Here is a 72089-nt window from a genome sequence, read left to right as displayed (position 1 = left end):
AATTTATTGAATACAAGCCTGGAGAAAAGGTTTTACACTATAGTAACCATGTTATAGCAACCAAATTACAATTTGAAGCAGTACAAAGAAAAGGACGTCGTGGAAATCAAAAGTGAAAATTGCCTATTGAAGAACATGAAAAACTTCTAGAGATAATAAAAAGTAGAGAGGATCCTAACAATACATTGTTTGTGGAGCTCTAGTTTACCTATGTACTTATTGTGGAGCTCTAGTTGAGTTATGCCTGTATAGCTCTTATACTTTCATATTTAATATTGATAGGATATTTGTTTTATATAAATTTTTGGACATTGGATCATTTATCTTGCATATGCAAAATTAGACATGTATTGTTATTTTTATTTAAATTTGACATGGATATCTCATTTAAGACCAGGTCTCTTAGGACCTCCCCTTAAGACAACCTTTTTAGTATTTGTATGTATTTGTATGTACATATAATCTTTATATGTTCTTATATGATACATTCTTTATGTTTGTATATAATCTTTATGTTAAGATTACATGTATATGTTATATGAACTATGTTACATATAATTACATGTACATTGTATTTTATTAATTAAATGCTGTTAATTATAGTTAATTAAGAATGTATGTCATTAAATACTATTAATTAAGTCATTAAATAGAGTTAATTAAGTCATTAAATAGAGTTAATTATTAAGACATTAAATATAATTAAATTAAATATAGTTAATTAGATTAAATATAGTTAGTTATATTTAATTAGGTTAAATATAGTTAATTATAGTTAATTAAGGCATTCCATTAAATAGAGTTAATTAGTAAGACATTAAATATAATTAGATTAAATATAGTTAATAGGATTAAATATAGTTAGTTATAGTTAATTAAGGCATGTCATTAAATAGAGTTAATTAAGTCATTAAATAGACTTAATTATTAAGACATTAAATATAATTAGATTTAATATAGTTAATTATAGTTAATTAAGGCATGTCATTAAATATAGTTAATACATGATCTACATTAAATATAATTAGACTAAATATAGTTAATTATACAGTTAATTAAGACATGTCATTAAATATATGTTATATTATTATGTACATCGACCATTAAAATTATATAGTTAATTACACTTAGATTAAGGCATTAAGATGAATAACTATACATATACATGTAAACTTGAATATTGAAAATATGAATAACATATAGAAACATGTGCATAAAACATACATAAGTTACATAAAAGATGAAGACATCAAAAGATCAATAAAATAGACGTCTACATTAAAAGATCAATAAAATAGACATCTACATTAAAAGATCAATAACATACATGTGCATATATCTGGAGAATATAATGTACCCATATTAAATGTATAAAAATAGATCATGTAGATCAAATGTCTGGAAATAACATTTATAAAACATTAAAATCTCCATATAAGCATGTATCTCGAAATAACATATATAAAACATCAAAATCTCCATATAAGCATGTATCTCGAAAAAACATATAAAACATCATTTAGTGTCCATGATATAAACACGTATCTAGAAATAACATATAAAACATCAAAGTGTCCATATAAATCATGTATCTAAAAATAACATATAAGACATCAAAGTGTCTGGATATAAAATGTATGCATATGGAAATAACATATAAAACATCAAACTGTCCATATAAATATGTATCTAGACATAACATGTGTGTAATAAAATAAAAGGCCACATATGATCTAATCAGCTACATCCCCCCTCCTGATCCTGGGCCTTGTCCCCAAAAGGGTCTATCAGCTGCATCTGAACCCTGTGTCAAATGATAACAAGTGAGCCATTTAATTATGTGTACAGACAAATTATATCAAGATCTACATGTATATAAATCATATATATATATATATATATATATATATATATATATATATATATATATATATATATATATATATATATATATATATATATATATATATATATATATATATATATATATATATATATATATATATATATTGTAACATACCTGGGACTCACGACGTGTAGGATCTGTCGGTGTCTGCAGATTAGCAAAACGTAACATACTATCACTCAAACCCTATAACACATACACAAACACACACATATACATTAATTTAAACATATAGACATATTATTTACTATAATAAAAATAAATCTAAACATATAGAGATATTTACCGTAGCATTATGTAATGCTCTGCCGATCTGACTGATATCTGAATCATGTAATGAAAAAATAGTGTCAGCATCCAAGTCAATAGTGCGGCCCTGATCCAAAAGCATGGAAGTAAATAGACCAGGCTATATGGTGCCACTGAGATCCTGAGTAGGGGGGGGTGCTGTAGGGTCCTAAGTAGCTGGGGCTGGTGCTGTAGCCTAGGCTTGTGTAGCAGTAGGAGTAATAGAAGGTGCAGGAATGTCCTCCTGCCTTTGTGAATCCTCTGGGACTGCTATACGTGACAAAATATGTCTAATCTGAGAGCTCATGTCACGAAGTGGAATCCTTGAGAGTGTAGATAATGCTCAATATGCATCTAAAATATTAGATGCTAAATATGATGCCAACTGATGCAATGCATCCACCTCTAAGACTGCAAAAATGTCTACAAGAGAAGGTATGTCTGCAACTCCATAATCATCATCAACAGGTGTGCTAGATGATGCAGCTGTGGGAGCGGTACCTCGAGACCATAGCATATATCGACTACATCGATCAGAAGAAATCTCCTGTAACTATGTGGCGACGGTGGCGATGCTCGAAAAAATCTGTGTCCTAATTGTGTCATCAGGAACACTCTCACTTGCAGTAGCCATCTGTGGACCTCTCGGCATAACCAAAAGGTTTGGACCCACCATTGCCCATTTGTTAACGGGCGCAGGAGTGTCTGCGGGTCTAAATCTATCAGAAAGTCTCCCCTGACCCTGCCCAACATGCCCTAGATAATCTGTATAGTCAACATCATAGTGTAAATGAAATTATTGCAAACAATTGTTTGCAGAAATATAGGGGGAACTCATCCTTCTGTGGCCATCTATGATGAGTAGCCAACCAACGAGGATACATCAATGGTGCGATGAGTGGATCAGTACACTTTGTCGCAGAGTAGCCTTTGACTCTGCGACGATCTACATAAGATGGAAACATGGTTTTCACCATGTCGGTGGAAACCTCAGTATCAATCTATGTGTACTTCAAAGTGCCAGTGACACTGTGAGATAAAGAAGAATAAAATGTCTCAATGCTCATATCATCAAAAGGGTTGTATGATTCAACTGTATGAATCATATGAAATAACTCCTCTTGCATCACTATGACCTTCTCCCTATTAGGGAGGGTGGTAGAAGAGGAAAGTGAGCTATCCAAAACCTGCATAGCACGAGATAATCTCGCCACTATATCTCTAAATAACTGCTGTCTATCATGGGTGGAGGTTGATCTACGTGTTGTACCAAACTCAGCACTCTGACCCCCACCACGAACACTGGCATCCCCTGAGGATGCAGGAGCACGATCCCCAGAACCGGATGCCATAATGTATATATGAAAATAAATATGAGAATATGAATGTGAAGCTACAATCTGAGTGATAAATATCTAGAGATCTGCACATGCATATATATACAAATATAAACATACAAGTCTATTTAAATTAAAATAATTAAAAGTTAAATTTAATTTGAAACACATGTACATATAAATACAGAACATTAAATGTATGGTGCTAAATGAACAATCATGCAACATACATATGTATTTTAAAACAAATTATCTTAGAGACCATATCTAATGTACATTGTAACGTGCTCATGCAAATGTGAAAAATAAATATTCGTACATGTACATGTATATGCAATAAAAATAAAATAAAATTTCTTGATTAAATGATAACTAAGTGCACACATTCATGTATACATGCAATAAAAAAATATAATTCTTGACTAAAATCTAAATTTTGATGTAAATGCTTTGATGATTATGGGGAGTGTAGATGAGAGTTAGGACATAGGGATAGAAAAATTTGTTACTAGATAAGTAAATGAGTTTAGTTAGCAAATGTTAATTTACAATTTAGAACTCATGACTTAATTTAGTAGTTTGAATTAGAGTTAAGAATGTTAATAAAGTAAATGGGATATAGTTTTATTAAGGTTGATAGTAAGGTCAGTCTATTATGTGCTAGTTTAAACATATGAATACCTATTACAACCTATAACAGACGTAATGACCTAGTAGGAGTCCCTAGGTCCCCTTAACATATATATGGATAAAAATACCTAAAAATGTATCATGAGGTTGTTATGTGTCATTAGATTTATTAGAACCTATAAAAAATAGTATGACCTATTACGACTCCTATGTCCCCTTAAGACACACATGTATGGAAAACGTATTGAAAAATGCAATTGACATAAGTGATCAAGTAATGTGTTGTTTGGTAATGTAAGACTCATTATTACCTGACAATACCTATTATGTGCTAGTAAACATATGAATACCTATTACAACCTATAACAGACGTAATGACCTAGTAGGAGTCCCTAGGTCCCCTTAACATATATATGGATAAAAATACCTAAAAATGTATCATGAGGTCATTATGTATCATTTGGTAATGTAAGAATAATCATTACCTAATAAGACCTATTATATCCTAATAATAAATATTAAGATTTATTAGAACCTATAAAAATAGTATGACCTATTACGACTCCTATGTCCCCTTAAGACACACATGTATGGATAACGTATTGAAAAATGCAGTTGACATAAGTAATCAAGTAATGTGTTGTTTGGTAATGTAAGACTCATTATTACCTGACAATACCTATTATGTGCTAGTAAACATATGAATACCTATTACAACCTATAACAGACGTAATGACCTAGTAGGAGTCCCTAGGTCCCCTTAACATATATATGGATAAAAATACCTAAAAATGTATCATGAGGTCGTTATGTGTCATTTGGTAATGTAAGAATCATCATTACCTAATAAGACCTATTATATCCTAATAATACATATTAAGATTTATTAGAACCTATAAAAAATAGTATAACCTATTACGACTCCTATGTCCCCTTAAGACACACATGCATGGATAATGTATTGAAAAATGCAACTGACATAAGTGATCAAGTAATGTGTTGTTTGGTAATGTAAGACTCATTATTACTTGACAATACCTATTATGTGCTAGTAAACATATGAATACCTATTACAACCTATAATAGACGTAATGATCTAGTAGGAGTCCCTAGGTCCCCTTAACATATATATGGATAAAAATACCTTAAAATGTATCATGAGGTCGTTATGTGTCATATGGTAATGTAAGAATCATCATTACCTAATAAGACCTATTATATCCTAATAATACATATTAAGATTTATTAGAACCTATGAAAAATAGTATGACCTATTACGACTCCTATGTCCCCTTAAGACACACATGTATGGATAACGTATTGAAAAACGCAGTTGACATAAGTGATCAAGTAATGTGTTGTTTGGTAATGTAAGACTCATTATTACCTGACAATACCTATTATGTGCTAGTAAACATATGAATACCTATTACAACCTATAACAGACGTAATGACCTAGTAGGAGTCCCTAGGTCCCCTTAACATATATATGGATAAAAATACCTAGAAATGTATCATGAGGTCGTTATGTGTCATTTGGTAATGTAAGAATCATTATTACCTAACAATAACTAGTTGTTAAAATGAACATCATCAATATTTAAGTGTGGTTTATTCGGTTAGTAGAGGGCCTATGTTATGGTTAGAATGTGGTATGGGTTATGATTGTAGTTAATATAAGGTTATGTTAGAAGGTGTATTTAATGTCAAAATTAATTTCACCATAAGATATTATTGTTTCACCTCTAAATCCATCAGGTTATGTTAGAAACTGAATAATGTTCCCTAAAAGTTTGCTACATTTTTTACTAATTTTTTTTACATGTTTACTTCATAACCTAATATTTTTCTATATTTTAACCTAATGTTTTTCCTAATGTTTTTCTAAATTTTAACCTAATATTTTTCTATATTTTAACCTAATGTTTTTCTATATTTTAACCTAATATTTTTCTACACTTCTAACTAATGTTTTTCTATATTTTACCCTAATGTTTTTCCTAATATTTTTCTACACTTTTAATTAATGTTTTTCTACGTTTTTATCTCATGTTTAACTACATTTTTGCTAACAAATTAATTTAAATACCATTCTAAAATAATCTAAAATAATTAAAATAATTTAAACATATTAAAAAATAAACAATTTAAAGCATTTCACTCACAAAATATGTAAAAAACAACTATTTTAAGTACGATTAACATCTATTAATCAAAAAATACGTTTAAAAAATATTAAAGAATAGGGAGGAAAAAACCACCAACCAATTATGGTCGAAACCCTTAACTCGCTCTCCAAACATTCAGGAACCGCAATAGTAACAATGATAGCCGCTAGAGGTTTGCGGCAGGTTTTATTCCGGCTCGGAGTTTCGGCCAGAACCCTTTCGGCCGAACCGGTTTCGGCTGAAACAGTACGCACCACGTAGGCGCGCGAAATCGCCACGTGTGTACGGTCGGATCTATTACGGTCGAAACCGTTACAGCCGAAACAATACAAGATATCACAAAAGGTGACACAGGTTTGTGCTTTTACCCTCTTATCTTCTTATTTATTGACCTTTTCTTAGACAAAATTAAGGGTTGAATAGTAGCTACAAGTGCTCTCAATTTATCCACATTTATTTTTAATAAATGATCTAAATTTTTATGAGAAATTCCATTTTTTACAAATTGAGCACTATTTATGAGTCCATCCATACCAGTTCCTGCACTTGATCCCAACCCTTCTCTAACTTCTATTATTAGAATTTCTATAGGGAGTGATCTTGATCCTTCTCGTTTGAGATTCTGTGGGGAAAGATTCTGATCCTTCTCTAACTTCTGTTATTCGAACCTTTGTAGGGAGTGATCTTGAACCTTCTTCAACATTAATTGTTTGAGATTTCATAGGAAGTGTTCTTGAGCCTTCGGCCATATGCACTTCTTCTACTTCTGTTGAGCCTCCTTCAACATTCCCTTCACCTTGTTGATTGTCTACAACAAATTTATAAATAAATCAAATTAGATAAAAAATTAGATTGATACATGATTAAATTCAAGACCATAAAAATAAATTATATATATATATATATATAGAATTACAAACCTTTTTTAATTTGATGATAACATGTCACAAACTTTTGAAGATTTGTTTGTTTTTCTTCATGAGATCTATTCCTTGCATATTTGTTTTGTCTTCCTTTCTTGTTTTCCATCAAAAAATCATAAAAATAAATTTTTCCTCTTGCCTTAATAAATTCACAGTAACTTTATAAAAAATTTGCAGTAACTTTATAACATTTGGCTTCACTATCAAACTTTTGTCCTCACTACAGGTGACATCATGCTTTTTTTTGGCATGTTCGCACGCACACCAATTATTTTGCATGTTCGTGCAAACACATTAAATTAAATTTCCAGCTGCCAGATTATTTATACTTTTATGTTCATGCAAACATATAAAACATGTTCGTGTGAACACATTAATTTATAAAATTTTGGTATTATTTTTTGAAAAAAATTGAAATTAGTTGTTTTGACCCCCAAAATTGAGATTGAATGATCTCCTACTGTAAAATAAAAATGCCAATTTGTGCTGCTTGGAGCAAGCTTTCCAAGGACTATAATTGTAATACATATTATATTTATTAAGACTTTCAAATATGAGTTTAACTCATTATAGGTTCATTAATGATTGAACACCAACTGACTTCGACACTGAAAATTTGTAAATTAGGTCAATTTTTTTTTGAAAAATATCTAGAAAATAGGCTATTGAGATAGCTTTCTATTAAAAAAAAAAATTATATTTATGATGAGTTGAGTTCAAGTTATCTATGTCAAAATGAACGCACGTCTGAAATACGATTGATATCACTTCAAGACTTCATAAACTATGCAATATTCAACCAAATTGAATCAAACCAAATGCATCCTCTAGATATTAATGTTACAAATCCAACACCAAAAGAATTACCTCATTATCATTTCTAGAAAAAACATTATGCATGTCAAGCGGACAGTCACTCTTTAAAATATGATTTTTTATATGTAACACTTTTCAGAGGAGAAGAAAATGTTGACTTAAATATTTGTTTTAAAAATTTAAAAATAATGGTTACAAAGTAGGAATAGAGTACTAGAAATCACTATTTTATGTCATCTTGAAATTATTCATAGTTTTAGAGATATAGTCTCTCGAATGTGAGGTTTGTTTCAAAAATATTGATTTTAGTGTCAAAATTGGTCCAAAAGTGGCACCCACTATTGTGGGATCACCCGTGTAAGATATCCATTAGACCATAAATCTAAGGAAGGGATTTGATGAGGTTTGTAGTTGCAAAATACCTTAGAAACATGGATTGCAATGATTCTGGAATATGAACACAATCAAATTTGCTAGGATGCTATCAAAATATTTGAATTAATAAAGCACTTTAGAACATGTTTTGACATAATAAATTTTTCTTGAGTTATGCATGTTGGATACAATTGATTAATTGTGTGTTGTCTTTGATGTTACACAAATGTCATATCAATTGGTAGATAGTGCTTACCGAGCTCACTTGGTCAGTGAAGATAGTTTTTCTTATCTACCAAGCGTTCACTAGTTTACTCTGAATAGATGACAGTGTCTACTGAACTCACTCGAGCATTGAAGGAATTGAGGCAAAAAAGAGTGTTAACCAAGCTCACTTGGTTAATTAAGGGAAAGTTGGACAAAGTTAGTATTCACCGAGTTCACTCGGTTGCCAAAGGATTTTTGCAAGTTCGCAATGTTAACCGAGCTTCTGTTGGTTAACACAAGAAATTGTTCCAAAGTTAGTTTCTACTGAGCAGGGTCGGCTTACAAAGGATTTTTCTTATTTTGGCATATGAAGCTTAATTACTTTATGTATTGATTCTAGCTGACTATGATGATGAATATTAGTTATTGTAATTTGAAATTGGGCCAACTTGACAATTTGGAAGGTATAAATAAAAAGTCAAGTTGAGACTTCTAGTGTGTATGCAAGTGTGTTGATTGAATTGAAAAGAAAAGAGAGGGTTCAAACTTTAAGGATAAGCAGGTATCCTTGTGGAGCAGAAAATTAATATTCAATTAGGAAGGATCAAGTTTAAGTAGAAAAGAGATCTAGATTTAGCAATTCAGTTGCATCACAATCAGGTCATTTCATTGTTACTCTCTACCCATTGTAGCAGTGATCTAAAATCTCTTAACAGAGTTGGTTTAACAGCCAATTGTAAATCCTCTAACAAGGTGGCAATTCCATTGAATTGTTTTAAGACCTCTTGCAAGGTCACTCCTAGTAGGGTGATTAAATCTTGTAATAAGGTCACACCTAACAGTGTGTTTTGAAACCTTTAATAGGGTTGGCTCCTAATAGGGCTCACTTCAGAAGAGTGAAAAATAGTAACTAGTTACATTGGTGGTTTTTCCCAAATTGAGTTTCCATGTTAAATCCTGGTGTCTCATGTGTTCATGTTATTTCTTTTATGCTTGCAAATTAATTACTGTTAATGTTTTAAGATCTACTAAAAGTAATTCACATTCTACATTTATCGAGTGACAACATTTTCTGTGTGTTTACCGAGTAATAGTAGTAATCAATTTTCTTAGTCTAAATTTATTGTTGACATCTAAGGGATTTGGGATTTATTTTAGTCCTCAGTTACTCCTTTTGTATTTCCGAAAATTGGCGTCAGAGTGATTGGTGCTTGCAGGAAAGGTTTTAAGGACCTAAGCTAAAGATCATGATATCTTATAAGAGAGAGATTCCAAAGCTAAATAGAGATAATTTTTCGGCATGGCAGGGACTCATGAGACTTCATCTAGCCACCATTAGTGATTTAGGCTATAAATATATTGATGAAGAATACAAAACTTCTATTGCTACATTATCTGTTGGAGATCTTGATGAGAAAAAGAACCATAGCATCATGATGATTGATATTGCATCTGCTCTCAGCTATGATGAATTTGATGAGATCAAAGACTGTAAAACTGCTTTTGATATGTGGAACAAGCTAAATGACATCTATGGTGGTGATGAAAATGTAAGGAGAGCTAAAGCAGAAAGCCTTAGAGGACAATTTGATCAAATGAGAATGAGAGAAGATGAAAATGTTGCCACATATACGGAAAGAATCAAAGCTAGTGTCAGTGCAATCAAAGCTTCTAGAGGAGAAATCAAGGAAGAAACTGTTATAAGTAAAGTTCTCAAAACATTGCTTCCTATCTATGCAATTAGAGTATCTGCTATTCAAGAAAAGAGGTGTGACTTAAATCAAAAATTAATTTTGGATGCCTTAGTAGGAAGATTGATAGCTTTTGAGCTAGACAACTTTGATAATTATGTTCTAGCTTCCAAAAATGTTGAGTTTGCATTTGAAGCTAAACTTTCACTCAAAGAAAAGGGCAACAAAACAAAAGACATTTGGTCATAAAGTTTAAGCAGAAAAAAGATCTAGATTCAACAATTTAGTTGCATCACAATTAGGTCATTTCATTGTTACTCTCCAACCATTGTAGCAGTGATCTAAAATCTCTTAACAGAGTTAGTTTAACGACCAGTTGTAAATCCTCTAATAGAGTGGCAATTTCATTGAATTATTTTAAGACCTCTTGCAAGGCCACTCCTAGTAGGGTGATTCAATCCTCTAACAGGGTCACACCTAACATTGTGTTTTATAATCTTTAACAAGGTTGGCTCCTAATAGGGCTCACTTCAGAAGAGTGAGAAACAGTAACTAGTTACATTGGTGGTTTTTCCCAAATTGGGTTTCCATGTTAAATCCTGGTGTCTCATGTGGTCATGCTATTTCTCTTATGCTTGCAAATTAATTACTATTAATGTTTAAGATCTGCTAGAAGTAATTCACACTCTGCATTTACCAAGTGACAACATTTTCTATGTGTTTATTGAGTAATAGCAGTAATCAATTTTCTTAGTCTAAATTTATTGTTGACATCTAAGGGATCTAGGATTTATTTTAGTGGTAACTGATTCACCCCCCCTCTCAATTGCTCCTTCTGTATTGCCAACAATGCATGCATGCAACGATGTAGGTTTCATGCATTTTTGGGTTGTACCTACTTTGTTGACATGGATAACCCTTAATGTATTACAACTAAATTTGATTATTTATGTTTGCATTTCCCATTTTGGCTATCTTGAGGACACCCTTAAGATTATCATCAACGTGGATTCATAGATTTATTTTATTTCTACCTGCATATTACATATGAATATAGGCTTAAAAGTTTTTGCACCAATGCTCCTTTTTAATCTAATAAAAAAAGATGTAACTTGATGCTGTCTCAAACATTCATGTAGAAGTGGGTGTATTGTGAGCAAATGATAAGGAGATTGATGAAAGTTAAAGGAATTAAAAAGTTTTTTTTTTGCTGTAGTTGGATTCAATTTATAAAATGTTATGTTTTTTTTGGAAGGAGATAGATGACATTCATAGACATAATAAATTTATATATTTTTTTTGACTAAAAGGTTTTGAAGGAACCCCAAAACCCTTAACAATCTCTTTAAAGATAGATTTTCAAAAATTTCACCAGATACAATAGTTACCCAAAGAGTAGATAAACATACAAGGCACACCAAAACACAAAACATCAGATAGACAAAGAACATCTGTCACACAATGACTAAATAAATGAAAAACCAAGAAAGATTGGCAAAACAGGAGTAGGAAGAACTAGCTAGACCAGATGCATGAGGAGAGTCTCAATCTCCTTCTCCAAATTCTCAAGCCTTTGTAGCCTTTGTTTCCTAATGTTATATAGTAATATTTTCCTAATATTCTAGATTAATGTTTTTTAATATTTATACTATTTTTCTAATATTCTACACTATTTTTTTTTTAATATTTTGTAATGGTTTTCAAATATATTATAATATTTTCAAATATTTTCTAGACTAATGTTTTTAAAAATACTTTCTAACGTTTTTCTAATATAAATGTAATGTTTTTTCTAATGTTTTTCTAATAAAACTACTTTTTTTTCTAAATTTGTTTCCTAATGTTATACTAATATTTTTCTAAGATTCTAGATTAGTGTTTTTTTGATATTTTCTAATGTTTTTCTAATATTCTAGACTATTGTTTTTCTAATATTTATCTAATTTAGCACTAATTTTTTTCTAAATTTGTTTCCTAATGCTAAATTAATATTTTTCTAATATTCTACACTAATGTTTTTTAATAATTTCTAATGCTTTTCTAATATAAATGTAATGTTTTTTCTAATGCTTTTCTAATAAAAGTAATATTTTTGAATTTTTTTTTCCTAATGTTATACTAATTTTAAAAATATTTTCTAATGTTTTTCTAATATTCTACACTATTGTTTTTTTAATATTTTATATTTTTTTCTAATATATTGTAATATTTTTCTAAATTTGTTTCCTAATGTTATACTAATATTTTTTTGATATTCCAAATTACCATTTTAAAATTATTTTCTAATGTTTTTCTAATATTCTAGACTATTGTTTTTCTAATATTTATCTAATTTAACACTAATTTTTTTCTAAATTTGTTTCATAATGCTAAATTAATATTTTTCTAATATTCTACACTAATGTTTTAAAATAATTTCTAATGTATTTTCCAATAACACTCATATATAACTAACATATACAAAAAAATTATAAACGATAAATTAATAGAATTAACTAACATAAATAAACAATAAAAATATTAAATTAACCTGAAAATATGCTTTGAAAACATTAAAATTTTTTAAATAATAACGTATAAACATACCCAAAATAGTGCAATGACCAAAATTTGGAGGAGAATGACACAAATTGATGCAACTCTCTTACCAATCTAATATGTTGGCTCCAACGTCTATATCATATTCACCTCGCCATAAAATAATAGGAAAAAGGGAAAAACAAGATTTTAATCTCAAAATCACCGTAAACATATGTTCGTGTAAACATATTAATTAGGGATGTTCATGTGAACATACCTTATTTAAACCAAATATGTTCTCGCGAACATACAATTCTTTTATGTTTGCACGAACATCCTTAATAGGTTCATGCGAACATATGTAAAATTGAATATGGAAATTTTCCATCATTTCACTATTTCCTTCATGCCACAAAAGTGGTACCCAGTATTGTGGGTTCACCCACTGTACACCAACAAAATAGTTCTCATAATACTTTTTCCTCGCTACTATGATAAATGATCGATGTCCATCCACTGTTCAAAGCTACTATTTTTGTATATTGATAAAGAAAATGATAGGGTTGCTTCTTTTTAATGTATATAAGTCTAGCCCCTCATAGGACTTGGAATCAATTCACAGGGCTTTCTATAAGAATTCAAATGTTAAGATACTTACCGAACCAGGACACACAACTTTATTCCATGACAAAGAGATTTTTAAAACAACATGAACATCATTTCAATTCTAGAACTTAATGCACTTAACCATTATATTTATTTCAATACATTTATCAAATGCAATTCAATTATCTTTAATAACCCAAATAATTCATGTAAAGCATAAGGATAAAAGACGTGTGTAAACCTATAAGTGAAAGACATGTGGGTAAGAACAATATAGCATGACATGTCTTTTTGTATAATTTTTTATAAATTGTGTAGAGTAGGTTTAAAATAGGACATATGAAGACAAAAATGCAAGAGAAGTGGTCCCTCAGTGGCCTTGGCCACATTAAGAGTTGTTCTATTTTTCTCTACCCACAATAGCATCTTCCACAATCTAAGGCCCAATAAGTTTACTAGGGGATGGGGCATGACCCGCTTCCAATGCATAGTCATCATAGTTATCATGAAATGATCTAGTCATGGCATCTTTACACTGTGAGATTGGGGGCTCTTGCAAGCTTCCATTTGTTTGGGTGGATGACTTCTAGTCTTTGAGTTTTCCCCATAACATTGTATACAGACCCACTATGATCACCACTCCTCCCAACACACTATACCATAAAAACACATGAGCAAAATTGTTCTTTTCACATTATTAAGCATTAAAGATAGCAAGTTTTTGTAACTCATCATAATGTGTTTCTGAGAATGGTTGTGTATCAAATTTTCAACAACAATACATCAATATAACTACATCATGACCCTGACCATGGGTTAGGCTTAACCACCCGCGACCATGTGATGACTGCCATCGTAAACTACTGGAGTTAGAGATCGTGACATCAGACACTGAAAATGAAAGTTATCCTTTTGACCTGCGAAGCTGTACTGACGGTTTAGGTGAGTGTTTTTGCATCATTGCAACTTAACTGGTAGTTGCTCCTTAACTGCCCGCAACCCTGCGAAAGGAATGATTCCATTGTCGTAGTATAGAATTTTTCTTCAAAATGAAGGTCTCGAGAGACTTAAGACTAAAAGAAAATTCAAAAGACTTCGTCGTATCCCATTGGCTTGCATGGTAAATAATGAATAATCCAAGGGACATGAACATGGCTACCACCTTGAGAACTGGATTTTGGAAGGAGGGGAAAATAATGATGAGCATAGTCCACCCTAAAGAAAATTGTAGAACAAAGCTATAAATTTCTCAAAGCCTTTGCAAAGCACCTGAAAATCCTTGTTGAGAAGCTTAAGAAAATCAATAAGGGAAAGCCTATAATTAAGGCAAAAGGTAGGAAGGAAAATATCCTTCAAGAGGTTTATGGACTAGGTAAAAGGACTCATGCAAGTACAAGGAGGAAAAAACTCAAGACCAACAAAGACATAGATGATGGAAGAGTGTTGCAATAAACATTGATCATCTAGAGTTGGAAGTTGTAGAGCTTCAAAAGCTTTAGCAAGTTTTGCCTTGTGTTGGTTTTTCCTCTACATTTGTTTGTTGGTCTCTAGTTTAATGTTGGATTTTTCTCTATTTGAATTGAAACTTATCATTTTTATTTTTTAACCCAGTGTATTTTTTTGTTGAGTTTTAATTTTTATCTCATTATAATGATGTTGTAAAAGGCTTCAAACCCCTTCAAAACCTATTCTCACTAAACAAAATACACACTTGAAGATTCTTCACTAGTCTAATAACTAATCTAAGGAGCACATCTAAAAACCCAAAAGCACTTAATAAATTTTCACTATAGCATCAAAAGAACTTACCAACTTTTGGTTAAACTTCTTCTAAAATGCACTAAAGAAAGAGCAAGATTGGTAAAGAAAATTGCCAGTTTTTTGAAATTACCTAGATCAAGAAGAAATGGAGGAATGTGTTGAAAGCCATCATGGAGTATATTAACTTAGATGGTAGATTCACTAGGGTTAAAAATTTTCACTTTGTGTTTTAAAATCATTTTATACATGACAAGATTTTTTTGCCCATATTTCTTGCATAGCTCTCTAGTTAATAGTTTGAAAAAGCATTGTGGCGACCCTTCGAACCCTATTCTTCAAGAGCGTTTGATGAAGTTAATCTCAAAATATTGTGGTAAGAACAAGGTGGGGAAGATCATGGGTCTAAAAGATCACGAAAAATAAATTGGAAACTCTCCAAAAGAAGTCTAAACATGATCAAGGCAAGAAAAAAGATGTGGAGAAGGGTGAAAATAACAAACTTGAGATGGATGAATCATCAAATGAATTGTCTTTGGAGTAAAAAATGTAAAGATATAAAAATAACAATCAAAGGAGTATGAAATTGATGAAAGTCTAGAGAATGAAAAAAGATGTGATAGTGATGAGTTAGAAAGTTCTAAAGAGAAGAAAGAATTTGATTAAGGGGAGAATGATGAAGAAGAGGAAAATGAGGAAGAGGAGGAAGCAGAGGAAGTTATGGAGGAGAACGAGGCCATGGAAGAAGGAGAGGCTATAAGAGATAATAATGAAGCCATAAATTAGGATGATAATACCTACACATAAACTAATCAAGATGAGATGGTGGTGACTGTTCTTAATGGAATTTTTGAAAGCATGGATATTGAGGAAATCGGTGGCAAAATGATTATCAAGAATTATAACTAGAATTTGATTCAATGCAATGGTGGTGAGGGCCTTAACCCTTTAAATGTGAAGGATCTCTCAAACCATCTCAATTATGGGAAGGAAGAGCCTAATTTTGTTCAAAATGATGTTACAGTGGGAAAAGGGAATAATGACACTAGTACTACCAATAGGGATAATGAAGTGTTGAATGTCAATCAGTAAAGCCTAATGGATATCCTCCAGATTGTTAAAATAAGGTATTCTTATTTTAAGTTTGACAAATGGATGTTCAAGGAGATCAAGAAGCTCAATGATGGCCTACAAGAACATAGCAAGAAGGTTGAAGACACACAAAAGGGAAATAATAGTAAGGCATTTGATAACATTGTTGTAAGTGACTTCAATGCTATTATGGAGATCTGCATGCATTAGATGAATGAAAGATTGGAAAAGAACAGAGCTCTGCTAAGGAACATCCTTCTTTACAGTCATGAAGGGCTTAGAGCCACTAGAACTAACCTGACGGGTATGCATGATTTTCTTGAAAGCCAGAAGGAGAAAGAAATTATCAATGTTGATAAGGAAGAGGATACTTCTACAGGTGATAACATTGGCCTTGGTAACAAAACCCGTGCTAGTATGAGGAAGAAGACTAAGTTTGAAAGAAAGGAGAAGTCCAAGGAGCAATTTGATATCATTGAATCACTACAGAGGCTTAAGAATTTGAAGGAGATTGAGACTCTCCTCATGCATCTAGTCTAGCTAGTTCTTCCTACACCTGTTTTGCCAATCTTTCTTGGTTTTTCAAATGTTTAGTCATTGTGTGATAGATGTTCTTTTTGTGTTTGATGTTTTGTGTTTTGTTGTGCCTTGTCTGTTTATCTACTCTTTGGGTAACTATTGTATCTGGTGAAATTTTTGAAAATCTATCTTTAAAGAGATTGTTAAGGGTTTTGGGGTTCCTTGAAAGCCTATTTTGACCATTAATCAAAAAAATTATATAAATTTATAATGTCTATGAACGTCATCTATCTCCTTCCAAAGAAACATAACATTTTATAAATTGAATCCAACTACAACAAAAAAAAAAGTTTTTAATTCCTTTAACTTTCATCAATCTCCTTATCATTTGCTCACAACACCTACCCACTTCTACATGAATGTTTTAGATAATATCAAGTTACATCTTTTTTAATTAGATTAAAAAGGAGCATTAGTGCAAAAACTCCTGAGCCTATATTCATATGTAATATGCAGGCAAAAATAAAATAAATCTACAAATCCACGTTGATGATAATCTTAAGGGTGTCCTTGAGATAGCCAAAATGGGAAAGTTAGTTGTACATGTAGATATAAATAATCAATTGTAACTTTGTAAGACATTAAGGGTTATCAACGTCAACAAAGTAGGTACAACCCAAAAATTCATGAAACCTACATCGTTGCATGCATGCATAACTCAAGAAAAGTTTATAATATCAGAACATGTTCCAAAGTGCTTTATTAATTCAAATATTTTGATAGCATCCTAACAAATCCAATTTTCTTCATATTCCAGAATCATTGCAATCCATGTTTCCAAGGCATTTTGCAACTACAAACCTAATCAAAGCCCTTCCTTGGATTTATGGTCTAATGGATATCTTACACACCAACAAAAAAATTCTCATAATACTTTTTCCTCCCTACTATGATAAATGATCAATGTTCATCCACTGTTCAAAGCTACTATTTTTGTATATTGACAGAGAAAATGATGGGGTTGCTTCTTTTTAATGCATATAAGCCCAGTCCCTCATAGGACTTGGAATCAATTCAGAAGCCTTTCTATAAGAATTCAAACGTTAAGATACTTACCGAACTAGGACACAACTTTATTCCATGACAAAGAGATTTAAAACAACATGAACATCATTTCAATTCTGGAACTCAGTAGGCTTAACCATTATATTTATTTCAATACATTTATCAAATGCAATTCAATTATCTTTAATAACCCAAATAATTCATGTAAAGCATAAGGATAAAAGACATGTGTGTAAGACTATAAGTGGAAGATATGTGGGTAAGAACAATTTAGCATGACATGTCTTTTTGTATATTTTTTTATAAATTGTGCAGAGTAGGTTTAAAATAGGACATATGGAGACAAAAATGCAAGAGAAGTGGTCCCTTAGTGGCCTTGGCCACATTAAAAGTTGTTCTATTTTTCTCTACCCACAATAGCATCTTCCACAATCGAAGGCCCAATAAGTTTACTAGGGGTAGGGGCATGATCCGCTTCCAATGCATAGTCATCATGAAATGATCTAGTCATGGCATGTGAAATTGGAAGCTCTAGCAAGCTTTCATTCGTTTGGGTGGATGACTTTTGGTCTTTGAGTTTGCCCCACAACACTGCATATAGACCCACTACGATCACCACTCCTCCCAGCACACTGTACCATAAAAACACATGAGCAAAATTGTTCTTTTCACATTCTCAGGCATTAAAGATAGCAAGTTTTTGCAACTCATCATAATGTGTTTACTGAGAATGGTTGTGTATCAATTTTTCAACAACAATGTTTCAAATTGTATTCTATGACTTTTAATATCCTTGAACTCTCCCTTATCCTCGTGCTGGATTATAGAGTATAATCCGAAATATCAATACTTCCCATAAGTATATTACCATTCTTAAGCATTTTTAATGTAAAAGAAAAGAGAAAGAAATTGACCTTCCTAAAAAGATGTCCTCAGATAGAATGATAGATCCCATAAATGCAACGACTATCATCATGAGAGGACTGAATGCCGTGGCAAACACAGGCCCTTTCAACTTCATACACAGTCCTTGCACGTAGATTGCAATCCCCGATGTCACAACTCCCTGCCAATAAATTCAATATTTAGGAGATAAATCTGGTTTACCAAGTCTCCATTTATTCAGATAGTCAGAAAATGATTTCTATTGTATGATTATAAGTATGATTTCAGATAAGTCACCTAAACAAATCATAAAGTATATTTATTGATAAGAAATAAGTTGTAAACATACAGCATAAACTGCAGCGAGAAGATCGATGTTCCATCCAATTGTCCATACTGAAGTTGATCTTTCAACAGCAAAAGTGAGTGCTGTTGACTGCAACGTTCCCATAAAACAGATCAACGTGGTGAGTGAGAGTTGAGCTGAATGCCTCTTGAGAACACTTGCCTGCACAGTGAAAATTCAACAATAATATGAAATAAAATCTCACGGATTGTGATCGAGTTGGTAGTAGCAAGCATATATGTCAATTGGTTTGAGTTAACCATTATATCTTAAATTTTCATTTTCATTAAATCACATTCATAAGTGAGTCCTACTAAATAAACACGAGTGATTTTTGATAATTACTTGTAGCACGAAGAAGCCAGCCCAAGCAAGGCTTGCAGCAAGCAAGAGAAGAGACCCAAGTGTCCAGTCCTTATCACTGATAACATGAGACTTGTGATGACCATGATCATGCCCATGTTGAGGAGACCATAGCATGTGCACGATGGGGCCTTTGTATAATGTCATCAGCATTGCTCCTCCCACGCTTATTATTGTTCCCACCATTTTCGCTTGGCCTCTCACTGTCTTAATGTGCAATTTTTCCATTCTATCAAAGAAAGATCTAATTTTAGCAAGATTATCATACCATTTCGTCATGTTTCAGCTTAAACAACATATTCTAAGGTTCAACTTATTTAGGTGACCTATATGAAATCATTATGACTCCTAGCTAATTTAACTACAATCTCAAAAGAACCAACTGAAAAGAATATTAAATAACAATCAATATATACTATTTAAACCGAACCCATCATTATTAATTCTTATGGCCCGTTTGGCGAGCGGAATACAAGCGAAATAGGCATATGTAAATTCTAAAATTTTTGAATTCCTCGTTTGGATGCATCAAAACGGAATTGGAATACGAAGTAAAAATGGAATACATATTCCATTTTTGACCCAAAAATGGGGTTTTGCAATTCCACCAAAATAGTTGTTATTGGAATACGTATTCCTATTCCATTTTTTATTTATTTTAGAAAACATAAATTTTGGGGTCCGCGAATTCCCATCAAATATTGGCTGAACCAAATAGCGAACAGGAATACGTAGCCCCATCTTCTATTCCAAAATACGTATTCCTATTCCTGGAACCAAACGGACTATACATTTGTTACCTAAATATAGCAGCCAATATGAAGGTCATGGCAGGAACAGTGTTACTCATTGCACATGAAAACGTAGGGGTGGTCAATTTCAGTCCAGCATAATAGAAGTTTTGATCAATAACAGGCCTGTTCATATTTACAAGTGCAAACTATCATAAACGTAGAAATCTTCTACAAATTAAATAGATTAAGAATGAGGACATGAGCTTAAAAAGCCCATGAGAACAAGAGACATACCCCAACAAACCAAGGACGAAAATTTGGCAAAACAAAGAGAACGTAATATTGGGTCGACCTTTCCTGCAATGTGATTGATATGAAGTAAATGAATTTCATATGATAATGGATAATAATGTAATGTGATCTCAAAATTAGAACAATAGATTATAGAAATCTCGCTTCATTTAAGTAGATATCTTATTTTCTTAGAGCAGTGGTGAAGAAGATACCTTTCAAGGGAAAAAGCAAAAGGAGCAATGACAAGAGTAGCAACAGCATGTCTGTAGACCACCAAAACATAGTGACTCATTCCACCATTGAGAGAAACTTTAGTAATGATGTTCATACCAGCATACCCAAATTGGAGGGATATCATTGCAATGTATGGTTTGGAAACCTCAAAAGCACGACACATTCTTCCCATTAAAGCCATTGCTGCTTTCAAGTGCACTGCAAAAACTTTGGCACAGAGAAAATGGAGTGGCACAGAGAAAATATAGGAGAAGAACAGAGGCGAGTCATCAAGATGAATATGCCGTGGAATGAGATTCTGTTCTCCCCAAGTGAACTTGACAACAGACTACACTCGGCCAAGGCCATGTCAACCCAAGAATAATGCTCTCTTTTCCTTCTGATGAAGACAACACTCATGGAAACATCAAACGAGAAGCGAAAGAGTGATTCAATATCTCTTGAATCACTCAATGCTATTTCAAAAAGAAGATTCTGCACTATTGATTATGCTCCGAGTCGGAATTTTGTTATCTCCACATTGGCTAGGCAATCCAAGCTCTTTATTTTGTGAACATTTGATCTTGATTTTTCTTGGTTGTAGAAATGCTAAACATTAGAGGAATAAATGCCCTCCTTTATACCCCTCCAGATGCTTTTGGTTTCTTAAATTTGAAGTAACAGAAAGAGATAGATTAATCTTAATTGTAAAAGTGGCAATTGAATAATAAATGTGATTGATAATGATGTTTAGTTTTATAAATGATATAGGAATAATATAATGTTCTTTTAGGTTGATTTTTCTTAAAGAATAAAATAAAGGTCATGTTCTCTTAGATTGACTTTTTTTTTTGTTAGGATTAAATGTATCATTGTGAAAATAAGTTAATTATAATTATTTTCAAACATGGACGTGTTTTAGAGCGATCATACAGATTATACTTCTTTTTAATGTACCAATTGAAATGTTTCTCATATGTTTTATTTGTTAATGGAAATGTTAATCAATAGTTATTGTGAATCATAAATAAATACTATTGATTCTAATAAGTGCATTATATAAATCACATCAAACTTGACCAAATCACTTAATGGTGGAAGACAAGTAAGCATGAATTGACACTTGATATCTTTAGAATCTTAGGGATTTGATTCTTAGTTGTGCCTTAATTTTATATCCATTGGTATAATCCATTCAAGGAAATAGTAAAATTGATTTAGAAAATTAATGTATATTTAAGAGAGTGCGATATATTGTATGAACAATGGGAGCATTTGTAGGATTGGATAATGTAATGTCTACCCTAAGTTGACTTTTTCGATTGTGTTATCGGATAATTTTAGGCATGTTTTATGTTTATATTTACGATTATCAATACTTGGTTACCAGATTAGATTAAACGTATTTCATATTCAGTTGATATATGTGTTGAGTTACTTAGTTTTTTCATGTGTTTATGATTATTTCGATGATGATATATGTATGTTCATACAATGATTTCACTTATTTCATGATGTTAGATAGGGGTAAGTGCACCAAGTTGTGGTGCCAAAAGGGGGGTATAAGTGGACACCTTTTTCCTGAAATAAACAATTTATGAACTTCAACAAGAATTTGAAGATAGTTACATTTAAAATTTTAAGATATGACAAAAACAAAAGTCGTAGTCCTTTGAATCTAGTTTCTAAATTACTTTTTTTTTTTTCAAAATGGTTTAATTTTAAGTCCTCAAAAAAGGGGGACATAGAAAGTGGTATTGTTTATTCCAAAAAAATATAACACAATACAAAGTGTGGCCCCTCAAAAATTTTAACTTTTTTTTAAAAATTCTTTAATCGCTCTGGTCAAAAGTTACTTAACACTATGCAATTTATCCCAGATTTTTTGGGTAATTTTATAATGTGTATTTTTTTTAATGATTTTTTTAATTAGACACATTCCAAAAACGTGAAATATCTGTGTGCTCCCCCTAGAAATAATTGAAAACTAAACTAAAATCAAAACTTTTTTTTTTCAAAGTGTTTAGAATGGAGTATAGTTTCTTAAAAACTAAGTTGTTGCAAAATTCGATGAACGAGCTAAAATCTACAGCCCAATTAGTACATGGTGGTTTTTGACAAAAAATGGACATACATTAAAAAAAAATTATAGATGAAAGACTTGAAATAGTTCAAATTAAAAATAAATTATATGGTTATATAGCTAACACAGAGACCTACAATGTCATGTAACTTGATCTTATTGATGCCCAACCACGAGAAATCTTGAAGGAGAGCACACAAGAAAAATCAATCATTTTTTGTATGTTTGCAGCAAAACACGTCTTAGACTTGTTTATAAACTCCAAACTTTTGGGTTGGATCTCCAAGGCAAAAAAAAGCCTTAGGCAGTACAAGGTGGGAGAGAGAGATTGAGAGTAGGGGATGGGGAGAGAGAGAGAGAGAGTACATGATGAGAGAGAGAGATTGAGAGGAGGGGATGGGGGAGAGAGAGAGTAGGCAGTGGGAGATGGAGTGGGAGAGGGAGAGCAAGAGAGAGGAGGATGGGAGTGCATGTGTGTGAAAGAGAGAGAGTAGGGAATGGGAGAGGGGGGAGAGAGAGTGTAGCTCGAGAGAGAGTAGGGGATGGGAGAGAAAGAGTAGGTGATGGGAGAGGGAGTGGGAGAGGGAGAGAGGGGGGGATGAAAATGTGCGTAAGAGAGAGAGAGAGAGAGAGAGTAGGGGATGGGAGAGAGTGTGAAAATGTGTGAGAGAGTAGGGGGTGGCAGAGAGAGAGTAGAGAGGGAGAGAGTGAGAGAGAGAGTGGAGAGAGAGTAGCTTGAGAGAGAGTAGCGAATGGGAGAGAGAGACTAGGTGGTGGGAGAGGGAGTTGGAGAGAGAGAGGAGGGATGGAAGTGTGTAAGAAAGAGAGAGTAGGGGATGGGAGAGAGTGTGAGAGAGAGTAGGAGGTGGTAGAGAGAGAACGGGGTGGGAGAGAGAGAGTGAGAGTAGGGGATGGGAGAGAGAGAGTAGAGAGAGAGAGAGAGAGTGAGAGAGAGATAGTAGGTAGTGGGAGAGGGAGTGGGAGAGAGAGGGGGGGGATGGGAGTTTGTGTGAGAGATCTAGAGAGTAGGGGATGGGAGAAGAGAGAGGGTGAGAGAGAGTAGGCAGTGGGAGAGGGAGAGAGAGAGAGAGTAGGGGATGGGAGAGGGGAGAGAGAGAGAGAAGGGGATAGAGAGTAGGGAGAGAGAGAGAGAGAGAGAGAGAGAGAGAGAGAGAGAGAGAGAGAGTAGGGGATGGGCGAGAGAGTAGCTTGAGAGAGAGAGGTAGGGATGGGAGAGAGAGTAGCCTGAGAGAGGGAGGGATGGGAGCATGTGAGAGAGAGAGTAGGGGATGGGAGAGGATAAAGAGTGAGAGAGTAGGGAATGGGAGAGAGAGAGTAGGCAATGGGAGAGGGAGAGTGAGAGAGAGTAGGGGATGGGAAAGGAGAGAGAGAGTAGGGGATGGTGGGATAGGGAGAGATGTGTTTTGACATAGTGTGTATGTGCTATAGTGTGTACGCACTATGTCAAATCACCCAAAAATGGTAAAAAAGCAAGTTTGGGTCCCATTTCATCCATTTTCTGCTTTTGGTCTGTTGTGCAATCTATTGTTCCGATAGAAAACATGGGTTTCAACATAGAAAACACTATTTGAAGATTTTTGAAGCTAGCAAACACCAAATTCAATCATTGGATACACAATTTGAAAACTTTTTGAATATTCTTTGTATAGAAAAGGTTAGTGCAATCCTTTTACAATATTATTTGTTGATATATAGATACATATTTGATTATAATTTGACATATTGTTTAATATATAGTGAATTCATTGAAATTTGTATGTTTGAATGGAATTTTATTTCAAAATGGTTAGAAATTTGACAAGTTGTTTGATATATATTATGTATTCATTCAAATAATTATAATTTTTATATGTATTTGAATGATTTTTAATTTACACATTGTAAGTAATTCAGATGTTTGAATAATTTGACATGTAGAAATCATCATCATGCCAAGGAAGAAACCAAAAAATCAAACAAATGAAGATAGGGAGAGAGATTTGGCAATTAAAAGAGATAAAATGAAACTACTACATGAACAAAAAAAATTGCAAAGCAATAATGAAGAATTGACTTATGAAGAGGATCAAGAACCATTGATACAAAGAAGCAAAAATGAAGAATTGGAAAGACAAAGAGAACAAATGAGACTATTATGCTCAAGAAGACAATTAAATTGTGAAGCTACACCATCTTCCAATGTTGGAGTCATATCATCCTCTCATGTTGAAGAGACACTAATTTGTAGATCCAACAATGTACACACTCCATCATGTCATGTTGAAGACATGACATCAACACATCAAGTAGGTGATATTCCATATTTTGTATCTTATTGCCAAGGCACATCATCTTCATTTCAAGGTACGCAATACACTCAACCTTATGTTGATGTTCAAAATGTTGAGGAGACCAAAATATTTGATTGATATTGATACTAACATTTTGAAATCAATGTCTGACAAGATTAGCAAACGTATTTGTCAAAGAAAAGTTAATCGTACGTAGAGATTATTTTTTGAAGAATTAAATACTATAGGTCAATGCCAATTATTCGTTGGAATTATGAGAAATTTGAAATTTAGGCCTATCATGAAGATTCTTGGGCTAAGAAAGATGGATGATTCAAATGAAAAAAGCATTGTAAAGAAATTAATGAGTGCTTATGACAAAGTGGGTTCTAAATCACGCACCAAAGATAGTAATATCATAAGATGAGTACTTACATTGACAATAGTAAGTAACCAAATGAAGAAAGCTCGACTCATGAGAAAGACAAGAAAAACATTAAAAATTGATAGAGGTACTCTAAGAAGAGCCATGTTAAGGTGTGAGAGATTGGAAGATCCAACAAAAAATGAGTTATGGACATTTAGTGATAGACTACGGTGAAAGGATAAAGAAATTAGTGAAGTTTTGAAATCATTGATCAAAGATTTTTGAAAAAATAACACACCTGTTACCCGTAATCAAAGAGATGTTGTAAGAAGGAGGATTGGTAGCCAAAGTTGCGACCCACATGCGAAACATTTTTTGGACTCAATTCAGACACAATTTTTTGCAAAATTTATTGGTATGTATCCTCAAATTCGGATAAGTCAAAGATTTTTTGAGATGGGTAAACCTTTTTATGTCAAGATAAATCACACGTGCACAACTTGTTGTAGGATACATATTGAATTTTCTAACCATTTCGATGTTTTTAGGCATACATGTGTGTTTTTGCATTCTAAGTTTGTTTTGTAGGATCGTGACATGAATGAGACACCAAGATCTTCAAGGGAATTCATATCCAACATTTTATGTGAAATAGGGGACGACCAACAATTTTACAAGACATTATGCTTGGATGGTACATGCTTATTTTGTAGTTCTTTGCCAACTTGTCAACATATGGATAGTACACATGCAATTGAAAATGAAATAGTAGATTACGAAAAATTTAAGACAGTGACATGTGCTCTAAAAGATGGGAAATAGGACAAAAGATGTGATTTAGTCATTGAAAAGATTCTAGTGTATGAGTTCATGAAGATTTTTTGTGAAAATATTATTTATGAGTATGCAAGGCATACACATAGAGCTTGATAGCTAGATTTGAAATTCAAGTTGTGCAAGGATACATTTCCACTGGATACCATTGTTTCGATTGTAGACTTCATAGAGAACTACACACTACGACCACAAAATGAGGTGCAAGCAAAGTATTATACTTCTCAACAGGTTTCCATATTTGTTCACATAACATTCATGCATTCACCTACAAGTACAAAGGATGACAGGAAAAATTTGAGGGAGTATCATTTTTACATCAACGATGACCGATCACATTCTACAGAGTTTGTACAGGGTTGTTTTCAACTATTTGATGGAGATTTGGCTAACAGGGGCATAACATATCGTCAGCACATTATTTGGTTAGACAATTGTGCATCTTAATTCAAGAATGCATGGATGTTTTATTGGTTGAGCAGGATGCACAGGTTGTGTAGAATTCAATATATGTAAAATTTCACAAAGGCTAGTCATGGAAAGGGAGAGCACAATGGTGTAGGCACATGCATCAAAAGAGCCTTAGCTCGTGAAGAACTAAAGTACAAAGATGGAGCAATATTGACATATGAAAAATTCATTGTCCAGTGGTGTAATACTACAATGGGTCCAGGTAAGGAAGGTGAGTCTATGGTTTGTAGATTTTTTTGGTTGATAGATAATACTAACATTGCACCATATAAGAATTGTTGCACACTAATAGGATATAGTGAGTGCACTCTTTTAGAAGCTCTGATGCAGGTTCATGGAGTATTCACACATGAAAAATGGCATGCTATTGTCCATCATGTGTAGAGGAAAATTGGGATGAGTGTGAGTTGACTGAATGGGTGGACAAATGGGATATACGAGTTTTGGACTCAATTGACACCTATCGTCCCTCACAAGCACTAGAAATGGTACAAATGGATTCGTCTATTGACTTTGACCACTTGTCTGATCTAGTGCAACTTGGTAATATATATATTTATATATCTTTATAATTTCAATATGTAACTTTATAACTTTTACCTAAGTATTTTCTGAATTAATGGTCACATTTTGTACATTTGTCACTGTAGGCCATGTTTTTATTGTTATTGCACCCAAAGACAATGAAGAAGGGACATATTATTATTTGTGTTGTTGTGTCCAAGCCAAACAAAAATTGGATCACTCGGTTATAGATGGTGAAGGTTTAGAGTACTGTGTCGATGTAGTGGTTGTAATTGGCACATGACTTAGATGATATTCTATGAAGAACCCTAACTTGTGGTTATTCGAGGATTAGCAAACAAAGAGGAAGATTTTTCATTATTCAAACCTTGTTGTCACATCAAATGTCCACTTGATAGTATATGGTGGAAAACCACATAATAAAATTCTTTGGAAAGTTCGCGAGTTAGACCACGAGGCAATACTTGAGACATTAAAATGTAGAGCAGATCCAGTTGGCTCATTAGATTGAATAGGGAGAGTGGGAAAGAGAGAAAGAGTGATCAATTGGATCCAAATACAATGTTGCAACCTCTCCCCCAAGACTGTCCAAATGACCAAGTGGACCGTATTGTTATGATTTGTAAGTGATGAGATAAGTTTAAATCATAGATTTTATGTTTTGATTTGTTTAGAATCTAGATACATTATTTGAATTTATATTAGATTCTTTAATAGGACCCATTTTTAGATTAGTCATTTGAATAAGTGAAAGTTTATAATTTGTTGTTTAGATCAAAATGTAATGAAAGAACATGAAAATTTTTAGAATGTGAATTTTTTTTGATGTAAAGTCATGATTGTGTGCATGTAACCAAAAACTTCAAACTAGTGAAAGCAAGGATACAATGGTAGAAGTTTCTAAGACTCATCAAACCATTCAGTAAGCCACTTGATCATTGCTAGAAGCTCAAACAAATAATTATTTGCATTTGGAACATTGTTACCAATAATGATATTATGACTAACATGCTTTTATCTTTTAATAAAAATCAGGAGGAATCTAGTGGTTCAAATGCTGAAAGTGAGTCTACCAATAAAGGGACATTCAGGGACAGAAGATCCAATGGCAGAGGAAGGCCTAGTGGAAGAGGACCTAGTGTGTTCACTGGTAAGTGCTTTACTTGTAACCAAGTAGGACATTAGTCCTTTAGATGCCCTGAAAAGAACAAACAAGGATATTACATTTATTTGGTTCTATTCCTTACAATTTTTATTGCCTTATGTGTTTTGGGTTCAAATTTGAAAACAAGACATTCTCATGTGTCCTTTCTTAAATTATTGATGCAGTGTTGTAGAAAATAATTCTTTTCAAATCAATTTCTTTCTAGAGTTGATCAATATGAAATATAGTTAGTATATTCTAAAACAAGTAAGAGAACCTAGAAATGATTTATCCATGATCATCATGAGATGGCCATCTCAAAAGTGTTTATTGAGCTCATTTTCTTGGCTACAAGACTAATACTTCCTTATCCTTATAAATATTGGATTTGAGTGTAGTTTCAATATTTGGTAGCTCATTACCAAGGTATTAGAATAAGGGTTGAATATCAAATTAAAGCTATTTTGTTATTTATAAAATTCAAATATTAAAAAAAAAATGGCTATGATTACTTTTTTGATTAAAATTCAAATATTTAAATGCAAATTTTCATCATTTTGATTACTTCTTGGGGGGTCTTTTCGAATCTTCTAAGTTGAGAAGCATTTCAAATGGATTGAGCAAGACCTAGCAGCAATTTCCAATTCCTTTTGAATGTTTTAAAACTTAATCAAAGTCACTATTGTCAAGCCAATATAGCACCTTTTTAGTTGTAGGATTGGACATCCCTTACTACCAAAGTACTATGCCGATCTTCATTAAATATCAATCTGGGAGCATGAACTTGAAATGATGTTTGCAAAGTATATGCTCTAGTTTTTGCTAGAAGTAACTACTATTTTGAATGCAATAACCATTAAGGAAATCTAGTTTATCAAAAGGAAAGACAACTATCAAATGCTTAGAAGTAAATTCTAATTACTTAACCATACATCTATGCACCTACTGCTACAAGAACAGTGACTGGTTCTATTTCCAGTGGTTGCAAGAATAGTAGTTCTAAACTTAACTTAGAAAATTGAGTCTAACTCCTAATTACTAAAGTAAACTCCACCTTTCGCGTTGGCCCCCATGGAAGAATGAAGAAAAGATCAACCTAGACGAAAGTGTAGAAACTTAGCAAAGTCGTGTATTCATTCAAATATGCAGTATTGCAATAGCTTGGAAAAACAAGATGTCTATTAACTCTATCAATCTACTTACTACTTAACCTTGTAGATACAAACAAGGTCTTATTTAAAAGGAAGGAAATAACAAACTCCTACAATTACGACTTCCTCCTCAAGGATAGTCAGTTACAGTTCAAGACTTATGCAAGCATGCAATCATAAAGACATTAGTTATCTCCTTAAATTCCCATAAATATAGAGCATAGCAGATGCTAGATCTGCTCTTCTTTCTGACTTAAACAACTTCTAGGAATCTAGGTATCATTTAACAGTTCCTTGCATGTCCAATCGATCGCTTTGATGCTTGCTTTCCTACTCAGCCGCTTTATTAGGCCCCACTTGTTATTCATTAAAACAGGTCTCTTCTGACTTTTCTACCAAGTTTCTAGCTGCAACGATGTCATCATATTTCTCTTTAATACCAATGATTCCTCAGCGCTAATCCTTCACAGTTGTTTTTGATTGATTCCAGCTTGGCTTGTATTCCTGCAATCAACATTTAATGCACACAAAACTTCCTAAAAACATTTATTTATATTTATTAATTTATAAAGAAAAAGCATTAAATATTCACTAACAGTTTTTGCAATCTCTTTGGCTGTAGGAAGATCTACCCATGTCAAACATTCATGAAAAATGAACCTTTTTAAGATATAATTTCGATTATCATTCTTATGCTATATGTTCATACTTTATACATCAAAAGTTTGAAATACTATACTTAAAGGATGATAAAGTTCAGTATGTTAAAGACAAATGTTCACAAAAAGGGCCAAAAAGACATCTATTTATTCATGCCATCATTCCCCCCCCTCCCCCAATTGTCCCGATGCTAGTCCCTTCATCATCTATAGATTTCTGATTATTATTGACAAACTAAGATCATTAGTGATCTTCTCTCCTGATTCATGAGCTCTGTAATTAAAATATCCATGATTTTGTTTTAACCTTTCCCATTTCTACTCTTTGATAACCATGTTATATTCAGCAAATGAATCATACTTTTCAAGCATACGATGTAAGAGTATTGGTGGTTGGAAATGAAAAGGAGCCCAATAACTTTTCATATTTATACCTAGCATCATATACCTGGGCATCCTACTAATAGCCAACTCCATATTTTGAGAAGAGTGCAATTCCCTTGTTTTTAGATCTTTTGATAATCGGATCCATCTTTGAGTAGAGGCTTGTGTGACATCAGGGGAAATTGCAGAACAATGTTGCTCTCAATCCAGAAATGTTTGTTCTCAGATTGGGTGAATTTTAGCAGCAATACTTTTATTATTGTTAACAGAGAGCCAATCAAAAAATACCCTATGAGTGTTTTGCACCTCAGGCCAAATGTATAATGGTTCCAACATTTCTTTTTCCCTATAAGGAGCAGCCTGATTCTCTCGACTGATCTCATTCTGCATCCATGACATAATTGCTCTAAACTATATATCTCCCACATATAATAGTGAATTCCAATCCTTATCATCTGGAACAACAAGGTTATGAACATATAACTCACAAAGGAGATTCTGCAGAGCCATCAGGACTGATTTGAATGCTGCATAAAATTCCTAGGGAGTGTGCAAAGAAGGTTTCAACCCCCGAGTATTTTGAGACAATTGAAAATTAATCATTTTTTCTTTTAGGAACAATGTATAAACTGGAGATGGTGACCTACAATTTACAAGCAATGGAATAAGCTCTATTACCTTTGTGACACATTACAGGACCATAATTTCACTATCTTTTTCTTCAATTTGTTGTGTTTGTTCCTTGATAGTTTTGAGTATTTGTTTCCTCTCTAGGTCCCAGTTTTCTTTTTCCCATTGAAACTGTTGGTACAAACTAAAGCTGGCTATTAATGGAGTAGAAATGTCTGGTGGTGTATGATGACAAACAACAGGGCTATTATCTTCAAGGTGGTGCTCAGGATGATGGTGGGTAGAAGGGTTGACACTTGGACCAGAATCAATGTTGTCATCCTCAAAATGATGATGTTCAATAAAGCTGTAACTTTGACGGGCAATAGTGCTGTCATCTTGATGAGCAACAGGACTGTCAACCTTTTTTGAAGGTACAACAACTATAGGATAGGGCATAATAGCCATTTTAATTTTAAATGTTTCAACAATTTCCTAAACTATTTTTTGTGCAATTGATGGATATTCCTCTGGTAGTAAATTATCAGTTTCTTCCACTGGCTATTCAAACCCAAACACTGTTTTCTCTGAGGACTCCATGTCACTATCAATGTTAATAGAGCTATTTGGTTTTGCAAGAATTTTCTCAAGATCACTTTCATGTTCAAGAGTATGGGTTGTATGCTTTGAGGACTACATAGGTGTATGTACAAGAGCTTCTAAATCAACAGGTGGAATGGGAGGTTCAATTTTCAAGTCCACCCCAAACAATCTGGTAACTTGTCATGGGGTAGAGATTGTTTGCTTAACCTTATCAACAGATTTCCCTTTATTACAGTTGGGTGTAATTTCTTGTGATACTGGAGATACATCTTCTGAACCTTCCTCTGCTGTAGCGGTGTGTGATTTTTTCTTTGTAGAGGTCAAGGCTTCTGAGAGCAAAATTTTCCTTTTTGTAGTTTTGGGTGTAGACGTAGAAGTCAAAGCTTCTTGAGTTGTTTTATGTACTACTTTCCTGATTTCCACAACAGTTTTCTCTCTTGTCCCCATTCCTTTCCCTTTAGATCCACCCCTTTGGGCTCCCAGTGTTTTGAGTTTTACAAAATCCTCCCATGTCCCCAAGTGCTGCCTAGTCAATTCCCTTTCAACTATGGCCCTAATTAGGCAATGGTGGGATACCGACTGAGTTTTTCCTTGCTGTACATAGGTAGCTTGCCTTTTGATAATATATAAAGGGAACTTGGGAGATTTACAGAACAATCACCATGCCACAAACCACTCAAAATTTTGAAATGAATTGCATGCAAATAGGAATACCTCCCCTCACAGGTAAAAAAATACCTTATGATAAATTGAGTAGGGTGGATAAATTGAAGGGGGAGAGATAACTGTAATGTACCTTGCTTTTTGTTTTCTTCCAGTCAAGAATCTCCATGTACTAGAAATTGCTTTTTTGTTGCTCATGCATCCATGTCCTCTGTCCATCGTTCCCCATTTGTAGGCAAACCAGAAACTTCTGCCACCACTTCCTCTATAAACACTATCTAGATACCTTTAACAGTTGCATATCCATCCCTTAATGTATTATGAAATTGGAGTGCAATTTATTGATCAAACTGCTTCATACTGAGACAGTAAGCTAGCCAACCTCGTTGTTGAAACAAGTTGCATGTTGTTGGGTTTGCTAGCAAGACTCTATGATCTACTGGTTCGTGTCGCTAAGGTTCTCCACCCATGTTCTCTTTTGAAAGATGCTATAACTAGAAAATTTATTGTAAGTGATTGAGAGTGTGGGTAGAGATGGCTACAGGGGTTTCAACAATGGCGTTTGAAAAAGGAAACAAAAGTTTTACAATACTTCAACACTTTCCAAACATCACATCCTTCAATACTTCATGACAACATTTTAATCACCAAACCATAATGAGGATAAAGATCATTCCCAAAACATACACCATATTAATGAGGGGTTATGTGTTTGCGAAATCATAATCTAATGGTTGGCTTTTTTAATTATTTCACACACACTTCAAAAGTACAAAGGGGTGCCATCTCATTACTAAGATGACCCTACCCTATACATCCTACATGCCAACTTAAGATTCACCTTGATTTTCATTTATGATTTCGATTTTCCCTCCCCCAACCTATCAGAGACTGGGTCCCACTAGACCTTAAAGATTGAAAATTCTCAAAATTGAAATAACATGCTTTTCTAAATAAATAATAAATTAAATAAATGCAGAGGGGTCAAGTGTAACCAACCTGTGGCACGATAGGAAGGGTGCTCCAAGTAGTACTGTACTATAGAAAGAAGATGGGATGGATTGATGATGGAAAGACAAGAAGATGAGATGGAATCAGGTGGAAAAGAAATGAATTTCACATAAATGTTAAATTTTTATTATGAAGGTCATGAAACAAATTCAAGGGGTTGTAGGCATCTAAGTGGAAGACTCAAACAAAGTGGTTGTAGGAAGAGATGTTTCTGTTATGTTGAACTATTGAAGGAATTCCTCTCGAGTTGCTGGTTTATGATATAACTTCAAGTGATGTCCATTAACCAGGAGTTTGAATTTGACTGGATCAATTGTTGACAAGTGAAGAGATTGTTTCTCACCTTTTTTTTAAGTTTATGTTTTCTATATACAAAGGTTACCATACTAATAACCTCATAGAAGCCCTAGCTATCTTGGTTGCAGTGGAATAGTGCTATCAACGTGGTTGGAAAAGAATTATCTATGAGACTGACTCGCAAGTGGTTGTAAATCTATTGAATAGAAGTAACCTTGTGCATGTGGATTGGCATTTGGCTCTGGTTATTCAACAGATCATTCAGTTATGCAATTCTTTGGATTCTGTGTCTTTTATGCATATCCCTCGTGAGTGGAACAGTGTGGCTGATTGTCTGGCTAAATGGGCCTCTAAGCAAGGGCCAGCTTGGGACATTATTGATCATAGGATGCTTCCCCTTGATTTATCTCAGATGCTGGTTCAGCTTGTGGACCAAGATAAAGCTCTGTAGTTCTCTTTTTTTCTTGTGTTGTTTTGCTCTCTTTGGTATTCAATAATTTTTTTACCCCTCTTTTAGTTAAAAGAACAATAGCTGACAGAAACATATATTAGGAGCTCTGATAAATCACCAGAGCTTTTAGAATATTATAGTGGGGACTGTATTAGAAATTTAGAACTCTGAAACTATGTTAGACAAAACATAAATGTAGAAGCATAACACAATTCAAAGACATAAAACACATTCTGTTGAAACAAAGACTATTCCATTGAAAATAGGGGAAGAGAGAAATTTATTCAAATTGTTCATTATATCATTCAACAACATAACTATATTATTACATATGATTCATCTACCTAGTTGTATATTTGACTATATGCTTCAACTTCATGCCTTACAATAGATACATATAAAATAGAGCAATAAACATAGGTGCCAAAACTCTAATTCAAAATACAAACAGGCGCCTAAATCTAGAATGTTCTTTTTCCTAATGTTCAAAAAACCCGCGCGGTTAACACACAAGTTAACATGCACAACAGTTGTTGTTGTTGGAGTCATAGTTACATCTGATACTTCCCCTTAATTTTGACTCTCTAGATGCTACTGTATTTTCAAATTTTTTGCTTCTATGAAACTCTGTCAATCCATATTGCTACTTTGTTTTGCTGAGAAATATTTTCCTTCATTTGAAGGTCTTTGCTATAGTATTCTTTTTAACTCTGCAAGGTAAACATGACTGGTTTACCATATCCTTTCTTTGAAATTTTCTTTTGTCAATGCAAGGGAGAATGTGACTGATTCTCCTTTTATATCTACGGGGTAGAACATGACTGGTTCTCCCAAGTCTACTTCCTTTCTTTTTTATAGGGTGGAACATGACTAGTTCACCCAAAAAACCTCTTTCTTTTGTTTTTACATGAAGCAAACACAATTGGTTTTCCCTCTGTTAGCATTTTCTTTCTCTCAACCATTCAACAAATATATTTCTGATTCCCCCTTTTTTGTTTGTCATCTTCAACAATAACATCTTCTTGCAGTCTTTCACTTTCTTAGTCATTCAACACACTTGTCATTGTATTCTTTAAATTTTTTCCTCAACATTGCTTCTTTTCCTTCATTTCAATTTTTCTTCTTTCTTTCTTTTTGCTTGTTTCCTTCATATCTTGTTGCTGCACTTTTTCTTTTTCCATATTTTCTCTCTTTCATTCTTTTTATCCATGCTCTTTTACTCGGCATTCTTTTCTCCATTGTTTTTTTTCTTATTTTTCTTATCCACAGTCCCTTAGCGTACACTTCTAAATCTTTTCACACTTTAACTTGCACTTCTCAAACACAACCGACAATCTTTTACTTCTCCTTTTTGGGCAAGCACAATGGTGCCTTCCACATTCTTCATTGCTCTCTTTACTTGTCATCATGTTGTTGCATTTCCTTTCTATCCTTCCTTTTTGTTTCTTTTACTCTCACTCATCATTTTTCTTCATCATATTTTGCACTACTCTTTTCTTTCTTCTTCTTCACCTTCATTTTTATATCATCCACATGCAACTTATGATTTCTATGACTTTACTTTCAGCTTATGATTTCTTTGACTTTACTTTCACAAATATTTTTGCAGCCTTTTATTACTTTCTTATGAACAATATACATTTTAAACTTACAATTTCTTCATTTCTCACTCAACCACTGACACATTAAAAACAAACTTATTTATTTGCTGCCGCCATATCTTCTCTTGCTGATATCTTTTCTCCTTTTAAAACATCTGATCTTCCAATAGTTGTCTTAGTCCTTCATCCTTTTTATAATTGTTGACATTTTTCACATATGAAAATTTATACATCCTTTTAAACCTTTATGTGAACCTTTTCCACCTACACTCATCAATCCATCCACAATTCATCTTTACACACTTTGCCACTGATTCTTTCTTCCATTCTCTATTCCAACACATCTCTTCAGAATGATTTTTTAGTCCACAAATCTTGCATGGATGCAAGTCCCAACACATGTCTTTGTTGTGACCTTCTCTATCACAATGAGCACATTTATTATCTTCCTTTGTTTGTCCTGATTTCTTCACACACACACACACACATATCATATTGAACATTATTATCACAATTATCATATCTGAGACCTACATTCTTTGGTCTCCAAATGGCCTCAATTGGCTCATTCATTCCTTGTTCATTCTTTCCTAATCCTCTTCCTTCATAACCCACTTTTTTCATTATTTTCAAACAACACTATTATTATTAGAAGAAACAAAATCTGCACACTTTTTGTCATTTTCTTCTTTACACTCTTTATCACAAATACTTTCAGCTTCAACATAATCACATTTTCCATTCACATAATCACACAATTCATTTCTGTCACATGATACATCACAAAAAGATGGATTAGACTTCAAATTTCTACTCTCTTGTTTCAAATTAAACAATTCCATCTTCATCATACTATTTTCCTCTTCCAATTTCTTCATCTTTTCTTCTTTCTTTTTCTCAACATCATCAAACACTTAACTTTTCCTCTAATTTTTCATTCTTCTCTTTGACTTTGATCAATTCCTTTTCTAAATTTTGAACTTGACACAAATACTCATAGCTTTGTTTTCCAACTTCTTTGAAACTTTTTATCAATTGTGAATTAGATTTTTTGACACGCATCAACTCTTCTTCTAAACTATCTTTTTCCTTCTTTACTCTTTTTCCAGCTTTCCCCATTGAAACACAATAGATTAAACACACTTTATCCTTTTTCAACAACTTACTATTGTATCCTTTCAAGATTTTTTTATTAACTTCTTCAAAGCTTAAGTCACAAATAAATCTTTTACCCTTTTTCAACAATTAACACATGGAACTTCATTCATTCATTTTTTACAAACTAGTATAATAACATATCTGAAACAAATCAAGTCATGCATTTTCCTCTTCATAGAAGTATAACTTTAAACAACCATTCATTTTTAGCCTTATCTACATTTCCATTTGCTATCTTAACTTCTCAACACAAAATATTAACAAAGCTTCACACAAGCTCAAATCTTACCAACATTTTTCAGCTTCACACAAGCTCAAGTATCTTAGTGTCTCTTCTTGCAATACCAAACTTTCATCAAACACTATTACACAGGCTTTAATGTTGCAACCATCTCTTCTCACTATTTTCATTCTCAGCTCTCCAAGATCTTCAACAATGAGCTCTGCCTCTTTCTCTGATTACTCCAACAATTTCCAACCATTAGCTTTGCTCACTTTGTCTGTAGCAAATCCTCATGTATACAAACCTTCAACTTGATTCAACATTCATATATCTTTTCTCTGATACCATATTAGGAATTTAGAATTCTTTGAAACTATGTTAGACAAAACATAAATGCGGAAGCATAACACAATTCAGAGACATAAAACACATTCTGTTGAAACAAAGACTATTCCATTGAAAACAGGGGAAGAGAGAAATGTATTCAAATTGTTCATTATATGATTCAACAACATAACTATATTATTACATATGATTCATCTACCTAACTGTATATTTGACTATATGCTTCAACTTCATGCCTTACAATAGATACATATAAAATAGAGCAATAAACATGGGTGCCAAAACTCTAATTCAAAATACAAACAAGCACCTAAATTTGGAATATTCTTTTTTCTTAACGTTAAAAATTCTCATGCAATTAACACGTAGGTTAACAGGCATGACAGTTGTTGTTGTTGGAGTCATAATTACATTTGATAGATTGGGTAGAGAATGTTACAGATCAACATCAAGTTATTGTTTCATTCAAAGTGAGCGTGTAGTTTATTACATGAGAAAGAAACGACCAACAATTTGAATATCAAATGTTGAAGCAGACTATGTATCATCCTTTTTAGCCACTAGATTCATTTATTTTTGCCAAAAACACTGCTTGGGTTTAAACCCAATCAACAAAGCTGAAATGCCATAGTTGAGTTGCATTACCAAGACAAAATGTGAAAGCATATTGGTGCATCATTTTCTTAATGGAGTATAAAACATAATAAGATTGGAATATTATATAGCAAAGGTAAACATATGACAAAGGCACTACCAAAAGATGAGATTGAGTATTCTAGGAGACAATTGAATCTACAACAAGTTAGCCAAAAGATATTTGCCCGTGTCGGAAAAAAAGTGGTTGATGAAAATACAATTCGTGTTATTAGTTTCACGAAGTATACATATACAATGCAATCAATTTTAGAAAATAGGTTTTGGTAAACAAATAAAACATGGTAAATGGGCCTATGATAAATATATGATATATGTGAAAGGTTAATCAAAAAGTGCAAATGAAAAGTCCAGAATGTCCACACTGAGCGCAAAGGGATATTATTGATTGAAAAATGTGAGTTTACAAATGGATACAATCAGCTGAACCGACATAATATATTGGAGGGAAAATCCCAAGAGACCGTTGGTCCTCACATACTCAACAATCTCCCACCTGAAGACAACAGATGCTTCAACTGATCACCCATTCCCCTGCTCTACATGTTGACCAACTTTTAACAAGGCCAAAAAAAGTCCTGGCAGATTCGAACTTCTCCTTGGCAACAACCTTCGTCAACATGTCTGTCAGATTGATCTTTGTATCAATTTTGACAACTTTTAATTTTCCTTCTTCTACCACATAGCGAGCATAGTGAGAATGCTTGTGAATATATGTGGAACATCACCGAGGAATGATTGTGAGCCATAAAAATTGCACTCTGACTATCAAAAAATAAAACATAATTATCTTGTTGCAAATGTAGATTACTGAAGAAGCGTTGTAACCAAATCATCTCTTTTGCACCTTCAAAAAGATTCAAGTATTCGACTTCAGCAGAAGAAAGAGCAACACAATGTTGCAACCTTGAGGCCCAATTAATGGTAGCCCCAACAAATAGGAAAACATAACCAGTAGTAGACCTACAATTTTTCTCGATCTTCGGCTAGGTCAGAATCACTAAATCCTTGCAGCTAAACATGATTTCTACCAAAACATAATGCATAATTAGAAGTGCCCTTGAGGTACTATAATATCCACTTAATCGCTTCCCAATGAGGCTTTCCGAGATTGCTAATGAATCTATTAACTACGCCCACCACATGAGCAATATTGAGGCGTGTAGAAACCATAACATACATTATGCTACCAATCGCTGATTTATAAGGAATGTTATTCATAAATTCCGTCTCTTCTTATGTTTTGGGACACAAATTAGAAGATAGATGGAAGTGAGGAGCAAGATGAATAGGAACAATTTTTTCTTCAGCCATACCAAACCACTCTACAACTTTGCCAATGTATGATTGTTGTGACAAAGTAAGCACCTTCTTTTGTCTATCTCTAGTGATAGTCATACCAAGAATCTTTCTGGTAGCCTCTAAATCTTTCATGAAAAATCGAGAAGCTAACTCTTTCTTTAACTTGCTAACTATTCGAGGAGAACCAACAACTAACATAGAGTAGAAGAACAACAAACTCACCACTAGGAAGTCTTTTATAGTAGATGCATGGATTTGATTCACACCGGGTGAAGTTGTGCTCAACCATGAACCGGTCAAATTTAGTGTACCACTACCTTGGAGCTTGCTTAAGCCCATACAAACTTCGTTTCAACGGGCAATAGAGATATTCTTTTCCTCTTTGAACAAAGCCTTCAAGTTGCTCCATATACAAATTTTCATTGATGTCACCATGTAGTCATCCCAAAACTACCTGAATTGTAGTCATCTGCACAACTAATGAGAAAATCTCTGCAAATTCTAGTCCATTTTTTTGAGCATACCCTTTGACAACTAACTGAGCATGGTACCTCTCTCTACTGCCATCTTCCTCTTTCACTTTATATACCCAACAATGTTTAAGAGCTTTATGGTTGGGTGGAAGCAGTACTAAATCCCAAGTTTTATTTGTTTTAACAGAAGTCATCTCTTCCTCCATGACAATCATCCACTGATTTTTATAAAAACTTCTGCAAACATCTTTGAAATTAACCGATTCCACTTGATCAGAGATTAAAATCTTAGGCTCTGCCTCCTCGGAGTAAAGTAATTCATAGTCTGAATTTTTTGCAAGCATTCTTCTCTCCCTTGTAGAACGCCTTAATTCTAGAATGTATTTCTCATTCTCAAAATTGCTTCTTAGCAATTCATAATCGCTTCCCTTTGAAGATGTGCAAGTCCTTTGTTGAATTCAATGGCTAGAGGTATCCATTGAATCACCCAAATCAATGTATGATGAAGTCGGGTTTGATTCAGGGTCCCATTGATTGTGCATTGAACGAGCTTGAATTGTGTTCTCATCTCCAATATTGTTTAGTCTCGAGTGAGAGTTGTGAGTCCCATAGTTTTGCGCAGCCCAAGTGCAATGTTCTTCACCGGCAACATCATGACTAAAGGCCTATAGACTGCATTGTGGAGAGTCTGAAGCATGGAGCAAGCGTGGATTTATGGTGATAGGTCCCTATATATCATTGTGCTCAAAACTAGGAATCCTTGACCCTTTGAGTGACACACACACCCTACTCATCACCGTGGCCTGTTGACTGACAAATACCATGAGCGAAATCTACAAGAGCATTGACATTTTCTATATGCCCAAGCATATTTTCATTGCCATGACTTGTCTCCAGTGACACACCTTGGTTGAATGTGAAAAAACTAGCAACATGTTGATCAAGGTTTCGACCTTTGATTTGTCCATACACCTTGCACATTGGCATTGTGATTGTGAACTTGAAGCCAATGCTCTCCCTCATTGTCGTGGAGTCCAGTAGTAGGATGTTGGGAATGATTAACATGCTCTAGCAGAGTATGAAAGGAAGGTTGAACATTAATGATTCCATGTTTTTCTATGGGATTTTGCTCTGTGTGTAGAGAGCAATCCTGACAATCGTAACCATAACTTAAAGGCTTTGTAATATTTTTGAATGAATCATTGTTTGAAGACATAGTAGGAAATGGAGTTAAAATAGAGGTAGGAGTAGAAACCATAGTTTGTGGCCAAGAATTTATTGACGAAGTGTTCTTATTTAACATAGACATAGGAAAATAGTCTTCAGTAACTCCTTCCTGTGGTGTTGATTGAAGAGTCAAAAACTGTCTCATTAAAAACCACATCTCTCCTGTGATTTTGAATCCAACTTGCTCTTTTTTTCTTTGGGAACATGAACAAATGCTTGACACCCAAAAACTTGAAGATTCGAGTAGAAAATCCTTATTCTAAGCCATTCTTCTTCTAGAATTCCAAAGTCCAAACGAGATGAAGGACTTGGATTAATCAAATACACTATTGTATTGTAGGCCTCCACATAGAATTCTTTGCCCAAACTGGCATTAGAAAGCATGCATCGAACTTTCTCAAGAATGGTTCAATTTAGCCTTTCTACTACCCCATTTTCTTTAGGAGTGAATGGCACAACTATCACCCATTGGATACCATGATCTACACAAAAGTTATCAAACTCCAACGAACAAAATTCACCTTCGTTATCTGATTTTAAACATTTGATTTTGTGCCCACCCTAATTTTCAACAAGAGCTCTAAAAACTTTAAATTTTGAGAAAACTTCAAATTTTCTAGAGATCATATAAATCCAAACCTTTCTAGTACAATCATCAAGAAAGGAAACAAAGTAACTTGCGCCTCCATAAGAGGTTACCTTTGCGGGACCGAAGACATCTGAGTGTACTAACTCCAATGGTGTTGTCTTTTTGTCATGGTCATTCTTCAAAAAGCTGACACGTTTTTTTTCCCATGAAGACAATGCTCACAAATTTCCAAATTTGCTGATTGGAGACCCGGAAGTTGATCTCGATTAAGCATAACCTCTAGCCCCTTTTTGCTCATGTGGCCTAATCTTTGATGCCAAAGTGTGGCATCGATGTTCGCAACAGTCATAGCAACTCCCACCTTGTCACTAGTTTCTACAACATATAGGTTGTCAACTTCATCCCCTTTGGCAATAACCATGGAACCCTTGGTAATTTTCCATGTGTCTATGAGAAGTGTAAGAAAACCTTGAGCATATAGCTAACTGGCAGAAATCAAATTCCTTTGTAATTTGGGAACATGCCTAACATCCTTAAGCAATAATTGAGCACCTCCTATTGATAACAAAATATCACCATTTCCTACAATTTCACAAGCTTTGTTATCACCCAAATAGACATTCCAAAATTTACCTTCTTTGTAGTTTGTAAGGGTTCGTTGCAAGAAGATGCATGAAATGGAACTCTGGAATCAATTACCCATGAATTTGAAGTTGTGTCACTTGTTGCAAGAACCACAATACCATCATCCTTATCATGAATGATGTTTGCTCTGCTGTCCAAAACCTTTTCTTGAGCCCTTTTGTATTTTTATAGTCCTCCTTAACGTGACCAGCCTTTCCGCAAAACCAAGAACCATTTTGTCTACCCCAGGACAGCAATCTTCTAGCTGATTGTGACCTACAGTTGTTATTATTTTTGCCTATATGATGAGTTCTTCCTCCATTTTCTAAGCTAACCATTGTTAGAGCATCGTCGGATGAAGACTCTTTGTTGGTTCTCCTCATGTCTTCACTAAGAAAAGTAGCAACTACCTCATCATAGACCAGCTTCTTTTTACAGGTAACGGAAGTGCTGATTGATGTTACTACACCATCCTAGCTGTCCGGTAAGGAGCATAATAAGATGACAACCTTATTTTCGTCATCTTGAGGCATACCAATGGAGTTTGCCTGACATTAAAGAGTATTTAACTCATTTATGTGATTCAACATTGCTGTTTTGTCTTTCATGTAAACACAACCATCTCAAGAGGATAAAAATCTAATTCAAACAAAAATCACATGTACAATCTTTTTCCAAAACTTATCATTTAGATTTAAGTGAGAATAATGTGGATAAAAATATAAAAACATAAAAAACAACACATGTACAATCGTTTCCAAAGAAATGATCCTTTAAATTTGAATGATTGAATAATGTGCAGAGCATGAACATAAACATTCACATTTTACCATGTAAGCACAAACGCTGATTCAACTTTCATGCGCAGTGAAATAATGCTGTGAAATTCAGTACACCTAAGCTAATAAAAACATACTAGAGAATTCAAGTTCGGTATTAAGCATTGATGCAATTTACAAATGAAGCTTCGAGAATGCTTAAAACTGTTGCCTACAATAAATATAAGAACGAATATCTATTACAAACGAAGCTTATATATACATACTTAAAAAAAAAAAACAATAATACATTACTGAACGTGAATGGTTAAAAGTATTGACTTTGAAAAACCTAACCTGTAGGCTGTAAGTAGTGTTATTTACAATCCGAGGAGAAAAAAAGGTCAAAATTTGAAAAAAAACACATATTTTACAAAGAACTAAATGTCCAGCTCTGTTAGGGTGTGCTACACCCAATTCCTACAGTCTAAAACAAAATCTCTAACTTTATTGCTACATAAACTTTGATCCCATTTTTAAGAATCCGTTTTTGTTCCATTTTATCCAAATTAAATTCCACAAATCAGTATGAGGTTGTCAAGCAGATTTATCCACTATCTGGGCTTTACCTCCTTAACATCAATTTTACCGTAATATATTGGCTTTTGTTGCATCGACACAAGCGAAATATTTACAGTAATAAATGTAGGTAAAGAAAATTAAATGATAAATGCTATCCAATTGAGCTAGTGTGACCTGAATATTAAAATCAGTCAAATACGAGATCAGCTAAATTTATTTATTACCTCAATATAAGGCAGAATGAATATTATAGTTAGTCAGGTGACTAAGCTAAATCAATTAACTTAAAGATAGATTTAAAATGTTATCCAAGGCATACTAATACTAAATTTATTTATTACCTCAATATACGGTTTATTTATTATTATAGTTAGACAGGTGCTGAGTAAGCTAAATTAATTAGCTTTAGACAGATTTAAAATGCTATCCAAGGCATACTAATACTTATAAAGAGAACATTAATACCTCTACTCTCTTAATTTGGGGATATGATTTAGTACTCAAATACATAAGCAAGATTTGGAAACAATTTAAAACCTTCACTTCAAAGTAAACCAACACATGAAAGTGCATTTTTAAAGACATTTACCAAAACTGCATATTCAATATTTGCATGTTGAACTCAAATATCAATCAAAAAAAAAAAAAAGTCACTGCTTTACTCATCTAACTATTGTTTAAAAATATCAGAACTCTTTTACTTGAGTCTGTATTATGATTTGTCATAAAGAACAATGGCAAGGTAGGTTGTGACATTGCTATCAGGATTTAACTGTGTAGTTTTTGAGTCAAACTCATTGACACATATTTCATGAGTAGTGATTCAGCACGAATCTATCTCTCATAAGAATAAATGGAACACTTAACACTTATTGGATCTAGGTAATGCTCACAGAGGTGAAGCATCTAGACTTCCTGGAAGGTCACCCATCCCAGTACTACTCCAACTTGAGCGCACTTAACTATGGAGGAAAAAGTTTCCTCCTTGATTAAACCCACTCTTCTTGCAACCCCATAGTTACAAATATATCCCTTTCACAGTCCACTAGTGTTACAGAGCTAAATAAACTGCATCTAGTGAGCACCATAATAACAAAACATAATCAAAGACTTCAAAGATATCAGCACCTTTAATGCTTAAATATATCAGAACCCTCTTACTTGAGTCTGTATTATGATTTGTCATAAAGAACAACTGCTTAAGTTGTACCAACATATCTCCTTCATAGTCCACTTAGCGTTATAAAGCTATATTACTGCAACTATTGAGAACCATAAAAATGAAGGATATATTTCAACGCAAAACTTGGGCTTTTCAATAACTAACATAATCAAAGAATTTTTCTCAAACAAATCTCTGATGATATATCATGCACATTTATTGCTTAAACATGTTTGAACACTGTCACTTGTTGTTTGTATTAAAGATTTCCTAGAGATTAAATTGTACAAATACATCTCCTTCACAGTGCAGTACAACACTACAGAAAAAGTTGGCAAAAGATAATTTTTTTTGTTAAACCATATTATGTTGAACAAACAAAGTAATAACTATCAAGAGAGTGCCAACAAAATCATAAGCAAACATTAGAAATCCATTTTAAAATGAATATATGCATTTTAAGTTGTGGATATAAGGTTTCAAACTTTTAGGTACAGAGAATATAAATTCAGATAAATGTGTTTCTGGTACCAGTACAGGTCGAAGCCAAAATTTAGGGGCAGGACCTCGGAGGATGGCAATTAAAAACATAGGGGTTTTTTTTAAATAAAGAAACAAAATTAAAATATGCATTTCATAACATTGACAAACCATTCACTATAGACAGTTTAAAAGATCAATACATGGAAAGTTATCAAATAAAAAATGATTTTTGAGGCGTGTTTTGCCTTTCCCTGACTAATTAGAAAAAAGGGGACAACCAACAATCCCTGCGTCCCCATATCATTTCCGGGTCATACGACCCCAAAATCACAGGGGATGCATCCCCATAGAACACTGGTAAAAATAAGTCAAAGAAATTGTAAAAGAGCTACAATGTTAAAGTGCTTATGGCATCCACCCAAGGAGGGTTGGTTTAAACTCAATTGTGATGGAGCTTCTAGAGGGAATGCAGGCAAAGCAGACATTGGTTGTAGTATATCCATAACTCAGAAGGTATGGAGATAACAAAGTTAGCAAGATATATAGGATTCATAGAAATTAATAATTGGGCAGAATTAACGGTTTTAGTTTAAGGACTAGAGATGTGTAAAAATCTTGTTTGCAAGAATGTAGAGGTTGAAGGAGATTCTGCAATTATAACAAATGCTATAAGGAAATGATCCCTCGTTAATTGGAGACTGGACTCAATTTTATCGAGAGCCCTCTCACTATGTCAAACCTTTGACAAGATCACAATCAATCATATATATTGGGAGGGTGATCAAAGAGCGGATGAATTAGCTAATATAAGTATGGAAGAAGGTCAGACATAAGAAGTCAAAATTTCAGTATAGAGACTCCACTTGAACTAGGGATGGTCTAGATTTTTTAAGATTTTCAACCAAAGTTTATATTACATTATCCTGGGAAAGAATATGTCTTTCTTTAGCTTTTGCCCACTGCCTACATCTCGCATCCCAAGAGAATATGATTGGATAGACAAATTCATTGCGGAAGATGATTTTGAGGTGAATTTGGAGGCCATGGAACCTTCCAGTTTGGACTTGATGGACATTCAGTATGAGGGTAAGGCTCTTTACGCCCATTTTATGCCAGCAAAAACATAGGTTTATTATTGTAGTAATTTCATGTAACTAAGCCAGCAAAACACCCTTTGGTGTAGCAACTTGATAACCGTGATACTTAAGATATGTTTCTCAGTTGGGGAATGAATACTTTGCTCTATTAGATGTATTTTATGATGATTTAGATGTATCTTTATTTCTGATAAGGAAAGCTTTTATCACTTTACATTTCATTTCCATGCCCTCTCTTTTTTCATGATTTGTGGCTTTTCATGGCTTTATCCTTAACATAAGTGCAAGATGTAGTGCTCAGATTATATACAAATACTGATTGGAGGCAGAAGAAGGGAAGAACATAGAACGACCTAGAAGGAAGGCCCGAAAAATGTAATTTGAAATTAAAGGCTAATTACACTGATGTATCTATGTACTTATGATGTATCAAGGCTTAAGCCGTTTATTTATCCAATTCCCATTTTGACTTTTTCTTATTTGATAATGTTTTCAGGTCCACTAAAAATGAACATGGAAATCATGAATGGTAAAGCACATTGAGAAAAACCGTGAATTAGTGAAAACGTTGAGGCTTGGCCAGGTGCAAGAACTCTTGCATCTACAGTCCTTGGCAATTTATTTCACTTGCAATCTATTCCATTTGCTGATCACATGCATTCAGTGTACCTTGACTCAGCACCTTTTGAGGTTTTAAAAATTATCATAGAATACTTTAACTTGTTTTTGACAATTTCCAATTTAAAGTAATAATTTGTCCTATCAAAGTATATCAAATCAGCTTTTTATCTCTTGTTTTAGTGAAGCGTAGAAGCATGTGCAGTGTACAGATGTATAGGGCCGATTAAGGCTTCACAAATCGATCCTTTGCCTGCTAACTATGGTTAACATAGTTATAAAGAGATGGATTTCATTCTAGATTCAGGCCCGGTTAAGATATGAATTTTCTTAAGCTACTCATTAATCCCTGACAAAAAGAATTGGAGAAACATATAATTTTTTCTAAACAATCTCACATTACCTGCAATGGATCGCTCATCTTCAATAGGAGACCAGTTGCTGACACAAATTACTCAGACAAATTGAAACTTGTAGCAGGAAGGAGATTGAGGGGAATAGTGGCAATAGAGAATTAAAAAGTAGTGAATTTTGCAAAATCCAGCGTTTGACAGGAACAATGATCTAGATTAATGGAGAAAAGGAGGACGCTCATTGCTATTGGAACCATATTTAAAAAAATCAATTTTGAATTTCAACTCAAATTCTAATTTTAGTTTTGTAGAACCAAACGGGATGCGGAATAACAAATCCAGAATAACAAATTCCTATTCCTGTGGCCAAACGGGCATTTAGATGTTCCAATCCTAAGTCTCAAATATATCTTGATAAAATATTCCCACATTCAAATGCATAAAATAAAACAACCTTTACATAATTTAGCAGTTGCGGCTCAAACTTAAGAGAACATGTTCACATTTTATTAATGAACTGATTTGTTGTATCTCGACAATTAGATGCAGATATAATCTGTGTCGTATTAGGCTACTAGCACTCAAATGATCCTCTCCAAAAGTAATAGAGACAAACTTCATCCCTTTCCAAACCAATTGATACAAACTGCATTCCTGTCCAGCACCAATAGATACAAACTACCATAAGGTCAAGATGTCAGGAAACCTGGAGAGAAGAACTCAATATTGAATAAAAGATAAAACTGGAAATGCCACTCAATCTAATCCAAATTACTGGTTGCTAAGGGAAGAAATGAATAAAATCCATGTTCTGAAACTTATCTGTAACCTAACTCATACATCAGAAAAATAATTAAAACTACAAATAAAAGTTAAAACTAACATCATCTGTTCCTTGTTTTCTCCCAAAAAAGAAAGAAGCTGCTGGGGGCTGATGTTAGGGTCCAGAACTTGAATCTTTAATCTATCAATACAAAAAATATATGTTTTTTTCAAATATATATATATGTGTGTGTGTGTATGCAACAACAAATTAGTCCATACACCACTATGCTAATAGCAAAGCAACATAGAAATATACACCACCATATCTATGTTTCAGTTCAATAGAATATTAAATGCATCATTTAGTCATACATAGTACTACACTTGCTGTTGTCCCTCTGATTTGTCCTTGATGACAAAGCCAATATGTTAGTAACATTGCTACGATGGTAGTTTGATTGGTATTTTCTTTGGGACATTTGGTGACTTGTAATGTTGGCATACATTGAAATATTATTAAGTGCTTTTTGGCCTGCAATCAAATTGATGGTAGTAACATTGCTATGATGGTGGTTTGGTTGTTATTTTCTTTGGGATATTTGCTGACTTGTAATGTTGGCATACGTTGAAATATTATTAAGTGCTTTTTGGCCCACACTCAAATTGATGGTGGTAATGTTTGGCAAAATACAGATAACATCATTTGGTCAAGATGCCACTTATTTTTGTTGTTTATTGAAAGTGCTGAACGAGCACTTGGTAGTATATTGCATATTTTATAAGGAGAAAGTTTTGTTGGGATGCATTAATGCTTATTAAGTGTGTTACATCCCAATTTTTGACCTAATTTGAAATATAGCCATTGAGGTTCACATGAAGTCAGTTGATAGTTAAATTGATTATAATCTTGTGAAATGGTAAGATGGTTAGTTGTTATAATTATCAAGTGAGGATAACAAGTTAGTTGATCATTTATCACGAATTCATGGAATTGAGAAGATGGTTAACCGTTATGATTATTTATGATTAAATAATTTATTATGATAATATAATTTAATTATGGAAAATTTACTTGTAGGAAACACGTCGAAGGGGTGGAAGCATTGTTAGAAAAGAATTAGGCATAGGGGCATCACCATCATTGGGCAGATGGGTTAAGAACCTAGCCACTTGAAACAAGATAAATTTGTGGAACCCGCATGAGCTATTTAAATAAATAAATTGAGAAACATAAAATAGAGTTAAAATATAATACATACCTTTAGAGATTGTTTATTAATTTTTATCTTATCATTATAAGAAACACTTACATACGAACACATAAATATAAAAATGAAATGGCACCAATAAATTATAATAATATAATCTAATGATGTCACCTCATCAATAGAGTTATGTGAACATATATAAGAACGTACTATAATAAAAATAAATAAATTATAACTCTTCAACTCCTTATTTCTTCTCCCTCTGTATTTCTCTTCTTTTCAAATCGAATTAATATTTTCATTTGAATGGACATCTTGAGAAACCGATAGAAGCCAAGAAGTCATGGCTTGCTTCTTTTTATAGAAGCCATGATGGGAGTCGGAGACGACAGTTCCCCATTTTCTTACCATCTTTCTGCCACCTTTCCAAACTCCATTGCAATAAGCCGAGTTCTAGATTTCACAGTAAATCATATACATCCGCCAACACTCGGAAATTTTCGAATTAAACCTTGGTCGGTTTGTGGGTTGACATTGATCCGAGCCTAACTTCCCCTTAGATTGTGAGTTCAGAGGGTGTCGGACATAAGCCGAGTGTTGCGAACTTTATATATATCAAATTTCCTTATTCCCTCTTTACTTTACTGGTGATTGAAGTGTGAGATCTAGTATCAGTCAGCGGGTGAGCTAGTAGCCAGCAAGAGTTCTGGCCAGGGCAAGAGGAGCCACAATCTACTCATAGGTGAAAAGTCTCGTTTTTACCTTTTTCTTTTCTAAGAATAAGCCCAACTGCAGTCGGATTACTCATTCCAAGATTGAATACCATAAAAGCTTTGTAAACCATGATTCGATTTTCACTGAGTATAATATCTCTTTTCAGTCGATACATAATGATAGGACTGAGAATAAATCAAATATGTTTTTAATCCTTTTTCTTTTCTGATTGAGTATCCATCCATAGCCGGCTAGGCATAGTAGTTTGAGATCAATATATAATACTAGTTGTTGGTTTCCTGAAGTGCATAAGAGATCATTCATCGAGTATCCTCGAGAATACATCATTTATGAATTCAAATGGTAGTTGTATAAAACTTAATTGATTATGTGAATCAACATCAATGCACATGCTATCATGATTTCCGAACATATTCAGAATACTTATAACATCGAGGAATTCACTGGCAAGATGCCATAGAATTGGTGAAGAGGTGTAGATAATATCAGTATGCTCATAATCTTACGAACACCGAGGATTTCACCGGCAAAGAAGCCATGGAATGGTGAAGAGGTGTATCTAATAACAAAGTGATCTTAACCTTTCAAACACCTAGGATTCACTTGGGCACAGAAGCCACACATGGGAGAAGAGGTGGAATTAACCTGCAAGAATCAACAATGAAATCAGATTTGAATAATGAATAATTAATAGCACATGCATGATCTTGTTAATGTAACTCCTACTATTAAGTCTAGTGGTGTGGATAGATACCAAGATGCTCAGTAGATGATAGATGTTCCAAGACCAATTCAGAGTAAGAAAGACCCTTCTCGTTAGAGATTGTGTGGGGATAAAGTTATGGTCTGAGGTTGGGTGGTTAAGCCCCTGACAATGTTTCACCTCTCCCCAAATTGTTAGACGTACAACAGACAAAGATAAGCTATACATTCAATTGTTGTCGGAAACAAGTATTATCACTTCTATGATGTATATGCAAGAAGGTAAGATTAATTGAATTATTTCATCGTTATAGTTATTTTACACTTAGATGTGAGAGATAGATTTATGGATTGTCTTTCATTTATATGAATATCGAATATGAGCATATCTTCTAATCTTATGTTATTGCCACAGTTAAGAAATCAGAAGGAAAGGAATAATACAGTGGGTATCTGGAATCCTAAATGATACAGTGGTAACTGAAGCCCTAATTGATTCAGTGGTATTTGAAGCCCTAATTGATACAATGGTATTTGATGCCCTAAATGATCTAGTGGTAATTGAAGCCCTAATTGATACAGTGGTATCTGAAGCCCTAAATGATCCAATGGTAATCGATGCCCTAATTGATACAATGGTATGTGATGCCCTAATTTTATATAGTGGTATTTAATAGTAATTTGTCATTCGATTTTGATATAGTGGTATTGAATGGTAGTCGTTATACGATTTTGTTATAGTGGTATTTGTGAACTAACCTGGGTGGTTGCAGAAGCATCCCTACAATGATTTTTGATTTCGAATTCCATGGTATGTAGATTTCAATTTCTATAGAAATTCATTGATGCTGTTTTAAGTTTTTAGTTAAAAAATTTTGATTAAATGATTTTAACCATCAATTTCTTTCATATGAACGGAACTGATTTAACTATCTTCCTATGAAAAAGAAGTAATAACTGTATTTCGTTGAGTATGTTAGTTGTTAATTAAGACCCAAGAAAACTGGTTCTTACAAAGTGTTAAGGACGACACTATGAACACATAGTTGTTAAAAGGTACCCAACACAGCACTTAGTGAATTATCAATGTTGGTGAAGACACTTGGATGTTATGGACTCTAAAATAATTTCATTTCATTTCCTGATCTCAAAATCATTTTAGTTCGTTTGGGGTAAAAAGAAATAGGTCAAATGATGTTTTAGAAAGTGCTCTTGAAACGATACAGACCCCCACTGTGGGTTTTTGCAACTGATGGAAGTCTCTGTTATCAATTTTCTCATTAGGATTTCTACCATGTTGTTTCTGTTCAGCAAGCTTTGAAGTGGTGGATTGGTTGCCGCTTTTGGTGGAATTATTGTTCAGTTTTAAAGAAACAAACTACAGGTTTTTGTTTTCGTAATCCACAGGTATGATTTGTTTATCTTTCAAATCACTATCAGTTGTTTAAGATGTAACTGTTAAATATTGTGAAAATAGTTTTTCATTTAAGTTGTTTAACAGATATTTGGAAAATTATGGAGATTGAGGAATGATATCTTTGTGTTTTGAAGAACAAAGGATGAATGGTTCATTTATCATCTAGGGTTTAATACCCTAGGGCTGTCTCAGATTTAATAATCTTAATATACGATACAGGATAAGTTTTGTATATCTTTTCTAGGATTGGTTACCCTACTGCGAGGATATACAATTGAAAACAATTCCTTTGATATTTACATTTCTGTTTGTCATTTTTCATATGTATTTAAATATACACAAAAACACAAGGGTGTAGAGTTATATATGTATGGAAGATGAATGAATACAATGTGGAATGCAAAACAGTGAAGCAATTTTATCAGTCAGTGAGAAAGATTTTATTTGAATATCTGGTGTATTGAGAGACAATTGTTATTCTGTGTGAACAGTTTTTTTAGTTAAAAAACATTGCATAACATTCTGAGATTTTCAGTAACTAGTAGGTTTATAATTGCAAGAAAAAGATGCAAATGTAAGGTTACTAGTTTTTGTTATAAAAACATTGGAAAAATTGGCAGACAAGCGTTGGTGCTCCTTACAGCTAGTGCTGCAAAATACATGTAATGAGTTGGTGCTCTTTGATTCAATAAAATCTACATGTTCAAGTGATTTTTTCTGCCTTGTACAAGGGAATTCCACTCAGATAATTTATTGTGTCACACGTTCATTTTTTTTCCTCTTGCTCTGATATACATGAGTTCATGTTTCATTCAAGTTTATTATTTAATGTTTAATTTATGTTTTGTCTGATTCATATTTAGTCTCAGTAAGTGTCCGTCTTGTCATATTGTGTGCTTCAGTTGTATATATATACACACACAAGTTTCAATCTGTAAAAAATGGTTAAAACAGGAAAGCACATTTAATGTTCATCCATTATCAATTGAATGGTCATATATATTCTTTGATATATCACTGTCTCAGAGGTCACTGTTCTTATCTGTCAGATGTTTTTGTATCACTCGAAGTCTCCTTGGTAATCTGGTCACTATTCAGTTAAATCTTGTTTAAAATGGCATCCAAAGTTTATTAAGTTTTTCATTCTTGTATCATTCTGATTCATCCTCCTGCCCTCTCAGAGTGATTTCACTTCCAACACTTGCTTGGTCACATGCATGGAACATATTTCCATATCAAGGGGGCAGTTTGAGAATGAAAGGAACCATCAAAAGATATGTGCAGTTATCTGAATTTTTATTTTGTATTGGTTAGAGGATTTCTAACGAAGCTAGATCAGAAGTTAAGATTCAAATTTTAAAACATGGATTTAAAGATATCATAGCTTTTTAAGAAAATCCTCCATAACCATCAATTTGGATTTCACCTATTGTCATTTAGGATTTCTTCTATAAGAAAACTTTCTTTTTCATTCACAAATGCACAAATGGCGCATAAACCATCTTTTTTAGCCTTTTTAGTAGTCACTTTTAGGGTTGGGGGGTTCAAATAGACCAAATTAGTGGAAGAAAATACTTTAAAAAAGTCAAAAAAATTGTTTTGAGACTAAGTTAGGCCCGGGTACGGCTGCTAGGCAGCAAATTCTTCCAAATTTGCTCCAAATTCTGCCCGGATTCCTCTGACAGAATTTGCAGCAAATTTGTGACTCTGCATAGAAATCTGGGGCAAATTTGATACGGACCAGACTTTGTATAAAATCGAACCAGAACCAGACTTAAAGGGTTGCTGGAGAGAATCTAGTAGCTCAGTATTAAATATATGAAGATGGAAACATCATAAACTACACAAAGTGTACAAACCTAATCCTCTGGTATTCTACCTAATTTTTTAATTTTATAAAACATGGTACAAAAGCATCCTTTTAGCTGTCAAATTTATGCTCTAATCGGGGCAAATATCCAAGAAGATGTCCCCAAGCATTGGGGATACATTCACAGCTTTTCATTTTTGGGGTACAAAGGGTGAAAAGAACTACTGCATACATAATTTTCTATGATAAACCATGACTCAATCTAGAATAATCAGTACACAATAGATATAGAAACAGATATAACTAGATCAAAAAATTTACTCATATAAACGAATGAACTTCGTAAACAAAGTAGAGTTGACGCTACGACTTTTAACATATATAGCAAAGATCATAATTGATTAAAACTGGTTTCAACTTGCAACATATAAACTTGGCAAAAACAAGTTTTAGTGGAGCACAAATTTATCGGGTTTTAAGATTTCTGCATCATAAAAGCTAAAACATTTTTAGGTCCAGACAGATTTCAGAACCTAATACATTTCCATAAACGAATATGGGTCTAACGGCTTATATTAACTCCAGATATGCGAAGATTTTCCATCTTCATTTAATGTTCTTCCCCGAACAAGGCTAATCTCTCGATGTTAGCTTCCATCTTTAAAGCTTCTTGCTCCAGCCGCTTCTGTTCAAGTTTCTTCCGTCTGAGTTGCTTAATGCAGGCAACTCCATGGAAGAACTTGAAGGAAACCTTATGAATTCCATGAGCATAGAAGAGCAAATTACTGAATGCTCCCCTTTTGCTGGAACAACTTTCAATTGCTTCTAACACCCAATTTAACAATTTCTGATTTGCTGCAAGCAACTCATTTCTGTACTTGTTCATATTTCAAATATTTCCTTATTCAACTTGTTAAGAGTACCTATATTTGGAGCCGGATGCTTTCCCAGCTCTTTCTCCATTTGGTGGAGTTCCATCATCATTCTTCTCCTTCTCTTCTTCTTCCTCCTCTTCTTCATCACGAGGCTTAAGGATTGCTTATTCGTTACCTTTTCATTCCTGTCTTCAGTTTTATTTCCCTTGGTGGCATTTTCATTCTTTTCATCTTCGCCCCCAACCCTTTTTTTGACAGCTTAAAAACTCTCCCATCATGTGCACATATCTAAAACTTGGTTCCTTATTCTTCTACATAAAATCTTTCAACATCATTTTAAGCCTTTTAATTTGTTGTCTAATTGCTTATCACTACATCCACCATCTAAATGATTATTTACATTATTAAAAATAGTTTTTTTCTAGGTAATGCTTTACCTTCCAAGTCAGCTTAGAAATGCAATTTCATCATTTGAATTTCATGCTGTTAAAATGTGAAAGATCGTTGCAAATGTATTTGCACTGCTAAAGATAAGGTATGTTTCAATTACAGAACTATTAAGAACCATTATTGTTCTCCATATCTTGCTTTCTATTTATTGATTTCGATACTTGCAAGAAAAAATTCATTTGATATAAATAATATATGATAGGGTATGTGGGTGATGACCATTCACCCTGATATCTTAACATAGATTAGTTAACAATAACAATTGCTTATGCAGATTGGTTAACATTACACCAATTCATTATTGTATAACTCACATGCATGAACTATAATGCCAAATAAGGATCAACATTTCCAGTCAAACCAATAATCATATGAGATAAACCATGGTCATGCCAATTATCATATGAACATGTGAATTTTTATCAATGAAATTTATATATGAGTGCATCAATTGTATTCAGAAAACAATATCAGAATAGCATCGAATATATATATAAAAGTATGTATATATGCATACAGTTCAGATTTGTTATTCATACTGTTTGTCGGACCGGAGCTACATACTTTAACACATGCAATGTCTTCCTTCCTGATTTGTCAACCGTTGCAACAACTTTGTCCTTTTTCTTCTTGTCACTTTTGCTCTTTTTCGCCAGCGGAGTTTCGTTTACTTTCTCTTACGATTTGCCAGATGTATTTGATTCAGGACCAGCTTCTTCTATGTCTTGTATGTCTTGATTTTCTACCCCACTGTTCCTTTCCTCAGAAACTGCCTTCTCTTCTTTTTCAAATATCTATGTTTTTCGCTTCTCTTATTTACATGTTTCGAAGCCTCTATTCTATCTTGCTACTGCTAGAGGATTTCAATTTTGGATGCACGAAGAACTTCTCTGCTCCATGCCAGACGGAATGGACTGCTCTTCAGTGCTTTCTGAAGAATCGTCAGAATGGGAAGAAGAAGAATTTCGGAATAAAAATGGCCTGGTTTGAAATTCTTCCCTATCCCGAGGAAGAGTTTTCAGCACTCGTAGAAGATTGTCTGAATTCATTGCTTATGTGAAAATAGAAAACAAAGATTTCTGCCAGACGAGTAGGGTTTCTATGAGCTATTAGAACAGAACCAAAATAGATAGAATTATGTAATAACGTTTAGAATAAATTAATACCAGACACGTAAGGTTTCGGCGAGGTATGAAACCAGGGTTTTAAGAGAAAAAATGGATTGGCTCCCGTGGACATGAAAATGAAATTTGTTTATCAGCCGAGTAGGCTAGGGTTTCTATGAGCGGCTATGAAGCCTGCAATTGTGTAGGACTTTTTGTAATTGTGGGATTTTAAATTGTCCACGTTACACATCCCATTCTTGTCATTTTAAAACAAGAGCTCTTTGCGAGCCATATGAAGGTTAAACGGAATATATTATCAATAATTAAAAATTTATAATAGATGTAAAATTTTGTAAATAATTATAAATTATTTTTAAATATAGAAATTTGTAAGATTAATTCTTATAATAAAGATATAAATGACATATTTATAAATATCTATATAAAGTTAAAAAAAATAAAAAGAGAAAATTTTGGGATAATTCGAGTGGCAGGCAAGCGCATTTTCCTCACAAAACTACAGACATTTTTGGCGCGGCATTTGACTCTCTGGCATCGCTTTCCTACCTTCTGGCACACAAAAACCCAGCTCACGAGCTATTCTCCGATGTCTAATTTTATCTCCAGCCGAGGTCAACGTTTGCAGGCCACGGCAAAGATTTTGTGGGAGTTGCAATTTTTTTTTTTTTTTTTTTTGGGTGAGGAGGATCTGCGTGCGAAAAAAATCCTACGACAATAATTCCTTGAATTTCAGTGTGTCTTCCATTTACCGGAAAGAACTTCCTTAGGCGGAAGAAAATCGGTATCCTCAATTACAGGCAAGTCTTCAAATCAAAGTTAGGGTTTCTGTCCATATCCTCAAGGAGCGAATCAAACAAGAGCATCCATTCCTCCTGCTCCTCATTCTTAGAACTGCCCATTGAACATTTCGAACCACAAGTCGAAGTTAAAGAGTAGTCATCTGCAGACTGCCAGAATTCTTCTCTCGCGAATTTGGTGGCAACAGCTTGAATCTGTGCGGGAGAAAGCGAGGAAGACGATTGAATTTTTGGCAAAGAATCGAGGAAATTAAACTTTGCATTGGATCCTCTGAGGCAGTAAACAGCACAGTCGTAAGCGTGAGCGGCCTGCTCAGGGGGCTTTGTCAAGGTAGCGACCTCTGGCAATGCCAATACTGATGGTGTATCCCTTTCTACATCCAGCATGAAAGTCTTTAATATGGCTAAGGTGAATGGTATTGGCAAGACTGCCGAGCAAGCATCAGGTATTACATTTTTGACGGCAACTAAATCTGCTCCAAGTAATGGCATTAGTAACCCAGTCTCCCATAGCAGCGATCGACCTAAGTCTTTTTCTGAGGTTGTGGGTTGATCATCGGTCATTAACGATAGGGCAAGGTTTGAGTTTGCAAGCGCGGGTAACAATGATGTCTCCGACTCTGGTAAGACCCCTTCGGCTTCTCTATCTCCTTTTACCATTGTTCCTAATCCTGAAATGTTGGATGAAATTGTTAAGGAAAAAAGTAGATTAAGAGATACTGCGATTTTTTTCTCAGTTGTTGAAATTGATAAATGTCTGCCAAGGAAATTTATGGATGACTGGTTCCATCATTACTGGAATAACAAACTTGGGTTGCATATTTCTTTCTGTAGGCAAATACAAAAGGGTCTATATGTGATTTTCTTTGTGAATCATGATGCTCAAATAGAGGTTCTTAAAAAACAATATTGGAATGTGGGTTCAACATCTTTTAGGGCTATTGCTTGGTCACCAGAGGCCGTCCGTGAGGAGGTTCTCGCACTTTCAGCTCTGAGATGGATTCTGGTTAAAAACATTCCCCCTTTTTTGTGGCATTTTTTGCCGCATTTGCTTGAGCCCATTGGTAAAATTATTCGAATGGATGAAACTGTGAGACTTGTACCGCATATGGACGCTAGAATTCTTATCTCTCTCTTGCCTGGTAAGGACCTTCCTACCGATATTTCAATTAACATCATTAATGATGTGTATATCTATCCTATAGAGGTTTTGGGGGGATTGAATGCCTGTTTTCTTTGCCGCAAAGAAGGCAACCTCCGTAAGGATTGTCCGGTCATTAGGAAAAAGCCTAATCCCTCCAATGATTCAGCTAATAATATGGTTAATCCTCTCATCACCAGTAATCCTCCCCTTGACGATGCTCTTTGTCATTCAACCCCTGCTTCTTCTTCATCCCCATCGCCTCCCACCGTAAACCCTAATCCCTCTAATGTTTCGACTAATGTTGTCCCTAGCATTGTTCAGCTTGAGAATGTTCCAACTAAAATTGTGCCTAACCCTCTCTCTGCTATTACTGTTCAGCCTGAGAACAGTTTGTGTGATACCACTCCTACTTCTAGAGGTCTTCAAATGCTCCCCAGTCTTGATTTAGCTATTGATCTTAACACAGATGATGGTTTTACCGTTGTTTCAGATAGGAAAAAAAGAAGAAGGGGAAATAGTGTCTTCATGCCTAAAAATTCTCGCCCCAATAACCCTAATAATCATCATGTTAAATTGTTAACTAGTCCTGCTTTGACTAATGCGAATACTATCAGTCAACATGCTGATTTCAATTGTAAGCCCCAAACTAGTGAGCCCTCTCGAAAATTCCCTCAAAAGATCTTCCAAGAGATTGGGGAGGATTATGAATTTGAAATTATTTCGGCTGCCCCCTTTCCCTCGAAGTCTAACAATGGGCAGTGCATGGATGTGGATTCTCTAGCGGATATCGAAGATGATGTTAACACCTACTCTTCTACTGTCAGGTGAAGAGGAAGACCACCTGGTTCAAAAAATAAGCCATTTGTGCCTCAACCAAGGGAGTTTTCAAATTATTTTTTGGCCCTTGCTGATCAAGAGGGTATTGCGTGCTCCACCTCTAACATTTTGTCTCAATGAATTGCCTATCTTGGAATGTGAGGGGTCTAGAGTCCCCAGATAGAAAATTTGTTATCAAGCGATTGTTAAATTCTCTACATTCTATAGATTTCTTTATGATGCAGGAAGTTAAGTATGTGGGATTCACTTTGGACTCCAATCTCAATTTTATTTGGAAAGATGCTATTAAGTTTTGCACTAACCATGAAAGAGGTAAAGGAGGAATCGCCCTTCTTATTAGTAATAAATGGGAAAAGCATATTACTAATAATGGGTGTTCTCCCTGTCAGAGAGCAGTATGGGTTACTTTACAGTTTGATGACAAGACCTTCGGGGTTTGTGCTATATATGCTTCAAATGACCCTAAGGAAAGAATTGAGCTATGGAAATGGCTTATAGATCTCCCAGATTTGCCTTGGCTCTTCGGTGGAGATTTCAACATGATTGAATCCCAGGATGATAAGTCAGGGGGCATTCCCTTTCATTGGAAGGATAATGAAAAAAATTATTGGAATAGATTTTTAAACTCTAACTATCTCTTTGATCCTATTGCTGGTAACAAGGAAACCAACCCTGGACTATGGCACACCTGGTGCAACTTTCAGCAAGGCAATGCTAGGATTTATTCCAGGCTTGACAGATTTTATGCCAATAAGTATTTTTTCTCTTTTCCTCCTGACATATCTGGATTTATTGTTCGAGTTATTGCCACCACTCTGTCTGACCATCACCCTATTTTGACTAAGGTTAATTTTAACAATAGTCCCCTTCAACACAAGTCTAGAAGCAGTAAATTCATCTTAAACACCAGCCTCCTCATGGATGAGGATGTCCTTGCAGCTATGCAGATTATTAGAGGATTAAATAAAATTAATCTTCAGAACCTATCCCATATTGATAGATGGAATACTAACCTCTCCTCCTAGAGGATCTTTTTGCAAACCATTGGGCAGAAAAAAGCTAAGGACTATAGGTTCCTTGAAAAACAATTATCTTCTGATCTGCAAGTTGCCGAGGAGAACATTCAAAATGACTCTTCCAATATGGATCTTCTTTCCAAGGTTATGGCTACCAAAGATGCTCTTAGGAAGCATCAGCATGTTAGAATTTGGGGAGCCAGGATCAGGTCTAGATCCCATTGGCTCCAATTTGGGGATACGGGATCAAAATTCTTTTTCAACCTTCTTAAGCATTAACATATTAAAGAGTCTATTGATAGACTTTCAATTGATAACCAGGACATCTCTAACCCTGAGTCTATTATTCAGGCCTTTGCTAATTATTATGAGACTCTTTTTGCTTCAGAAGACTCTCCTGAGGTTGAGTCGATTAGAGTTCATTGTAGGAAGCTTATTCCTAAAAAGCTTGATCCTGATGATATTTCTATTCTTGCTAATAATATTTCTGTTGAGGAGATTGAAGGTGATATTAAGGCCCTTAATAATGATAGAGCACTGGGCCCTGATGGTCTCCCAGTTGAATTTTATAAGTCCAACATCGGATGGATATGTAAGGATCTCTTTGATCTTTATTCTGAAGCCTTGAATAAAGGTACCTTGGGTCAGGATATCAATAGAAGGATTATTAAACTTCTCCCAAAAGAAGGGGATAAAACCTTTATTAAGAATTGGAGGCCTATTACCCTTCTTAATGTTTCCTACAAGATTTTGGCTAAAATTATGGCTCTTAGGCTAGTTAATATTCTTCCTAAATTTGTAAATTCTACCCAAACTGGTTTTATCAAGGGTAGATATATTCTTGAGAATCTCATAACTAGCTGGGAAGCCATGGATTGGTCTAGATACTCTCATCAAAACTCTGCCATGCTCCTTTTGGATTTTGAGAAGGCTTATGACATGATTGAATGGAGATTTATCCTTATGATGCTGGATGCTTTTGGTTTTCCTCCTTTCTTTTGTAACACTGTGGCTATGCTTCTTAATGATGCTTCTGCTCAAGTTGAGGTCAATGGTATTCTTTCTGCTCCTTTTTCTCTTGGGAGATCCATTAGGCAAGGGTGCCCTCTGGCACCCGCTCTCTTTGTCATAGCTTCAGAAGCTCTTTATTATATCCTCAAAGATAATTCCTTATCTCCGAAGGTCAGAGGTATTTATCTGCCTAATAATGAAGAGCTCATCAATTGTCAATTTGCAGATGATACCGCTTTATTCCTTGAACTTTCAGAAAATAATTTCAGGAACATGCAAGTTAAACTCAATCTTTTTTGTTCTATTTCTGGGGCTAAGATATCTCAAGCTAAATCAATTTGTTTAGGTTGGGATGAGTGGCCCCCGGACTGGTTTCTCCAATACAATTTTAAATGGGGTGGTCCTAATAGGATCATTAGATATCTTGGCATCCCTTTCTTGGTGGAGCCTGACCTCAAAGACATGTGGTCTTGGGTGAAAGAGAAGATTGATAAAAAGCTAAACAAATGGCATAACAGGGCGTTATCTTTGGTAGGTAGAATTCAGGTTTGCCAGAAGATATTGTCCTCATACACCATATATTATTCTTCTGCTTGGTGTTTTAATAACTATCAGATTTTTGAAATCTAGAAGTCCATCGGACAATTCCTTTGGTCTGATGGCAAAGGGAATAGAAAGATCCACTCTGTTAAGTGGGCTTGGTGCCACACTGACAAGACCCTTGGGGGACTTGGGCTGAAGGATTTAAGAACTCAAGGTATAGCCTTGTCTGCCAAATAGATTTTTCAGTCCATGGAGGGTGATTCTCCTTGGAAAGTGCTAGTTAGGAGCAATATTGAGAGGGGTGTTCCTAGAAAAGCTAAGTCTTGGACTAGCCTCCCCTTTTGTGACCTCATTCTTGGTAATTTTACTGTCATGGTTCAAGGCTCTGTGGTTTTCAGGTCTATTTGGAAGGCTTGGGATCATGTTAGGAAATTCATCACTAACAATGAGTTTCATTCCAATATTCAACTCCATGGTGAAAGATCCATTTGGTGGAATCTCCACCTAAATGGTAAACCTTTGGCCCTTACCCAAGGGTGTTCTGCCAGGCAGTGGGCTAATAAAGGTATTAAACAATTTATGGATCTCTTTGAGTATGATCAAATTATGCCTTGGGATGTTCTTAAGGATAAATATGCTATCCCGAATTCCCATAGAAGAACTTATAACATGATTGTGCAAGCTTCCGTTGGTCTTCCCACTGTTTGCCACACTGATTCTCTCAGGTTCCTGAAGTGCAAATGGCCTAGTGGTATCATTACTACTCTGCTCAAAGCTAAGAATATTTATAAAATCATTGATTGTAATATTGATATTATCAATCATATTAATGCTGTTTGGTACTCTTCTTATGACGCTGATGCTTTGAAAAAGTATTTTGATATCTTGTGGAAGAATCCTGTAGAACCCAAGATTAGATGTTTCAAATGGTTAGTTTTGTTGGACAAGCTACCTATAAAGAGAGATTTTGTTAATTCTGATATTTGTAACTTATGTAGAGTTCCTGAAACTGGTAGACATATCCTTCTTGATTGTATTTTTGATAAAGAAATATGGAAAATGTTTGGCATTGTTTATCCTATTAATGTTAATATTTTTGATATTATTTCTGGTCATATTAATGGTCTTCCTAAAGATACCAATTTATTTTGGAATATATTGTCGTCTAACATTCTCTGGCAGATCTGGAAGTGCAGGAACGAGGAAAGGTATCAAGGTAAGCATAGGAATCTTACTGAGTTTTTTTGAAAACTCACTTACTTTAAAATCTTCTTGTAGGTGCAGACTACTATGATGATTGAACGGGACAATATGAGGAGGTTCCTTCATGATGGGCATGCTACTCTTTACTACCTTGAGCATAAGCGTGGGTACCAGTGGCATAGTACTTTGGATGATCTGCATGTTTTTGAGCAAGCTTGCAATAGATTGAACAAAGATATTAGAGAAAAAGGGAATGCCAAAAAAGAAGAGTTATTTATGATGGTGCAGATTCAAGGGCATAAAAGTATAGTTTGGATGGAAGGTCCCTTAGGCTGGACTGCCTGGGTTGACAATCACTATGATCTTCTCAGCTAGATAGTTTTGCTTTTCCTCCTTTTGTTGCTTTGTATGTTCAACTGATACTTTCTTTTCTGGGTGAGGCTTGGCCTCGTTGTGTATATTCGTTATATATATATATATATATATATATATATATATATATATTCATAGATAATAAAACTAAAATGTTTATACTAATAAATATTGAAATGTTGTATCAAAATCTTTCTTTATTTGGATCAATAACTGAATAAAATATTTATTTTCGATTCACATTATCTAATTATCATAAATATACAACCTTTCTAATTTAATTTATATTCAAATAGAATTTTTGAAGCATGAGATTTGTAATTTTTTTGACTATTTTTTTTATATTCTTATCTAGGTTTTGTTATTAGAATAAAATATTTTAAAATTAAGCATGTTTAAGCTATATTTAATACAAGATGACCAGTAATTAATTGTTTTAAATCAAATTTTATGTCTACTTATTGCATAAAGTACTCAAGAGTTAACCTTATAAATTCTAATATTTTGTTTTTAATCGAATTTTATGTCTACTTATTGCATAAAGTACTCAAGAGTTAACCTTATAAATTCTAATATTTTGTTTTTACCTATATTGAAGTTAAATGCATTTACTTTGAAACGTCATTAAAATGATTGTTTTGGTTTAACATTGTCTTCCTTTCATTAAATTAAACCATAACTTTTTAAAATTTGAACTTTGCAATATTTATTAAAAGCTAAAAATTGAAAGTAGTTAATAATCTATAATAAATAATAAACTTTTATCATATTATTATTCACAAATCACAAATTAATTATTCTAATAACTATACTTTAAATTAATTAACATTTTTACATCTTAAAAATTTAAAACATGTTAATTAATTTAAAATAATTTGTAGAAATGAAATGAGTAACATTTGATGAAGAAAATAAAATTGAAAAGTAATTAATAAAAATACAGCCAAGCTAACACACAAGAAATGTTTTACATGGTATTTAACGTAAAAAACTTGCACGAAAGTAAGGAGCCGATGTTTTTGCTAATCGATGTCAATTAAATTACATGTATTGTTGAGAAACATAGTTTTTTTTTTTTATTTACTGCCTATGTCATAGACTACCATTAATTAATTGGGCCTTTCTAGAAACTACCCGCACATCTCCGCCTGCAAAGAAACTACCCGCACATCTCCCCCTTGCAAAGACTTGTCCCGAGTTCGAATCTCAGAAGACCAGAATTCTGAATGCAGAAGCTCCGCCATGACATCTCTGCGGCGCGCGAGGCAAAGAAGTCCATCTTCTTGAAATATTTGCTTCTTCCTAACATAAAATAGCGTGCAAGATGCTGATATTGTTAGTCCATAGCGCCAAAATGTCTGAAAACAAACTCTTATTTTATTCATAACCAGAATGCACAGTTCTAATTTTCCATTGAATCAGGCAGTACGCATGGATAAGGTGAGACTAAGGTATTGAAGATATACTTGATAGAAATCTTGGACGGCATGGAATTGTGTTGCATCGTTGCATCCGTGAAGGAAAACAAGATAAAGAGAAACTTTGAAGTTCTATAACTTGCAGCTGTAGACTCTTGACCCAAGTTGAAGACACTCACCAATGCATACAAAAATGACGAGGAAGGTGAAGATAAAAATCAAAATCGAAAAAAGGAGTGTGCTTTTCTTATTATTTGGTTTTTGCTTGGAATCTATTTATTCTTGTGGAGGGAGTTGTTAATTTGGCTGCATCAAGATTGAATGGCAACTGTTGGTGATGGAGGCTAGGCGGGATTCCTTCTGTTCGTTCTTAACCTATCAAGAGTGGATTGGGGCCCAGTAGAGTATTGAGAAGCACTAGCGGTAGCGCCGGTGGAACCATCGGGTGAAAAAGGCAGAGACCCTCCACCGCATCAATAAATGCCCTACTCTACGAATTCAATCTCAGATAAAATAGTTGCTAAGCCAGATGTCAGGTAAATCACTGCAGAGGGAGTATCAGCCACAGAGATTGACAGTGTTCTTCATGATGCAAATGAAAAGTGAAATATGTTCTTTATAATCCTCCAGTCTCCGTTCATCACATTTGTCTGAGGCCGTCTCAGCTTTGTATGGCAATTGGTCGGAATGATGAATCCAACCACTAGTTTGTAATCTATGCCGCCATGTATGGATTTGCTTGAGTTCGATTCTGGGGAATAATCTAGAAATAAGCAGATGCAAATAAGCGTACAAATGAGGGGAAGCTTCCAGAATGAAGCTCAAGATTTTTTGGAAATTTTTTGAGTCAATAAATCAATAGTACCCTAGTAAAAATCATATTGACCAATAAAAAATGAGAAATAAAGGATTGAAAATTAATTTAAAAATAAAGTTATTTTTAAATCTTAGAAATTTACTAATTTTGAGCACAAAAATTAATTGTGTGTGCAACTAGCAATCGCAATAAACTAGCAATGCACCTTACTGTGCAATGGGTACACCCTAAAGTCATGGGAGATTAAGTAAATATTTGTCATTTTTTTCATTTCTCCCTCCTGTACTTTCTATATCTCCTTGTTTCTTTATTAATCTATCTCTCTCCATATCTTTTTCTATCAATTTCTCTCTATCTTCCCCTCTCTATGTTTTACTTTATATCTCCCTAGTTATTTTTAGATCTTTACCTATTGATATACATATCTCCATATCTCTCTATCTATTTTTTTCATGTCTTCTCACTCTATCCATTTCTCTCCATCACCCTATTCCTATACCTTTAACTCTCTACATCTCCATAGTTTTCTCTCATCTCGATATCTATTTTGTTCTCTCTATATCCGTCTCTATTCCTATATATCTCCTTCTCTATACCTCTCTATATAATTTTCTGCCTTTTGCTTTATACCTCTTACTTTATCGTTCTTTCTTCTTTATATATTTATATCTTTTGTCCTCACTCTCTTACTCCTCTCTCCCTATCCTCCTTCTTAATCTCTCTCCCTCTCTCTAACACAGACATACAAAAAGAAAAAATCTTTTAATTTTTCTATCTCTATGGCCTTCCCTCTCAACCTCCTATTAGCCATATTATGCTCACCTCTCAATATCTTTACTCTCTTTATGCCTTATGGCTAATAGGAGGTGAACATAACATGTTTAAGCAAATGTATCAAAATAACGCTTTTAGACTACCTCACACTCTACCAATTCTACAGAGAGCCCTATAAGTGTGGAAAAGGTAAAAGATTAACTTTAAGCTCTTCACTCACCTATAAAAGTACAGTGAAAAAAATCGACAAATTTCACCTACAAATAGGAATTCTATATGAGAAAGTTAACTTGAGAAAATATCAAATCACCCCACGATCTAATTAACTTCAAATCAAAGTGTACATTATAGTCTCGTGCACTTGTAAACCCAATCCAACATGCTGGAAATGAATAGTATTAAATACTATGCAATTGTTAGGGAATCCAAGGGAAATATTATCTAGTAAATAAATAAATTATTAAAAAGAATTGAAAAATAAACATAAGAGAAATTAAACCTCGACGCCTTATCCTTGACTGAGGTCTAATGTAGGGTCGAATTCTAAAAGTGTCGGTGGAAATTCAAGCTCACTGTTGACTGGACCTACAATTGCCCTCTAAGTCGATGGAAATGCTACTCCTAACCTTTGCCTTGGCAGCCGAACCTTCACCTGTCGGCTTGATGGAGAAAAGCCATTTGACCTGTATAATTATCTAGGACAATCATTCTTTGCTGGTTCGGCTTTCAGCCTAGGAGGTGCAGGAGCAGTGGGATGATCAGAGTTATCTTGTATCTGAAGTTTTACAATTTTTAGCATGTGAGTTAAGTTGGAACTCTTGGTCATAGATCTAGACACCCATTTGTGCTTTCTGTAGGCCCAAAAGATGTTTTTCTCAATGGATTGCCTCAGATCTGGTGTTTTGGGTCTCTTCCTGTTGTAGCTTAAGAGGTTTGTGCGGTCCAGAAGGTTGAGAAATCCTCATCTGGGATGTCTTCAAATGCTCAAGCTTCAGCTGGATCGTCTTCCTTGTTGTCCTCTCAACGGGAAATCAGCTCCAACTCGGTATTGGTTGCATTGTTGGATTCGCAAGTCAATTCAGGATGATTTTAATCAGTGGAGAAGAGAGGTTTTGGTTGTCATTCCACAAGGGGCTCCTACTATGGATCTTAGGAACAACAAGGCCACCAGAAAAGTTTCCACCAAGAAGCATCCCGAGATTAACCGTCACATATACATTAAAACATTATTTGGTTATTAAGAAAACATGCAACTCCTATTTCATAATTATGAAAACACATTGCGGATTTCAAATTACACCCCATTTAAAAGTATGAAGGATATCATTTATCGGACTGTCAGAGATTTTTCAGGGTGTGAATATTATGATGCTGGGTAATCACAAATCCCACAATAATTTTGGTTGGGATTTTGAAACTTATCAAGCATGGGTCCGGAATTTTTTTTGGTTTAGTGTTAAAGGGCTTAAGGCAAATAGAAGTTGCAGAGATATCGCAGAAGAGGAAGTTCAAATGCTTATTACTGAAGAAGGGGAGGCAGAAATTAGTAGAATTGAGATGGGTGGGGACCTGAATAGGTTGGAGCCCACGAAGATTGAGAACTTCAAAGATAGGATGGCCACTTGGTTTTTGACGAAAGAAGGGGGTTTTTTGCCCTACATGCAGTCGATGGTGGGATATGACAAGAGTTGCGCCCTCCAATTTGTCAATGGGTGGAATGACATAAAGGTCACCATCAATGGAATCACCTTCCAAGTGACTGAGGAAGTGATTACCATGGTGATTGGCCTTTCAAAGAGAGGGAAGAAATGGAAAAAGGCCACTAAAACTGTTGACAAGGCCAGCATGAACAATTTCTTTGTGGAAGATGAGGAGCCGATTCGATATAGAGGAGGGTTTAAAAGGGATAAGCTACCAGCCCCATGGGACTATGTGTGATTGGTTCTCACGAGATATCTGACGCTGGAGGGCAAGTTCGATTTCTGTTACTACTACCATTTGCCTTTGTTAAATCATTTTAGAAATAGAGATTCCTTTTTTATCTCGTTTTATCTTTTGCATTCTCTTGAGGATATGGTTGCATATATTAGGGAAAAGAGAAGTAAAGGGAAAAACTATACCATCATCCATCAAGACCTGATTTTCTGCCTCTACCAATTTCACCTTGCCCTGTGTCCCCCGAGGGTGGTGGTGATTGACAACTAGTGCCACTGCCATAATTCACCCCCCAGCACTAGTACTGGTACTAAAATTCACACCCCCTACCCCTCCCCTTGCAGGGAAAACAAGAAAAAGAAAAAAACTGATACAACTATGGAGCAAAAGGGTAATAAGAAAATAAAAGTTGAAAAACCCATAGAGGTGGATGAAGAGGATTCGAAGGAGAAGGCTGGAGGTAAGGCAAGGAGGAGATCTAGAAGACTTGCCCAATCCCAGGCAAGGCATAAACAAAAATTCAACAAATTTAGGGTGGAGGAGGTTGAGGAGGAAAACTCAGAAAATAATAAAGAAGAAAGGGAGGAGGAAGAACAAGGAGGCAAGGAGGAGGTGGAAAGAAGTATAAACTCGGAAGATAATTCAGTTGATAATGCATAGACTCAGGTTTTTGCTAGTAATGTTGATACCATGGAGGTTACACATGTCTACAAGCTTTTCCCTCTAGCTCATAACCATTTCATCCCCAACCAAGGAAAATTCTAAGGTTTTTACTAATCCTAAGGTTTTGCAAGATAAAATCTAGGTCCAGAATACCAAAGAGGAAACAAGGAAGATGGAAATGGAAACCAAGGAAGAGACCGAGGTGCAGGTGGAGCAGTATGCTAAGCTGGAAAAGAGGGTTAAAATTTTAGAGGAAGGGTTCTTTACCTTCTCTAAATTTAACCTCAAAGTCACCCATGCTGCGGCCACTACCCTCCAGCTACTGGCATAGGAAAAGGAGGATACTGGAATGGATATGGAGGACCATAAGCTACTCTTCAAATTTCTTGCAGATGACTAGTCTCAGATTCTGCTAGCTGCGAAGGGGAAGGAGAAAAAATAAATTTAAGTTTTTTAGTTTAATGGGATCATCGGATCCAAAACTTTTATGTTTATCTACATTGTTTTTGGTTTTGCTAGTATCCAGCTGTAATTAAGACTTGGTGCTGGCCTGTTTTGCCAACAGTTATCTAGTTGAACTTTCGTAGTATTAGATCTTATGGACTTTTTAGATTAGTTGTTCCTAGTATTATGTTGTTTAGTTTCTACCTAAAGACTTTGGCTTTTCGATGTGTTAGATAGTTCTTTGCTTGCTATTGGACATTGCTGGTAATGTGCTAGTTACAAGCTTTTTGCTTGTAAGGGCCGACCCCTTAGTTTTGGTCGCTTTTTATTTCAAAAACATGCAACTCCTACATTATAATAAAAAAAATTAACCGTCACATATACATTAAAACATTATTATTTGATGGTCATAATTATTTTTTTTACAATAGATCTTTGCCTATTTTTAATGTTTATAAAGTAGCTTATTTTTAAATTAATTTTTAAATAGTAATTTCTAATATATGATTGGTCAATCATAATTATACCAGGGGAAAATTTGTTTTTTGATACAAAAATTTGACAAAATCCAATATCTAGAATGTTTGGATAGCATGCTCGAACCGGCTTAACCAGCGAGATCTCCCCTTGATGAATCGCGAAGCTCAGAACACGGAATGAATCTATCAAAGATTAAAGGTAGGGTGGCGGAACCAAGGGGAAATGAATCTAGTCTTACCCACCCACCCGACCAGGGGCCATATATAGTGATTTGGGGCCTGGTCGGAACCCTGCTTTTGGTTGAACTCGACTTTGGTCAGTTTCACTTTCTATTGGGTGAGTTTGATCTTTCTTTTTTGGTTGTGAGGTTTGTATGGAACTCGCAACTGTTAGTCTCACCTCTCATCCCTTCCATCTGCCTTTCCTTCCCTTGGGATTTTTTGTTTCCCAACAAGGATTTGACCCATTAGCCCTTGTTTCGCCTGCTAGAATATGCATGCAATATTTTTGAAAGAAATAAAGAAGGTTGAGTGCCTCTAACATGATAAGTTCCAAGAGATGGCTTTCAATCTTCTAGTATCCAAATTTGTCGCTTCTGGAAGCAGCGTTCGTTGAGAGCTTTTCCTGGCACTGATTACCACAAAATTAGAACGTTGAGACAACATTCTAGCGCTCAATTCATGGAAATGCCTCTTAAAAGTTAAAATCCTCAAATTCCTCCCCTCTGTAAACCCATCAAATGCTTCTCTTGTAATCTAGACTCTTATGAACACAAATGCCTAATTTTAATAATGATAGAAAAAGGACATTGACAATTCATTTTATTTAATTATTATTAATAAGCAATCAACTTCAAGTAAGTTTCCAAGAGTTTCTTGAAATTAAGTGTGACAGTGGGTGATTAAATAGTATTAATCATTGTATGTTTCATAAAAGCTATTATAAAGCTATCTATAATTTATTTTAGTATTCATTTCTAAATTTTATTGATTTTAATTAATTTATATTTTTATATAATCAATTAATATAAATATTTTGTTAATAGTCCAAATTCTTGTAAGATTAGTATGAGATTGATTTAGTTAAAACAATCACACTTAAAATCATTTGTACACTTAAAATCAATTGTCATATTCTTGGTTTGGAATAATATTAAATTCAATGCAAAAAACCAAAGATGTCATATATCATAACTTGATGCATTCAAGTAAACGTTATAAATATTTAAGTTCTATATTCCAATTTTCAATCTAATTCTATAAAAAAATCAAAAGTTTTAAATTGCTCCTACTTCCAACTAAAATTAGAGTAGTGTCTCAAAAAATTTAAACAATAAAATCCATGAGCACAAAATAAAAAATATAACACAAATCAATTATATTTAAATATCTATAAAAACTCTAATGTATACTGAAATAATATATATTAGACATTTACACAAAGAAAGATAGTACGTTGAAAAATATAGTTAGTGATTAAAAACAAGGTTTGACAATTAAAAATAATAATGTAAATATATTTACGTATTTTTTTTAAAGTGCCTTCATTTCACATTTCGAATGTTCCTAATTCTCCAACATAAATATTATTTTTTAATTTAATTATGACTCAACTATTGCACAAATTTATCTTTCCTCTTTGACATGAGGTAGGGACTCAAGCTCCACCAGAGCTCTTGTTAAAATAATAGATCATAAAAAATGACCATTAAAATTTATGAAGAGAAAATTTTATGGAATTAAATCTAAAAATGAGATAAGCTTAGAGTAGTTATAAGGAAACAATATTGTATTGGCTGCCATTGGCTTATTCGCATGGCCCACTCCATGTCTTTTGTTGAAAAAATATAAAACAATGAATAAGCAATCCGACGACCCACAAGACTTCCATGGTCATCAAGGCCTCGTGTATGTTTTAAATTTTTGGATTGATATTCCAGCTTCTCAATCCCATATAGGGAACAACATAAAAATTAACCTATTTCTGGTTCGAGTTATAGGCATCTATAGAACTTAATT

The 72089-nt window shown here is 34.1% G+C and overlaps 1 protein-coding gene and 3 long non-coding RNA genes across 5 annotated transcripts; all 4 read right to left on the bottom strand.

Moving 5' to 3' along the window:
• Positions 1-1572: 1572 nt before the first annotated feature.
• On the bottom strand, positions 1573-2094 carry LOC149530189 (uncharacterized). The gene is made up of 2 exons (XR_016358472.1): positions 2021-2094; positions 1573-1804 (listed from the first exon to the last, which is right to left on the bottom strand). It is a non-coding gene; the product is annotated as an uncharacterized LOC149530189 (long non-coding RNA).
• A 16067-nt stretch (positions 2095-18161) lies between these two features.
• Positions 18162-20973, bottom strand: LOC149530188 (WAT1-related protein At5g07050-like). Of its 2 annotated transcripts, XM_089809830.1 has the most exons (7): positions 20736-20973; positions 20524-20586; positions 20296-20412; positions 19478-19724; positions 19136-19294; positions 18816-18967; positions 18162-18533 (listed from the first exon to the last, which is right to left on the bottom strand). In XM_089809830.1, exons 1-7 carry the CDS (start codon positions 20936-20938, stop codon positions 18299-18301), a joined length of 1176 nt encoding a protein of 391 aa, XP_089665956.1. In that variant the 5' UTR covers positions 20939-20973; the 3' UTR covers positions 18162-18298. The 2 variants fall into 2 exon arrangements, with proteins under 2 accessions (XP_089665956.1, XP_089665957.1); XM_089809831.1 differs by lacking the exon at positions 20296-20412.
• Positions 20974-47786: 26813 nt separating this feature from the next.
• LOC149530187 (uncharacterized) lies at positions 47787-56853 on the bottom strand. Its single transcript, XR_016359049.1, has 2 exons — positions 56055-56853; positions 47787-48182 (listed from the first exon to the last, which is right to left on the bottom strand). It is a non-coding gene; the product is annotated as an uncharacterized LOC149530187 (long non-coding RNA).
• Positions 56854-64562: 7709 nt separating this feature from the next.
• On the bottom strand, positions 64563-65641 carry LOC149530186 (uncharacterized). The gene is made up of 2 exons (XR_016359149.1): positions 65007-65641; positions 64563-64842 (listed from the first exon to the last, which is right to left on the bottom strand). It is a non-coding gene; the product is annotated as an uncharacterized LOC149530186 (long non-coding RNA).
• Positions 65642-72089: the final 6448 nt, after the last annotated feature.

This window comes from Cupressus sempervirens, chromosome 11 (assembly GCF_028749045.1).
Source record: "Cupressus sempervirens isolate cs-2001-9-10 chromosome 11, ASM2874904v1, whole genome shotgun sequence".
NCBI classification, from domain to species: domain Eukaryota; kingdom Viridiplantae; phylum Streptophyta; class Pinopsida; order Cupressales; family Cupressaceae; genus Cupressus; species Cupressus sempervirens.
This window is presented reverse-complemented; position numbering and strand designations above follow the sequence as displayed.

What these genes read in the sequence shown, in the direction of transcription:
- LOC149530188 (XM_089809830.1), bottom strand. Translation starts at nt 20,938, where the DNA reads ATGGCTTTAATGGGAAGAATGTGTCGTGCTTTTGAGGTTTCCAAACCA. An exon ending in TTCGTCCTTGGTTTGTTGGG is followed by an intron (nt 20,413 to 20,523) that starts GTATGTCTCTTG and finishes AAATATGAACAG; the next exon opens with GCCTGTTATTGATCAAAACT. An exon ending in TTCTCGCTGCAGTTTATGCT is followed by an intron (nt 18,968 to 19,135) that starts GTATGTTTACAA and finishes ATTTATTGGCAG; the next exon opens with GGAGTTGTGACATCGGGGAT.